This window comes from Jaculus jaculus, chromosome 6, assembly GCF_020740685.1.
Source record: "Jaculus jaculus isolate mJacJac1 chromosome 6, mJacJac1.mat.Y.cur, whole genome shotgun sequence".
NCBI classification, from domain to species: Eukaryota; Metazoa; Chordata; class Mammalia; order Rodentia; family Dipodidae; genus Jaculus; species Jaculus jaculus.
This window is the reverse complement of record NC_059107.1, coordinates 156,165,077-156,232,929: the sequence shown is the minus strand read 5'-3', so window position 1 is coordinate 156,232,929 and position 67,853 is coordinate 156,165,077. Positions and strand designations below refer to the sequence as shown.

Sequence of the window (67,853 nt, the reverse complement as noted above, 5' to 3'; positions counted from 1 at the left end):
CAGATAGATGGGGATCTTGTGCTAACAAGATGGGCCCAGTGTCCTGGAACATCTGAGAGCTAGAGAGGGTCTCGAGGTCACTCACTCCAAGCCTCTTTTCATAGGCCAGGCTCAGGGAAGGCAGAGGTTTGATTTCAGTTTTGGTTTGGAAACTGACCTGCTGAGTGGTCAGAACTCCAAGCTTTAGAGTGCTCTAATCTTTTTAGTTATCCATTTTTTATTTTATTTTATTTGTTTATTTTGTTTTTTCGAGGTAAGGTCTCACTCTAGCTCAGGCTGACCTGGAAATCACTATGTAATCTCAGGGTGGCCTCGAACTCATGGCAATCCTCCTACCTCTGCCTCCCAAGTGCTGGGATTAAAGGCAAGCAACACCACGCCCAGCTCTAGTTATCTATTAAGAAAAAATTCTTTTTAGGGAGACAGAGATCATTTATGTACTTTAATTAATTAATGTGTATGTAAATATGGGCATGGATTCGCTATAGTGCGCGTATGGAGGGCAGAGGACAACTTCTGATGTTGGTCTCCGCCTTCCACCTTGTTAGAGGCAGCATCCCTCTTTGTGTTCACCACTGTGTTTGCCAGGCTAGCGGACCCAAGAGCTTCTGTCCTCCTCCTTTCTTACCATACTGTGCTGGGGTTACAGAGATCCACTAGAGTACCTCTTTAAGTATGTTATGGGAATCCAAACTCAGGTATTCTTGTGGGGCAAGCACTCTCTCCCCCAGACCATCTTTCCAGCCCTAGTCTTTTGAGTTTTAAAAGCAAAATGGGGCTGGAGAGATGGCTTAGTGGTTAAGACACTTACCTGCGAACCCTAAGGACCAAGGTTCAATTCCCCAGTACTCACATAATCCAGATGCATAAGGTGGTAATATGTCTGGAGTTCATTTGCAGTGGTTAGAGGCCCTGGTGTGCCCATTCCCCTCTTCCCCCCATAAATAAATATATAAAATATTTTTTTGAAAACCAGAACAGGGCTGGGGAGATGGCTTAGTGGTTAAGTCACTTGCCTGTAAAGCCAAAGGACCTAAGTTCAATTCCCCAGGACCCATATATGCCAGATATACAAAGTGGCGCAAGAGTCTGGAGTTCGTTTGCAGTGCCTAGAGGCCCTGGTCCCATTTTCTGTCTACTTCTCAAATAAAACAAGCAAACAAACAAAAAAACTAGAACAGTTTCCATTATGGGTGGAGGAAGGAGCAGGCATCTGCAAGTTAAAAGAACAAGTATCCCTCAGTACAGATGGGAGCAATGACAGCCAGTCCCCAAGTGTCCACAGAGACTGGCTCCTAAGCATGGACCACCTCCTTGCAAGCCCAAGCACAGAGAAAACTAACAGAATGGAGCACAAATCAGGACCCGTTTCCTCTATCTGGAAGTCACCGTTTGCCTGTCCAACCTCCCTTTACCAAACCAGTGGTACCGGCTGGTGGCACAGTTCTAAGTTCTCCAAAGGCAGCTCCTTCCAGTTACTCCTCTGGTGGAGATCATCTCGTCTGTCAGACCAGTTAACACCAAGGCACCAGCAGGAGGCATGGAAGACTGGAGAATGACCAAACTGGAGACTTCTGAGAGAAGAGTGTTGGAGGATTTGACGGTCAGCCACACACCAAACAAGAAATACAGAGGGGACTGTTTTCAGAATGGTCTTGCTCTCTATCCCCATTGTGACAGGGAGGCCCTCTCACACTCTCTGGGAGCAGAAGGCAGGTCTTGAAAACAATGAGTGATAGATTTGTTAGAGTGAGTCCCTGAGATGAATTGCCCTTCAGAGTGGACTTTTTCAGGAGCCTCAGTCGCGACATGCCACAGACAAAAATGATGGGTCTCGAAGCCTGAGAAAGAGAGGTGTCTATTCCAAAGAACAAAGGGAATTCCTCACTTTTTATAAGTTTTGGGGGAAGAAGGAAATTCTATGCCCGTGTGACATAGCCTATGTGCTAGGAACCACTGAGGTATTCAGGGCTGGTGGGAGGGAGGCAGTCGGGGAGGTACCAGATAGCACCCAAGGCCTTAACTCAGATGGCCTTGGGTTCCCTAGCTGCAGGGTTGTTGGGCTTGCTTCCTTGCTCAGCCTTGCACCACAGGGGGACTGGTGGGGCCTGCTTTTCCCAGAGCTCCCGGTGGCAGGAGGAGCTAGCTCTCAGCCTGCCATGCCCCTGGAGCAGGTGGCTGGTTGGAGCCGTTCCATCTGTGTCCTAACAGTGGGCTGCAAGGACCTCCTGCTTTTCTCCCACAGAAGACGAGCACAGGGTTCCCCGCGAAGACAGAGCAGCGGTGAAAATGGTTGGAAAGAATGGCTTCCTGCAGAGACGCAGTCCACCCTGTTCCCCCTTCGAAAAGCATTTGTGCAACAGTTTGAGAACTTGGACAGACACAAACTGCAGTGAGACATCAAATGACCATGCCAGAAAGAGGGATTGTCAGTGTTTGCCATTAATCTGACCCAGTAAATTCCATTTGTGTGTTTAGGAAATATAGAAAAGACATTGTTTCTTTCCTTGCCTGACTCATGTTGAATACACAAAGGAAAGAATCCTATCAGAGAGAAAGAAAGGGAGGGAGAAATTAGTTTGCTTAGCGTTCATTGTTCTTCCCTATTATCTGCTTAATATAAATTTGTTTGGTGTTTTTTGTTTTTTTTCCTGAGGTAGGGTCTCACTGTAGCCCAGGCTGACCTGGAATTCACTCTGTATTCTCAGGATGGCCTCGAACTCACAGAGATCCTCCTACCTCTGCCTTCTGAGTGCTGGGGTTAAAGGTGTGTGCCACCACGCCTGGCTTTTGTTTGTTTTTAATATTTATTTATTTATTTATTTAAGGGGGGGGAAGAGAGAGAGAAAATGGGCACATCAGGGCCTCTAGCCACTGCAAACGAACTCTAGACATACATGCCCCCATATACATCTGTTTTATGTGGGCTCTAGGGAATCCAACCTAGGTCCTTAGGTTTCGCAGGCAAGTGCCTTTACTGCTAAACCAGCACTCCAGTCCTATTTATTTATGTATTTATTTTGTTTTTCGAGGTAAGATCTCACTGTAGCTCGGGCTGCCCTGGAATTCACTCTGTAGTTTCAGGATAGCCTTAACTCCTATCTCTGCCTCCCAAGTGCTGGGATTAAAGGCATGTGCCACCACGCCTGGCCTATTTATTTATTTTGAGACAGATAGATTTGGAGGGAGGGGAGAGAGAGAGAAAATGGGCCCTTCCAGGGCCTCTAGCCACTGCAAAGGAATTCCAGATACATGCACCATTATGTGTATCTGTCTTTATGTGGAATCAAACTTGGGTCCTTGGGCTTCGCCTGCTAGTGCCTTAACTGCTGAGCCATCTCTCTAGCCCTTGTTTATTTATTTATTTATTTATTTGCTTTTTGAGGCTGGGTCTCACTGTAGGACCCAGGATGTCCTGAAACTCACTCTGTAACCCAGGTAGGGGTCCTGAGTGCTGGGATTAAAGGTGTGTGGCCTGCTCATGGAGGACTTTGAAGGCACACACAGAACACATGGGCAGTGCGCAGGAGGGCGCTGGCAGTGCGGCACTGCAGTGGGGAGGAGACACCAGCCTGCACAAGTTTCCACTACCAGCCCTTGGGGATTCACCCCCCCCCCGTGCCCACACCATCACTGTGGATGAGGAAGTGACTGCTGAGGTTATAATTATGCTGAATTATTAGTAATAATTTTGTGTATTTTATTTTATTTTTGGATGCTTATGTAACTTAGCCTTTAACAAAACATGCGGATTTTGTTTTTGCTTCTATTTTCCCTTTTAGGGGAGTACAGATGTGAAATATTTGGATATTGGAAATACTGTTATTCTTGCAATCTTCACATTTCGAATATATATATATATATATATATATGTATATGAAATAATTTTTTTTTTTGAGGTAGGGTCTCACTCTAGCTCAGGCTGACCTGGAATTCACTCTGTAGTCTCAGGATGGCCTCAAACTCACGGTGATCCTCCTACCTCTGCCTCCCAAATACTGGTATTAAAGGCATGCTCTATTATGCCAAGCTAAAAAAATATGTAATTTTTATTTATTTATTTATTTGAGAGAAGGGGGTGGAGTATGGGCATGCCAAGGCCCGTAGCCACTGTAAACAAACTCCAGACACATGTGCCACCTTGTGCATCTGACTTTATGTGAGTACTGGGAAATTAAACATGTGTTCTTGGGCTTCACAGGCAAGTGCCTTAACTGCTAAGCCATCTCTCCAGCCCTAAAATAATTTTTTTTTGTGAGCTTTCAAAGGCTAACATTATTATCTATCACACACACACACACACATTTGATATCACAAGAGGAGAGAAATTTTTGTATAAATAACTAACTTGGAATAAATACATCACTTTGGGAAATAAAAATCTATACGCCTTTAATCCCAGCACTTGGGAGGCAGAGGTAGGTGGATCGCTGTGAGTTTGAAGCCATCCTGAGACTCTACTCCACAGTGAATTCCAGGTCAGCCTGGGCTAGAGTGAGACCCTACCTCGAAAAACAAAAAACAACCAAAAACTTGGGATAAATATTTATATCAGTTTGGGAAATAAAGATAATGGGCTCCCCTGGCCAGTTCCATATGGAGACGTCCGAGTCCAAAGGGCAGGAATTGCCGGTCCTGTCAAGACTGACAAAACGCCGTGGCAACCTGCGGAGAAGACTGCCAGCAACAAAAACTCGCAACTGTGCAATTTCATGTTTGCCCAGGGACAAGTGACTATGGGACTTGTGGGGGAACGGAAAGTTTCTTTTGCGGTAAATGGGGATGTGAGACCAATGCCCCCTGGGTAAAGAATAATCAGGCTCTTATCCAGAACAGTAGAACAACAACAACAACAACAACAACAAAAAACCCCAGACATCACAGGGAAAGAGAAACCCCATCTCCATCTCAATGACAAAAAAGGGACAAACTAGCAGAGGATGGGAAGCTGGAAAAATTTGGGGCCTAAGATTATATGCATCAGGATCAGATAGGGGAATCCTTTTTCAGATCCAGAAACAGGCTATCCTGGCAGGGCCTCCTACCGTAGCTATAAGGGCTGACAGCTCCAGTTTTGACCATTCTAGAACCTGCAACACTGGTCTTAGTTTCAGGCACCTCCTCCCCCACGGACCCAGTCACCCCTGATTGATCACCCCTCCCCCCTTGCCCTCCCCCCCCCCCATCCCTGATTCATCCATTCTACTTGGGTTACTCAATTACACCTTTAATTTCCTCAGCTCTACCAGTAACCTCACTGGAGAAAACTGCTGGCTCTGCTTAGACCGCAGGCCCTCATACTATACTGAATGGGCTACCACAGGAAATCTGTCAACTTCTTCAGAAAGCCCACTGAGATGCTCTTGGGGAAGGTCCCCGGTGCTTACCCTTCAAGCTATAACTGGAAAGCGGCCATGTGTGGCAGGAACAGGGGGAAAACTAGATAGCTTCCCTCACCTTCAGCATCTCTGTAATCATACTGTCACCGCAAAGGCTGGTACGTCCTACCTTATGACCCTAACAGAACCTGGTTTGCATGCACACCGGCTTAACCCCTTGCATCCACCCACTGCTACTTCAGAATTCCAGCATGTGTGTTCTAGTAACATTGTTCCCTCAGGCTTATTACCTCCCCTTCAGCTCCCATATAGAGACAGTCCCCAGACCATCATTGGGGCCTCAGCAATCCTTCTCACAGTGTTAACTGGGGCTGGCATAACTGCAGAAATTGGCATTGGTACAATGGCCTTAATTAGGGTGGATCAGACTTATCAGGCTCTAAGTAACCTTGTAGAATCAGATCTTGCTCAATTAGAGAAGTCTGTCCATCACCTAGAGCGGTCACTGGACTCACTAGCAGAAGTAGTTCTGCAGAAAAGAAGGGGATTAGACCTGCTCTTTCTACAGCAAGGACGGCTTTGCCAGGCCCTGGGAGAACAAGGCTGTTTTTATGTCAACAACTCAGGTGTTGTCAGAAACAGCCTAGCCGTGGTCCACAAGAGATTAGAAGAAAGGGCTAAAATTAGACAGCAAAATCAAAACTGGTATGAATCTTTGTTTAGGTGGTCCCCTTGGTTAACAACCCTAATTTCCTCTCTAACTGGTTGTCTTACTCTTTTTTTATCAAAAATTTTTTTGTTTATTTTTATTTATTTGAGAGTGACAGACAGAGAAAGAGACAGACAGAGAGAGAAAGAGACAGACAGAGAGAGAATGAGCACACCAGGGCCTCCAGCCACTGCAAATGAACTCCAGACGCCTGCGCCCCCTTGTGTATCTGGCTAACGTGGGTCCTGGGGAATTGAGCCTTGAACCGGGGTCCTTAGGCCTCATAGGCAAGCGCTTAACCGCTAAGCCATCTCTCCAGCCCTGGTCATCTTATTCTTTTACTGCTTGCCCTCACCTGTGGACCTTGTATCATTAATGCTTTGGTAAAATTTGTTAAGGATCACTTAGCTACAGTACAGTTAATGGTTCTGAGACAACACTACCAACTTTTAGAGCCTTTGGAAACATCTCAAAGATTCGAGATGAGGCCATACTCAAGGTGGGGAATGAAGGGACCAAACTGATGCATGACAGGCTTAAATTTCAGCCTCTGGGAGAGGCAGGCAGGACTTCTGGCAAGGACCCTGCCTGACATGTGGCCGGGAGAGAGAGCTGCCCAGGGGCCTGAGTTAGTTTCTGGATACATGCCCAGACATGTCCCTTTCACTCCAACCAATCAGAGATGTACAACTGTAACTGCTGCTTGCCTAGCCAATCATATTAAAAGATTACTTAACCTGCCTGGACTTCCCCTAGATGTACTTAAAAGGGGCCTGCGGTCTCCTCTCTGGTCACCATTTTGTATGAATGGTTGACCCCCACGTGCTTACTGATTCTGCAGAATAAACGCTCTTTGTTTTTGCATTGGAAACAAAAAAAAAAAAAAAAAAAGATAATGGGCGCTCCAAACAAAAGAGTTTCTTGCCCACATAATTGTGGATTATACACTTTGCCATCATGTTGGTCTTCACAAACTCTGGTGTTTTCTAAGATTGTTCTCTGCTATTTGTGGTTCCCAGCAAGCTGACTGAATAAAGAACACGATTAGAGCAAGACAAGAGAGGACACTTTATTTGTCGGTTTACAAGAAACTAGACAATGGAGTATGCCAAGAGGATGGAGATCATCAATATCACTGCCTTACCAGTGATACCATTGGATGAGCACCAGGTGGTCTCCCTCACTTCACGGAAAATGCTGGAGAGCATTTCGAGGAAGAGGTTACGGGACCATCCACCCAGTATCCTTCTGGTGCAGTCACTGGCAATTAGACCAAGTTCATCTTACTATTGAGGTGTAATTAGTACTTGTGGCTATAATCTTTTTTTTTTTTTTAATATATCTTTATTTGAGAGAGGCAGAGAGAGAATATGAATGAGTGGGTGTTGCAGGGCCTGTTTCCAGAGGCAAGACACAGGCATGAGTTTGTGCACCTGGCTTTATATGGGTACTGGGAAATCAAATCCAGGCTGGCAGATGTTGCAAACAAGTGCCCATAACCACTGAGCAAAGTCTCCCGAGCTTCTTGTAGCTGTAATATGCATTACTTACTAGTTTACTCTGTATACCTGTTGCGAGCACTCTCTAGATTATCACTATACAGAGAGGATTCCGCAGATGAAGGCACAAGAGACTCTGGTAAGTTTTCAAGAGAGTTTACTGAAGTTGTAACATAAGTTGTCATAACACACAAACAAAACCATATCATGCAAAAGGCAATTAAGGCCAAAAACACATAAATCCAAATATTCATCCTAACATAATTAGGTCTAACACAATAATATCTTAATTATGTCTAACATCATACGACCTGATTCCGAGTGAGGTTCGAGCTGCGACGTTCACTTTCGGTTTCACTGCGACGGTGCCTTCGATGACCGGATCAGCTGCGGTCTTGGTCCGCCGGCGTAAGTCTTTGGGTTGACTTACGGACGATCTGGCATCTGCGATGGTGAACGTTTCAGGTTGGTTCACTGATGTAGGTTTGTGTCTCGGGCTGGAGCTGGTCTTAGTCTCAGACTAATGAGCAGCGTGTCTCAGTTAGTCATCGTGGCAAGAGAGTGAGAGGCTTTCGGTTCTTCAGGTCTCTTTTTATACACTCTAAGACTTATCAATCTTAAGGCACACATGTCTGTTTATCTATCATTACGTCACTGCAAACTGTCACACTTAGTTTCTAACTTATTTACTTAAATTCTTACTTATCTATTCTGGACAGCTGCTTGTCTGTCCTTACATGCTCATGACAATACCTTCTTAATTTTCCCCAAAGTACTTAAATCCTGCCTTTTTCCCCCCCACATATGCAGAGGCCAGAAGACATCAGGTATCTTTCTCTATTGCTATTCTGCCCTTCTTCCTTGATTTTTTTTTTTTTTTTTAATTTGAGAGCGACAGACACAGAGAGAAAGACAGATAGAGGGAGAGAGAGAGAATGGGCGCGCCAGGGCTTCCAGCCTCTGCAAGCGAACTCCAGACGCGTGCGCCCCCTTGTGCATCTGGTTAATGTGGGACCTGGGGAACCGAGCCTCGAACCGGGGTCCTTAGGCTTCACAGGCAAGCGCTTAACCGCTAAGCCATCTCTCCAGCCCTTCCTTGATTTTTTTAAAAAATATATTTTATTTATCTTATTTGAGAGAGTGAAAGAGGGGGAGAGAGAGGGAGAGAAAATGGGAGAGAATGGGCGTGTCATGGCTTCTAGCCACTGCAAACAAACTCCAGACGCATGCACTCCCTTGTGCATCTGGCTTAGATGGGTCCTGGAGAACCGAACCGGGATCCTTTGGCTTTGCAGGCAAATATCTTAGCAGCTAAGCCATCTCTCCAGCCCTTTTAAGACTTTTTTTCAAGATAGGATCTCACTCTAGGCCAGGCTGACCTGGAATTCACTAGGTAATCTCAGGCTGGTTTTGAACACCAATCCTCCTACCTCAGCCTCCAGAGTAGGATTAAAGTCATGCACCACTGTGCTATGCTTTTTTTAAACAAACAAAACAAAACAAAACAAACCTTTTGAGCCAGGCATGGTGGCACATGCCTTTAATCTCAGGCTGAGGTGGTAAGATTACTGTGAGGTTGAGGCCAGCCTGAGACTACCTAGTGAATTCCAGGCCAGCCTGGCCTAGGATGAGACCCTACCTCTAGAAAACAAAAACAACAACAAAAAAACTTTATTGACAGCTTCCATAAGTATAGACAACAAACTATGATATGGTAATTCCCTCCCCTACTCCTATTTTCCCCCTCAAATCCACCCTCCATTGAATCCTTTCTTTCCAATTGTCTCTGTTATATTTTTCCTTTTGTCTTTTTTTTGGGGGGGGGGGTTCGAGGTAGAGTTTCACTCTAGCCCAGGCTGACCTGGAATTCACTATGGAGTCTCAGGGTGGCCTCGAACTCACAGCAATCCTCCTACCTCTGCCTCCCAAGTGCTGGGATTAAAGGCGTGCGCCACCATACCCGGCTCTTCTTTTCTTTTTTTTGAGGTAGTCTCACTCTAGCCCAAGATGACCTGGATGGAACTCTCTATGTAGTCTCAGGGTGGCTCTACCAGCACCTTCCCTCTCTGGTCCTGTCTTCATTGATCCTCAGTTGACCTCTGAACTGTGTCCCCACATCACAGAATCCCATCTCTGGAAGATTGCAGGCCATCCGGCAAATACCCTTGTTAGGTTATAAATAATCCTAGGATTCCCAGGTTATTACTTCAGGCCATGTGCACCAGGCAGACTGTGTGTTCCACTGTGCCCCTCTCACTGTCCATGCCTCTTCCAGATCCTTCTTAAGACCCCACAGAGTATGATTCCATCTGAATCTGTTTAGACCTCTCCTTTCTGCTGCCCTCTCTTAATCCCACACTCATCTCAGCCTGCATTTCACTTCCTATGCGCTGTCACACGTCCCTTCACTTTTAGTACCTGCCCGAGTAAGAACACTTGAGGTGATGGAGGGAAGAGCAAGCTGTGCTTTATGGGGAGGAGTAGAGGGACGGGTTTGTGGGACATGGGTGGTTTTTTTTTCTTTTTTTCTTTTTGTTTCTTATTTATTTATTTGACAGCAACAGACAGAGAAATAGGCAGAGAGAGAGAGAGAGAGAGAGAGAGAGAGGAAGAATGGGTGCACCAGGACCTTCAGCCACTGCAAATGAGCTCCAGACGCATGTGCCCCCTTGTGCATCTGGCTAACGTGGGTCCTGGGGAATCGAGCCTCGAACTGGGGTCCTTAGGCTTCACAGGCAAGCACTTAACTGCTAAGCCATCTCTTCATGCCTTTATTTTTTCTAAATAAAAAAATTCTGTCCTGCCCAACTGTGACAAAGACACAAATAAAATGTGAAAGTTAAGTCAGGCATGGTGGTGTACGCCTTTAATCCCCCAGCATGTAGGAGGCAGAGGTAGGTGGAGAGGCAGAGGTAGGTGGAGCGTCATGAGTACAAGGCTACCCTGAGACTGCATAGTTAAGTCCAGGTCAACCTGGTCTAGAGTGAGACCCTACCTCAAAAAAAAAGAAACAAAAACAAAAAAAAAAATGAAAGTTGAGAATTGGAGAGATTCCTTAGTGGTTAAGGTTAAGGTGTTTGCCTACAAAGCCAAAGGACCCAGGTTTGATTGCCCAGGACCCATGTAAGCCAGATCCACAAGGTGGCGCATGTGTCTGGAGTTTGCAGCAGCTTGAGGCCCTGGCATGCCCGTTCTGTCTCTCTTTCTCTTTTTCTCTCTCTCAAATAAAAATAAATAAACAAAATATTTTAAAATGTGAGAGTTGAGAAGGTAGCAAGAGACATCATAGAACCGAGTAGATTTCAACAGAGATAAGGGCAAGGTGCCTTTTAATCCAATCATCCATCTTTTTCCTTAAATATTCCCAACTGTGAACCCTTTCTCTATGCAACCACGCACAGCTCAGCATTGGCTAGAAATGCCTGGAAGAGCAGGAGCCAAGCATCAGGGGCCAGGCAAGCTTAGCAAGGCGTGTGCTTCCAGTGGACGGAGTGGCATCACTGAAAATGACATCATGACGATTATTTAGCTACACAGGAAGTCCTCATGGTATTAGTGGAAGTCAGAGAGGTAAAACAGGCATCCTCTGAGATTGTAGTAATACAAAAAATTATGCTTGTAAAAAAATGCTAAGGAAAGCTAAGTGCGGTGCACACACGGAATCCCACCTGTATAAAAGGCTGAGGTGGGAGGATCAAAAGTTCAAAGCTGGGCTGCACAGCGAGACTGTCCTCCCTCATTCTCCTAAACGAGAAAGAAATCTCCTGAAAGAAAATCTCTTGTTCATTTTTGTTTATTTATTTGAGAGTGACAGAAAGAGAGAGAGAGAGGCAGATAGAGAGAGAGAGAGAGAGAGAATGGGCGTTCCAGGGCCTCCAGCCTCTGCAAACTCCAGACGTGTGCGCCCCCTTGTGCATCTGGCTAACATGTGTCCTGGGGAATGGAGGCTTGAACCGGGGTCCTTAGGTTTCACAGGCAAGCGCTTAACCACTAAGCCATCTCTCCAGCCCACTCCCCAGATTTTTAACAGAGTTGTTAGAGTGCTAGCATTATGGATTTATTTATATATTGGCTCTCCTCCTCTTTTTTCCTCTCCCCCTCCTCCTCCTCCTTTTTTTTTGGTTTGGTTTTCCTAGGTAGGGTCTCACCCTAGCCCAGGCTGACCTGGAATTCACTATGTAGTCTCAGGGTGGCGTTGTACTCTCAGTGATCCTCCTATTGATTAAAGTTGTGTGCCACAACGACAGGCTGGCTGTTTAATTTTTGAATAAATTATGGTCAATTAATTTAATTTTTCTCATTTTTTTTGTTTGTTTTTGAAATATGATCTCTCACTGTAGCCTATGCTGGCTGACCTGCAACTCACTGTGTAAAACAGGCTGGCCCATCAATCTCAGGGCAGTCCTCCTGCCTTGGCCTCCTAGATGTTGGGATTACAGATGTGAATTACCACATCCACCTCATTAACTTTCATTTGTAATTGTGAAGCCACTTATTTTATTTTACTATTTATTCATTTGAGAGAGAGAAAAAGACACATAGAGAGAAAGAGAGAGAGAATGAGCATGCCAGTGCCTCTAGCTACTGCAGATAAACTCCAAATGCATATACCACCTTGTATGTCTGGCTTACGTGGGTACTAGGGAATCCAATCTGGGTCCTTAGCCTTCACAGGCAAGCACCTTCCCCAATAAGCCATCTCCCCAGCCCTTTTTTGTTTTTATTTATTTTATTTTTGGCTTTTCAAGGTAGGGTCTTACTCTAGCCCAGGCTGACCTGGAATTCACTATGTAGTCCCAGGGTGGCCTTGAACTCACAGTGGTTCTCCTACCTTTGCCTCCCAAGTGCTGGGATTAAAGTGTATGCTACCATGTATGGCTATTTTTAATTTTTAAAAATTAATTCGTTCATTTATTTGAGAAAGAGAGAAAGAGGCAGATAGAGAGGATGGGCACGTCACAACCTGTAGCCACTGCAAACAAACTCCAGACACATGCGCCACCCTGTGCATCTGGCTTACATGGGTACTAAGGAATTGAACTTGAGTCCTTAGGCTTTGAAGCCAAGTGCCTTAACTGCCAAGCCATCTCTCCAGCCCTTATTTAATTTAATTTTTAGTTTTGTTTTTTTGAGGTAGGGTCTCACTCTAGCCCAGCTGACCTGGTATTCACTCTGTTGTTACAGGTTGGTCTTAAACCCACAGCAATCCTCTTACCTCTGCCTCCCAAGTGCTGGATTAAAGGAGTGCACCACTGTGCCTGGCCTGCCCTTATTTTTATTTATTTACTTATTTTATTTTTTTAAATATTTTTATTTCGCTGGGCATAATGGCTCATGCCTTTAATCCCAGCACTTGGGAAACAGAAGTAGGTAGATTGCTGTGAGTTTGAGGCCACTCTGAGACTACATAGTGAATTCCAGGTCAGCCTGGACTAGAACAAGACTCTACCTTGAAAAACCAAAACCAAAACAAAAGAAATTTATTTCTTTGTGGGAGAGAGGTATTGATTGAGTGTATGTGTGTGTCAGAGTCGCATGCCACTACAAATGGACTCCAGATGCATGCATCATTTTGTGTATTTGGCCTTATATGGGTATTGGACAATCAAATCTGATCCAGCAGGCTTTGCAGAAAAGCACCTTTAAACACTGAACCATCTCCCAAGCCCCACCTTCTTATTATATTTTTTATTTGTTTGTTTGTTTGTTTGTTTTTTCGAGGTAGTGTCTCACTCTAGTCCCAGCTGACCTGGAATTCACTATGTAGTCTCAGGGTGGCTTTGAACTCTCCCTGATCCTCCTACCTCTACCTCTTGAGTGCTGGGATTAAAGGCCTGCATCACCATGCCTGGCTATTATATATTTAAAATTTTATTTATTTATTTATTTCAGAGAGAGAACGAAAAAGGCAGATAGAGGAAGAATGAGTTTATGAAGACCTCCAACCAGTACAAATGGACACCTTGTGCATCTGGCTTTACATGGGTACTGGGGAATCAAACCCAGGTCCTTGGGCTTTGCAGGCAATACCTTAACTACTGTGCCGTCACTCCAGCCCTAAGTCCCACTTTTCATTTTATTTTTTATATTTTGGTTTTTCGAGGTAGGGTGTTACTCTAGGCCAGGTTGATCTGGAATTCACTATGTAGTCTCAGGGTGACCTTGAATTTACAGAGATCCTGCCTCTGCCTACCGAGTGCTGGGATTAAGGTGTATGCCACTATGCCTGGCTCCAAGCCCCTTTTCCCTTCCCCTTCTCCTCCTCCTCCTTCTTCCTCTTCTGCCTCTTCCTCTTCCTCTTCCTCCTCCTCCTCTTCTTCTTTTTCTTTTTAAAATATTTTATTTGGCAGAGAAATAGGGAGGGAGACAAAGAGAGAGAGAGAGAAAGAGAGAGAGAGAGAGAGAGAGAGAGAGAATGGGCATGCCAGGGCCTCCAGCCACTGCAAATGAACTCCAGACATATGCACCACTTTGTGCATCTGCCTTATGTGGGTCCTGGGGAATCAAGCCTGGGTCCTTTGGCTTTGCAGGCAGGTGCCTTAATTGCTAAGCTATCCCTCCAGCCCCAAGCTCCCCCACTCTTTAAATATTTTTTATTTATTTGCCAGAGAGAGAGAGAAAATGAGGGGGGGGGAGGGAAGCCACTCATTTTAAACAATAGAGTAGTGTGTTTGCAGAGACAGCACAGGCTAGGCTGCCCTTCTGGCCAGGGTGAGCCCCACCTGCTATGTGTAACCTACCCCCTTCTGAGAGTTTCCTTAGCAGATTACCCCTCAGCGTGCATTATTGGCTCCATGCAACAGGTGAGCCAAAAGCTTGCTGAAATAGACCTGAGCCGTGGCCCATTGGCCAACAACTTGGTAAGTGACAGGTGCTGGGGCTAAGGCAAGGCCTTTGGAAAGGAAGGGTGATAGTGGTGGTGGGACTGATGTTACTGAGGTGTCGCCCTGCGGGTCCTCTGTCCAAAAGATCATTTGTGCAATTGAGCTCTCAAAGTTAATTTAAAAATTAATAGCCTAGTAAATTTTTTTTGTCCTATGCATAAAATTTATTGGATTGTATAAATTGTATAATCTCAGTGAAGGCCAGAATTAGTGTTCATTTTGCTGGACAAAAGAGGAAATAGAGGCATAAGAGTGTACAGTAAAATTTTATAAATTTAATATTCAGAAGCTCATAAACATTATGCACAGGGTGGTGCATGTGTCTGAAGTTCATTTGCAGTGGCTAGAGGCCCTGGCAACCCATTTGCTCTCTCTCTCACTCAAATTAATACAATATAATTTTTAAAAAGAACCATTGAGTTTATTTCCTAACTCAGTAACTATACATAGTCTAAACACAGTATCTCAGTGTTCACTATGCAGCTTATAAAAACAATAGAACCTGCCTCGAAAAACAAAAACAAAAACAAAAACAAAAAAACAATAGAAAAATCACCAGGAAACAGTCTTGTTCTTCTGAGAGAATGACCTGATTCAGGCTTTATGCAGTTTTTTTTTTTTTTTTTTCAAGGTAGGGTCTCACTCTGGCCCAGGCTGACCTGGAATTCACTATGTAGTCTCAGAGTGGCCATTAAACTCATGGCTGTCCTCCTACCTCTCTCTGCCTCCTGAGTGCTGGGATTAAAGGCGTGCACCACCACACCTGGCTCGCTTTATGCAGTTTTTAAAAGTGAAACTATTTAGTAAAATTGAGTTTAAAACAAATTTACATCTCTTTAGGAAAGAATTATCTAATGACTGACATCTATGATCTATTTCTTTCAACCACATCAATTAATGATATCCAGTAAGTCACTACCAGTTCAAGACCGTGTCACATTCCATGTATTTGTAGGATCTTTTCCAATAGTGATTCCCATATGGATACTAATATCTCAGATATGAGTGAAAGATTTGGTACTTTTTTTTCTAATTTTTTTTTTTGCAAGCAGAGAGAGATGAGAAAAGAGAGAGAGAGACACCCAAGCCATTAGGCTTTGGAAGCAAGCAATTTAACCATGGAGTCAGTTCCCCAGCCCCTTTGCTACTTTTTTTTTTTTTTTTTTTTTTTGGTTTTTCAAGGTAGGGTCTCATTCTAGCCCTGGCTGACCTGGAATGCACTCTGTTTTCAGGGTGGCCTCGAACTCACAACAATCCTCCCGAGTGCTGGGATTAAAGGCATGTGCCACCATGCCAGGCTCCTTTGCTACATTCTTTACATTTGTTAAAGGATGTTTAGGAAATATTTACTGAAGGGCATATATGTCTTCTCCTAAGTCATTAAATCCATAAAATTTCTATCAAATATGAATTTGCTGATACCGTATGATTGAGTTTGATCAAAGGTTGTGCCTCTGATTATTGCATTATTACATCTGTAGGTCCAGTGTGTTTTGTTTGGTGGCCACTAAATGTTGCACACTTGTTAAAATATTTTCCTATAAAAGCCAAGTGTGGTGGCTTATGCCTTTAATCCCAGTACTCAGGTGGCAGAGGTAGGAGGGGCACCATGAGTTCAGGGCCACCCCAAGACTACACAGTGAATTCCAGGTCATCCTGGGCTAGAGTGAGACCTTACCTAGAACCACCCCCCAAAAAAAGAAAAATAACCAAAGATTTTGCTATATTCCTTATATTGACAAGTTTCCCCCATGTATGAGTCCTTTGATGTTGAGTAAAGGTTGAGAAATTGTTAAAAGTTTTCCCACAGTCTTTACATTTATAAGGTCTTTCTCCAGTATGAATTCTTTGATATCAAGAAAGTATTGAGCAATCATTAAAGGCTTTGTCACAGTTTTTACACTGGTAGGGTTTCTCCTCAGTATTAATTACCTGGTGACAATTAAGGTATGAAGAATAATTAAATGCTTTACATCTATAGGGTTTTTCTCCCATATGAATCCTCTGGTGTTGGTTACATTTGTAGAGACTGTCTCCAGTATGAATTCTCTGGTGTTGATGAAGGTATGAAGAGATACATGCCTTACCACCTTCATTGCACTCGTAGGGCTTTTCTGCACTATGACTTACTCATGTTGATTAGGGTGTGAGGAATAGTTAAAGGCCCTGTCACACTCTTTACATAGACAGGGTTTCTCTCCAGTATGAATTCTCTGATGTTGGTTGAAATAAGAAGAGCAGCTAGGCATGGTGGAGCACGCCTTTAATCCCAGCACTCAGGAGGCAGAGGTAGGAGTATCACTGTGAGTTCAAGGCTACCCTGAGACTCCATAGGGAATTCCAGGTCAGCCTGGTCTAGAGTGAGACTCTACCGTGAAAAAACAAAAAAAGAAAAAAACATATATATCATGCATTTTCTTCAGATTTTGTATCCTTTTTTTTTTTTTTTACATTTGTAGGGTTTTTCTCCTGCATGTATTTGGTGTTTGAGTAAGGGTTGAACTATTATTGAAGGTTTGGTCACATTGCTTACATTTGTAGGGTTTTGCTCCAGCACGAATTATCTGGTGTCTAGTAAGGGTTGAGCGATTATTAAATTTTCCACAGTTTTTGCATTTGTGCAGCTTGTCTCCAGTATGAATTACTTCATGTTGAATATGGGTTGAACATTTATTAAAGGCATTGCCACATTCCATACAATTGTAGGACTTTTTATAAGACATTTGCTCTTGATTAGAGATTGAGTCATCAATTAAAGCTTTGTCATATTATTTGTGTTTATGAGCACATGTGTGGATCCTTGGTTCCTCAGGGGGCCATTGAGCACCAGCTACCTGTAGGCATCCAGGTAACTGTGGAGCAGGGTCTTGAGTGGCAGTGAGATGCCATGGGAAAAAACACCCAGGAGGCAACGTTGGAGGGCAGCTTGTTTATTTGTCAGGGGAGTGGGTTAATAAGCATTTGTGAAAGAGTAGGAAGAAGTATGGGTCATAAGGGGATTGGTTAGTACGAAGGTCCTGATATGCCTACTTAGCATGTCATGATTTCACAGGTGAGCGGGAAAGGGTCACAAGGTCTAAGTAGTGGGGGGGAAGGGTACAGGTCACAGGGGGATTGGCTGTGGGAAGGCTGCTGGCTGATACCTCATTAACATATAGGGACATGCCGGGCAAGCAGCAAGTGGTCACAAGGCTCTGGAGAGAGTGAAGCCTAAGTATTATCATGATGTCTAAGTGTCCTGGGCTGGGGGAGGGAGCAGCCTCACTCCTGAGAGCACAGTTATGGGGTCCAGGCTCTCTGCATCCTTGGAGAGGGAGCAGCCCCACTCCTGCTGGCCTTGGGTCTAGGCCAGCTGTGGCCTCCTGTGTCCAGGAGCCCATAGCTATGCCTGGCAGCTCAGGCCTGCTTTAACCCTCAGTGGCCCAGGGGCCCTTACCTCTGCCCGACATACATGTTGATGGATGGTAGGTCTTGAGTGTTGATTAACAGCTTTCCCAGGTATGTTATGTTTGCAGAGGTTCTTTGGTATATGGCTCCAGGCTCTTGCCTCTTCACAGTCCAAGGGTCTTTTCTTTGCTCTAGAACTGAAACCAGGTATGGCTTCTACACAGCCAGACTTAGGGAGACAAGGTTTCTGTACTTCTCCATCACCACTTCCCTACACTAAGGCAACTGGGCAGGCTCTAGGCATTGTCACTCCTGAAGAGAAATCAGTGGGCACATCTTAGAATGACAACAGCTTCTTATTTCTCTTCTCCATGGTATCTTATCCTCCAGTAGGTTAATGTAGGCTTGTTCTCATAGAGCAAGCACAGTTCATGGCTCGGATCCGGGCTGCCAAGGGTTGCTCTCAGTGACAGCAGGTCACGTCTGACAGGTGGCAGCAGAAGGCAGAACTCCTGACAGAAAGACTCCATCATGGCACTGCCCCATGCAAAACCCACAGCTGCTGAGCCCACCTCTGCCACTGCGCGAGCACCTCATTCCTATATATGTTTTATTTTTAGTTTTTTAGTTTTTTTGAGGTAGGGTCTCACTTTAGCCCAGGCTGACCTGAAATTCACTATGTAGCCTCAGATGGCCTCGAACTTACGACGATCCTCCTACCTCTGCCTCCCAAGTGCTGGGATTAAAGGCATGTACCACCACACCCGACTATTTAAAATATTCTTTTTTTTTTTTTAAATATTTTTTGTTCATTATTTATTTATTTATTTGAGAGCAACAGACACAGAGAAAGACAGATAGAGGGAGAGAGAGAATGGGCGCGCCAGGGCTTCCAGCCTCTGCAAACGAACTCCAGATGCGTGTGCCCCCTTGTGCATCTGGCTAACGTGGGACCTGGGGAACCAAGCCTCGAACCGGGGTCCTTAGGCTTCATAGGCAAGCGCTTAACCGCTAAGCTATCTCTCCAGCCCTATTTAAAATATTCTTATTTGGGGCTGGAGAGATGGCTTAGTGGTTAAGGTGCTTGCCTGCCCAAGAACCCAGGTTTGATTCCCCAGTACACATGTAAGCCAGATACACAAGATGGCACATATGTCTAGAGTTTGTTTGCACTGGCTGGAGGCCATGGCATGTCCATTCTCTTTGTAATAAATATAAAAATAAAAATTTAGAACATTTCTGTTTATTTGAGTGAGAGGAAGAGGATGCTTGTGCCCAGGCCCCTTGGCTCTGCAAATGAATTCCAGGTGCATGTGCTACTTTGTGCACCTGGCTTTACTTGGTACTAGGGAATTACCCTGAGCTGTCAGGCTTTGCAAACGAGTGTCTTTAACCTCTGAGCCATTTCTCCAGCTCCCTAGTGTGGTTTTAAAGCCAGGGGAAAGAATGAAGTGACCTTCCTAGAAACAGGACCTGGTGAAAGAATGAAGACAGCTCAGCATCAACACAGCTCCTTGAGTGTTCTTTTTGTTTGTTTGTTTGTTTTCGAGGTAGGGTCTCGCGCTAGCCCGGGCTGACCTGGAGTTATTCACTATGTAGTCTCAGGGTGACCTCAAACTCTTGGTGATCTTTCTACCATACCCTGCAAAGATTTTTTTTTTTAATTATTTATTTGCAAGTGGGGGAGAGAGAGAGAAAGGAAAGAAAGTATGGGCACTCCTGGGCTTCTAGCCACTGCAAACAAATGTGGACATATGCACCACTTTGTGTATTTGGTTGTATGTGGATACTAGGGAATCAAGCCCGTGCTAGCAGGCCTTGAAGCAAGCACCTTTAACTGATGGGTCAGTTCCCCAACCCTTTCTGAGTGTTCTTTTTTTTTTTAAAAAAAATATTTTTAGTTCTATTTATTTATTTGGCAGAGAGAGAAAGAGAGGGAGGGAGGGGGAAGGGAGAGAGGGAATGGGCATACCAGGGCCTCCAGCCACTGCAAACAAACTACAGCCACATGTACCACCTTGTGCATCTGGCTAACATGGGTCCTGGGGAATTGAACCAAAGTCCTTTGGCTTTGCAGGCAAACGCCTTAACCGTTAAGCCATCCCTCCAGCCCTCTGAGTGTTCCTGATTGCCAACCAGAACTAAGGCAGGTCTGTTTGGAAGAGCCTTGGGTCTCTATGTGACCTGAAGGAAGACACTTTGCTGGTCCTTCCGGCTCCTCTGTCCAGGCAGCTTGGTCAGACCTATTGATACCGACTGCCTGCTGTCAGCAAAACCCATCCCTGGGCTGCCCTGTCCACCATCTGCAGGCCACAGTCTGCCACACCTTTGTATTCTAGGCTTTGACTATGGGGTTGCTTCCAGTACCCACTGCCAGTCTGGTTTCTCCAGCATCCCTGGGAGATGGCACCCAACACCTGGTGCATAGATTACTCTGTTATCCAAGCACAGTGCTGGCCTCTTGGATGGCAGGCGATACAACTTGAGAGTCATGGACATTATGTGTGACAGAGAGAGAAAGACAGAGAGATAACGAGCAATGGGCATGCCAAGGCCTCTAGCCACTGCAAGACAACTCCAGATGTGTGCACCACTTTTTTAAAAAATATATTTATTTATTTATTTGAGAGCGACAGACACAGAGAGAGAGACAGATAGAGGGAGAGAGAGAATGGGCGCTCCAGGGCTTCCAGCCTCTGCAAACGAACTCCAGACACATGCGCCCCTTGTGCATCTGGCTAACGTGGGACCTGGGGAACCGAGCCTCGAACCGGGGTCCTTAGGCTTCACAGGCAAGCGCTTAACCGCTAAGCCATCTCTCCAGCCCTGCACCACTTTTTACTTATGGCTTTATGTGGGTACTGAGAAACTGGTTGTTAGGCTCTATAGGCAAGCACATTAACTGCTGAGCCATTTCTCCAGCCCTGTTATTCCCCTTTTACAGAGAGATTTAAGGATGGCTGGTAGTTCGTGAGGCTGTGATGGGAGCCCTACTCTCTATCCTGTTTTCCTCAGAGATGATGCCAGGAGGGTGGGTTGGGTACCACGTGAGGGAGATCTATTGGTGACACACAGAGGAGCATGACAGGGACACTGATGGGCATGGAGAAGAGAGTTACTAGCCAGATTTTGCTCTCGGCCTTTGGGGTGCCCACAAGGATAAAGGCTCGTTCCTGACATCCACCTTCAGATTTTCACCAATCCCTAATGCCCCATTTTTTTCTCTTCTGGTTTTTGAAGGTAATTGAGGAATATGAGTTGGAGAAGAAGGCTTTAAGAGAGAAAAGTCGCAGCAGTCCAGGAGACAGAGGCAAAAACATTTTCTGGGGTTTTATTTTTATTTATTTGTTTTTATGTTAGGGTTTTGCTCTAGCCTGATTGACATGGAAGTCATGTCATGGCCTCAAACTCCCAGCCACCCTCTTATCTCAGCCTCCCAAATTCTGGGGTTAAAGGTGTGTGCCACCATGCCCAGGTACAAAAAAAAAAAAAAAGTACTATTTTTTTTTCATAGCCTTGATGATCTTGTAGGGTTTGATTCTTTTCAGTTTTGATTTTTTTTTCCTCTTAGGTATTTTTGTAGGTGGTACTTGGGATGGAACCCAGGGCCTTGCACATGTTAACGTAGTGCCCTACCCCCCCGCCCACCCAGTGATTTCTTCACTTTTGAAATTCAACTGAGTAGGAATCCAGAGATCTACATAAGGATATTTTTGTCCTCTTTTGAAGTAGTCTTAAATCTGCCTTGACATTGCACAAAGAAGAAGGGAGGGAGAGAGGGAGGGGACCATGTAGGGACCTCCTGCTAAGTGACACATTACTCCAGGTGTTTTGATCCCCATTCCCTTGTTAAATCTTCATAATTCCCCCATCCTGGTGCCATTCAATATATTTCATAGAGGCGAGACAGGCCAGAGAGAGGAGAGGAACTTGCTTAGCACACAGTTTGCTCCTCTTTGATGCTTGTAATCAGGCAGGGAATTCCTAAGTGAGGGACACTGTTGGCATCTGGGGAGGCCAGCTGTCTGTCAGTCATATGGCACTCAGGTAGAACGAGGTGCACCCAGTGGCACAGCCCCTTCTAATGTCTCCTCTTCCATTCTACAGTCAGACCACGAGGGGAAGAGAGGTTCTCCTGCAAAGGCTCAGAGCTACGGAATACCAGGTTGGCCCTGTCGAAAAGGGTAAGCATCCAGTACCACGCCGCTTTCCCACTGGTTCCCACCTTGCATGAAGCAGGTTTTATTCTTGGGAGGAGAAACTTAGTGCCTGGATGATGACTCTGATGAAAACACACACTTTCCTTTTTCAATGATTTGGTAATACTTTGTCTAGAATTTCTCATGGCACCCTAGAAAGGGCAGAGCTGACTACAGCCTGAGAAGGGGAGGCGCTGCGGAGCCGTGTGTCTGCTCCTGTTAGATCTGTAGTGTTTCCACTTAGAAACAATGTCCTCAGGTCTCAACTTTGAGACTGTGCCCCACAGCCATGCACACACTGTCCACACTGCAAGGTCCTACCCACAGCCTGCTCATCCTCGCACACCAGGCTGATTATGATGATCACTGCTGATGCTTCAGGAAGCTGAAGGTCAGGACCTGAGGTAGAGGATATGTCCAGAGTCATGCAACATGTTACCGGAAGGGCACAGTTTCCTGTTCAGTCCTCCAGCTAGTGGCCAGTTCTTCTTTGCTGCCCCTCTAAGCAACAATTTAGCTCCCTCTCGTAACCACCCCAATTGAGAGTCTTCACCACAAGCAGGGGTACAGCACTTGTCAAGAGTATGCAAAGCTCTGGGTCCCATCCCTAGCATTGAAATAAAATTTAAGGGGCTGGAGAGACTACTTAGCAGTTAGGTGTGTGTGTGTGCCTGCGAAACCTGAGGTTTCGAATCCCCAGGGCCCATGTAAAGGTGGAGCATGTGTCTGGAGTTTGTTTTCAGTGGCTAGAGGCCCTGGCATGCCCATTCTCTCTCTGTATCTGCCACTTTGTCTATCTTTCAAATAAATAAATAAATAAACTATTTTTTAAAGTTTTAAGAAGAACCCCCTGCCCCACTTGACCCTTAAACTCCCCAGACAGTTTAGCTGAGCAGGTTCCGTGGCAGTGTGGCTGAGGGTGCACTGGAAGTGCCTTATACACCAGGAAGTGGCAGAGCAGATGCAAGTGTTCCAGCCCATCGTGGCTCGGCTAGGCAGTGGACGGGCAGACATCTGACTTGGGTCAGTGGAACCATTCACCAACCACCTCAGCTACCACCGCCCAGTAAGGAAACAAGTCAGCCCACCAAACCGGTCCAGGAGCTGTCTTGGTCATGGAAGTTGGTCCCCTCATCCTATTTTTCTATATTTTCACTAGTCATCATGTTTTAGTTTTGTTGTAAATATCAGTTTAATGGCATGTCAGATATCATAAAGACAGTCAGATCCTTTGATCCAATGTTACTATTTTTAGAAAAGTCATGGTATTGTAGTCACCTTCTCATTGCTGATACAAAATGCCAACCAAAAGCAGCTGATGGGGCAAAAGCTATTTTGGCTTACAGTCTCGATGGAAAGGGCATGATGGCAGTGGAAAGATGGTGGAGCAGAGGCTGGGCATCAATTCTGCCACAGCAGGTGGCATATAGCAGCAGGGGAGTGAGCTAATACTATCAAGCTAGAGCCAATAAACAATCAAGGTCCACCCTTGGCAACACAGTGTCTTCCTAATAGAAGAGGAAAAAAGATATTCTGTGGTTTTTAAAGTGTCAAAACCAAAAACCTGCCGTGCGTGGTGGCGCACGCCTTTAATCCCAGCGCTCGGGAGGCAGAGGTAGGAGGATTGCTGTGAGTTTGAGGCTATCCTGAGACTACACAGTGAATTCCAGGTCAGCCTGGGCCACAGTGAAACCCTACTTCAAAAAACAAAACAACAACAACAACAAAAAAAACAAACAAAACATTTTTACATTGTGCTTTTTTGGCTTCAGAAAACAGCAGATAAAACTCTTCTGGCGGAGCTACACCAGTATCCTCAATTTAACGATGCTAGACCCAACAAGCTTCCCAACGGGGTGGACTTCTGTGACATGGTGGGCAATGTGGTCCGAGCTGAGAAAAATTTCCTTAGTGGCAAGGTAAGGAGAAGAGCAGGCAAGCCTGCCCTGCCATGGGCCAGCTCTGCCCTAACTGTAAAACCATGGGACAGGCACAGCTGTCTCCCTTTTCCACCGGACAGTAGCTGAGGAAGTCATCTAATGCCATGTGCCCCACGGGACCAAGCTGAGATAGAAATCCCAGCCCAGGGTCACTCCTCAAGCTAGGTGCTTTCTCTCAGTGCACTTGTGTTCACGGTGCTTTGATTATGTATCCTATTAGCAAAAAAAAAGAAAAGGAGCACATGCCTTCATAGATACATGTCTGTTTACAAACTGCATACATGTTCTGTGATCTTTTGCTGCAGTGTACTTGAAACTTAACCTCTTTTTTTTCTCAATCCCAGCTGCTATGGTTTATATACAAAAGGCTGGTGTGTTAAAAGCGTGGTCCCCAGTGCAGTACTGGGGAGGGAGGGGGAGCATTTGAGGAAGTGATTGGGTCATGAGGACTCTGCTGTCATCATTAATACATTAATGACTTCATAATGTGATGGAATTATTAGAGGGTTGTGTTAATTATTTTTCTCATTGCTGTGACAAAATACCTGGCAGAAACAATTTAAGGGAGGAAAGATTTCTTTTGGCCCTTGGTTTCAGTGCCTCATGGTAGGGAAGAACGACCAAGCCGCCCCGGTTCTGTCTGTAGCACTGAAGTGTGAGACAGATGGTGGCAGCAGACTGGAGACCAGCATTCCTGGGACTTTGCTGGAGTAGAACCAGGGTTGGGGTGAGTCTCCAAAGGCCTCTTAATGACCTACTTCTGCCAGCCAGGCCCCCACCTACTGGAGCGCCTCAGCTTTCCAAATAGCACAAGCTGGAGATAACACAGCACTTGAAACGGATTCAAGTCAGAACATAGGTGGGGGAAACTGGGTGGAGCCTAATTGGAGGAAGTAGGCCACTGAGGCATGTTGTTGGGGGGCGTGATCTTGTGCTGCATCCCTTCCTCAGGATCTCTGCTTCTTGGCTGCCACGAAGGGAAGGGAACATTCTCCTCTGCCCTCCGCCCCCCGCCCCCCGCCCCCCACCCCCAGCAAAGGAAACATGATGGGACCCAGGGGCCACAGACTAAACCCTCTCAGACTAGGAGCCTAAACAGACTTTTCCTTCCTTAAGGTGCAGACATTTGGTCAAAACAACTTAAAACACAGACATTAGAATATTTTCCTTTTCTTTTAGAAACAGGATCTCCGTTTCCTAAGTGTTGTGATTACAGGTGTGAGCTAGAATGTCTTCTTCCCCTCCCTCCCTCCGAGTGAACACAGCACCTTGAGAGCTACGCCCAAGACCCCCAGGTTCCTCAGGAGGGGAGAACAGCCAGGCCCATGAGACGCCGTGTGTATGTGTAACACAGTGGCAGGGACGGGATGACTGTAGGGAGTCTGTAGAGGGAAAGATGCAGAATGCTTTCAGGAGCCATAGAGCTGCGTCTTCCGTGACTGCATAATCTCTGTGTCCCCAAAGCAGCACTGGACATTGTCCCCTCAGCTCTTTACTGGTTGTCCCGCCCATTCCTGGGACTTTGCACATGAGACTACTCACTGCTGCTCCTCACTTGCCAGCCGTCTCCCTGTTTTTTTTCTGACTCTTCACCCCCTTCCCCCCCCCCCCTTCTTGGCCCCTTCCTGCTGCCGGCCTGTGTCTGAATGAGATGAGGATGAAGGTATGTGCTCTGTTGGCAGACACACGGGCAGCATTCAGTAAGTGTTACAGCATGACAGGGCAACAAATGCTACACTCTCTGCCCTCTGAGCTCATGAGTAATCATTTTAATTTTAGAATTACATGCACTTATTACTGATTCAACAGAATGGTATGATCCAATCCTTTGCATTTGTACACTAGCCGTGTAGGATGGTTTTGGTCACCGTAGAGGTGAAAGCTGGAGCTAGAGTTATAGGTTCTAGTCTTGGCTCTGCCACTTACTGGCTTTCAGCTCTGTGGTCCTTGTTTTTTTTTTTTTAATTAATTAATTAATTTATTTGAGAGCAACAGACACAGAGAAAGACAGATAAAGGGAGAGAGAGAGAATGGGCGCGCTAGGGCTTCCAGCCTCTGCAAACGAACTCCAGACGCGTGCGCCCCCTTGTGCATCTGGCTAACGTGGGACCTGGGGAACCGAGCCTCGAACCGAGGTCCTTAGGCTTCACAGGCAAGCGCTTAACCGCTAAGCCATCTCTCTAGCCCTGGTCCTTGGTTTTTTATGCTGTGAGATCAGTGTTCTCGTCTGCGATAAGAGTATGTGTTTAAAGGTTATTGTCCAGTTAAGAGACTATGGAAAGTCACCTAACTTAGTGCCATGCAAATTGTAGACACTCACTGAAATGTTAGGGGCTGAATTTGTTTTCAGTGCTGGGGATTGAAGTCAGGCTTTGAGTGAAGATGATCAGGAAGAGGGGTGTAGCTCCAGGTAAAAAAAAGAGAAGCAAAGTAGCATACACCTGTAATCCCAATATTGGGAAGCTAAGACAGGAGGATTACATGTTCCAGGCCAGCCTGGGCTGTCATTATAATTCCTTGTCTCAAATGAAGCAATAATAGTAACAGCACAACCATAATAATAATGTGAATTTCATTTCTTTTCAAGTCTTACTGTTCAGATAGAGAATTAGAGAAGTTTCTCTCTTCTCCTGCGCCCAGAGCCATGTGGCTGGATAGCTTTTGGTGGGTGTTTCATGAGAGGTACCAGGTAAATATAAATCTGAATGTTTCTCTTCCTTGTTTAAATGAGTTTTCTATGGAACAAATTCCTACCTGTTAATGAGCTTTGAGCCACTCTGATCCCGCAGATCAACCTTACAGACTCACTGCTGCCTCACCTCCCTACTCAAGCCTCACACATGCGCCCTGTGCCCTGTGCTTCCAATGTCAGCCAGTGTCCTGCAGCTCCCTGAGCCCAAGGAGCTGGTCTCTAGTATGAGGCTAACCCAGGGCAGGGCAAGGCAGAATGCAGAACTCAGGACCTCCTGGCCCAAAGTTATGGGCTTCCTTCACCAGTATACTGCACATGCTTTTAGAAATTTGTACAACAGATGAGCAGAAATTCCCTCAAGCATGTGATAGTAACTTCCTACCTGTCTCTATTCTTGATAGCCAAACAAGGAGATCCAGAACAAGCTGTTTGACCGGATCGCCCGAAACTATGCCAGCCTTTTGTTCGTTATGCCCAGGTCCCACTATGAAGAGGCACTCTTGAAAGTGAGCATCAGCTGTGGCTTAGGAAAACATGACTTTGGGTTCCTGGTCACCTCTGATGGCAAGGGAATGATTTCAGCATTCTTTCCATAAGGGAGTAATGAGTTAATTGTGATATATATTGGCTTTTAATGCAGCCATTATAAAAATACAGTGTGAGCCAGGTGTAGTGGCACACACCTTTAATCCCCAGCACTTGGGAGGCAGAGGTAAGAGGATTGCCATGAGACTACATAATGAATTCCAAGTCAGCCTGGGCTAGAAAAAAGAAAAAAAAAAATACAGTGTGGTCCTATATACTCACTCACTGGGGAAGATGTTATACTTTGAGTGAAGAATAGGCAAGTTATGCAACTCTTTGTTAAAATATGTATATGTGTCTACAGTCCCACACTGTATAATGAATAATTTAGTCAGTGATGGATTGCATATATGGAACTGAGATTATATCACCTTGAGATGACAGAGCCATTCAAGTGTAAGTAAGTACAGTCTATGATAGTCATATCTGATGATGTGATTCTACTATAAAAGCATGTGCCTATGAATAGGTCAAATCTGGAAAAATATTAACTAAGCTCTTAGCAATGATTGTCTCTGGGGAATGAGTAAGAAGCTTTGCTTTTTTTTTTTAAATGGTTTATCTCATCTTATTATTTTTGCTTGTTTGTTTGTTTATTTATTTATTTGAGAACACAGAGAGAGAAGGAGGCAGATAGATAGAGAATGTGTGTGCCAGAGCCTCCAGCCACTGCAAACGAACTCCAGATGCATGAGCCACCTTGTGCATCTGGCTTACTTGGGTCCTGGGGAATTGAGCCTTGAACCGAGGTCCTTAGGATTCACAGGCAAGCACTTAACCACTAAGTCATCTCTCCAGCCTGAGACTTTGCTTTTTTGTCTCACGTTTCCATAAGATTTCAATAAGCTTGTAACATTAAAATTCAAAGTGTGAACATACATACATACTTTTTGTGTGTATGTGTGTCTCTACTAAAGGGATTCTAGAAGAAAATAGAAGTAAATACTTAGATGATTAGGAGGTGAGGAAGAACTTTCTAAATATGGCCCAGCCGGGAAAGACTGGCAGGTTTAACTGTATATCCACATATATGCATACATATATGCTGGGTTTTCTGAGACAGGATCTCACTTTGTAGTCCAAACTTAACTCAACTGTCTATGCATGGGCTGGAGAGATGGCTTAGCACTTAAGATACTTGCCTGCAAAGCCAAAGGACCCAGGTTTGATTCCCCAGGTCCCATGTAAGCCAGATGCACAAAGTGGTACATGTGTCTAGAGTTTGTTTGCAGTAGCTGAAGGCTCTGATGTGCCCATCCTCTCTTTCTCTCTCTCCCTCTTCCTCTCTCTAAAATAAATAAATAAAAATAAGTATTAAAAAAAAAACTGGCTATGTAGCCCAGGCTGGCCTCAAACTCTCTATCCTCCTGCCTCAGTCTCCAAGTGCTAGGATTACAAGCATGGGCTACCATACCCAGCCATTAACTACATAGTTTTAAAGAAATATATTTTATTTATTTATTTGAGAGAGACAGGCAGAGAGAGAGAGGGAGAGAATGGGCATGTCAGGGCCTCCAGCCACTGCAAATGAACTCCAGATTCATGTGCCCCCTTGTGCATCTGGCTTACGTGGGTCCTGGAGAATCGAACCAGGATCCTTTGGCTTTGCAGGCAAGCACCTTGATGGCTAAGCCATCTCTCTAGCCCCACAGTTTTTTTTTTTAAAACTACTATACATAAAGATAGGTAAATGATAAGCTACACAAAAAAACTTGTGACATATATATTACATGACATAAAGAACTATAAACCAAGCCTCCTACTGCTTACCTAGGCTGTATTCTTTTTATTTTTTTCTGAGGTAGGGTCTCATTCTATCCCAGGCTGACCTGGAATTTACTGAGGCTGTGTTCTTATACTGACTGTATAGAAAGAGGAGGCAAAGTAAACCTACCCCCATGTGTACCTCTGTCTAGGCCACTGTGCCTGGTCTGAATTGTGAATGGGGATACATAGAAAAAAAACCCCTACAAACCAATAAGGAAAAATTAGACATCTTATAGACCCACAGACAGAGTACACAAACAAATTCACCAAGGAAGAAGTGTGGGTGTGAAAAAGCTTACTCTTGGGCTGGAGAGATGGCTGAGTGGTTAAGGCATTTGACGCCTAAGGACGCAGGTTCAATTACCCAGTCAATACCCACATAAGCCAGATGTGAAAGGTGGCACATGTGTCTGGAGTTCGTTTATAGTAGCTAGAGGCCCTGGTGTGCCTATTCTCTCTATCTGCCTCTCTCTCTCTTTTAAACAAATACATAAATAAAATGTTTTTTAAAAAGTTTTCCCAGCCGGGCATAGTGGTGCATACCTTGAGACTACCTAGTGAATTTCAGGTCAGCCTGGGTTAGAGTGAGATACCCGATCTCAAAAAAACAAGCAAGCAAAAACAAAAAGTTTTCCCTTAACAATAATCCACAATGCAAATTAAAAATCACAATTCAGTCCCCTTGCAGCTGGGGTACAATTCAGTGTTAGAGCACTTATTTAGCATGTGTGAGACCCTAGGTTTCATCCTTAGCATTGAAAAAATTCAGTATCCCTTTTCCATGTTAGATTGCCTACATTAAAATATATAATTCCAGGGCTGGAGAGATGGTTGCCTACATTAAAAAACATAATTCCAGGGCTGGAGAGATAGATGGTTTAGTGGTTAAGACACTTGCCTTCAAAATCCAAGAACCCAGGTTCAACTCCCCAGAGCCCACGTAAGCCAGACACACAGGTGACACATGCACACAAGGTGGTACATGCATCTGAAGTCCCGTTGCGGTGGCTGGAGGCCCCAGCGCACCAATTCTCTCTCTCTTTCTCTTATGAAAAAAAAAAACCCAAAAACAACAACAACAAAACACAATTCTTGGCTGGAAAGATGGCTTAGCAGTTAAGACACTTGCTTGTGAAGCTTAAGGATGCAAGTTCGATTCCATAGTGCCCACATAAGCCACATACACAAGGTGGCACATGTGTCAGGTTTGTTTGCAATGGTTAGAAGTCCTAGTGTACCCATTTTCTCCTTCTCAAATAAATAAAAATAAAATATTAAAGCCACACAATTTCTGGACTAGTCAAAGAGGAAGGGAATGGCCTGCTCAGGGTGTGGTTGGAAGTGGACCCATGCCGTCATGGTGAAAGGTAGTTGTGCTGGTGTAGTGACTGCCACACAGGTTGTCTGGCATGACTTTTAAGATTTATTTTTATTTACTTATTTATTAGAGACAGAGAGAGAGAGAGAGAGAGAGAATGGAGAGCCAGGCCCTCTAGCCACTGCAAAGGAACTCCAGACGTGTGCGCTACCATGTGCATCTGGCTTACATGGGACCTGGAGAATGGAACCTGGGTCCTTCGGCTTTGCAGGCATGCGCCTTAACCGCTAAGCCATCCCTCCAGTCTTGGCCTGGGATGACTTTGACTCTATTTTGTTGTTGGAAACAGGTTCTTGCCATGTAGCCCAGGTATATTAGTTAGCTTCACATTGGTGGGACAAAAGAGCTGACAAAAACAAAAACAAAACAAAACAAAAACCCCAAAGTGGGAGGAAAGGTTTATTTAGATTTCAGCTCCCCTTCACCGTCCACGTGTTAGGGAAGGCTTGATGGTGGGAGCTTGAAGCCAACTTAGCCACATTCAGCCCATACCGAGGAAGCAGAGAGACAAGAATGCTGATGTTTATCCAGCTCTCTTTCTCTCTCTCTCTCTCTCTCTCTCCCCCCCCCCTTTTTTTTTCTCAAGATAAGGTCCCTGGCTGTCCTCAAACTCATACTGATCGTCCTACCTTTGACTCCCTAGTGCTGGGATTAAAGGTGTGTCCCACCACACCTGGCCTAGCTCTGTCCTTTAAAAAAAAAAAAAACTTTCTTAAAATTTATTTGAGAGAGAGAGAGAGAGGCGGGGGGGAAATGGGTATGCCCATTGGAGTGGCCTCCAGCCACTGCAAATGAACTCCAGAGGTATGTGCTACCTTGTGCATCTGGTTTATATGGGTCCTGGGGAATCAAACCTGGATCCTTAGGTTTTGCAGGCAAGTGCCTTAACCATTAAGCCATTTCTCCAGCCTTAGCTTGATCTTTTTTATACAGTCCAGAACCCTGGCCCATGGAATGGTGCTACCCCCAGTTAGGGTGGGTCTTTTTAATTAATTTAAGGTAATCCCTCACAAGCATGCCCCAGAGGCTCACCTAGTTTACATAATTTCTCACAGGTGATTCTAGGTTCTGTCAAGTTGACAATCAATAAAAACATCATACCAGGCTACCTTGAACTTAAAAATCCTCCTGTCTCAACCTCCAAGTTCAGGGGTTACATACATGTCAGAGAAGTGCCATTATGCCGTGTCACCCCAGGTTTTGTGGACCTCAATTTTGTTGTTCATAAAATGGAGATAATAATACTTCTCCAAGTTCTCAGGATTAAACAAGATGCTGTTTGTAAGGTATCTGCTGTGTTGTTCAGTACATAGTAACCTCTCCCACAACATATCAGAGTAACTCTAATTACTATCACTAAGCTATCTTTTGGCTAAGTATGATAGCCCATGCCTGTAACCTCAGGAGATTGAGGCAGGAGGACTGTGAATTCAAGGTCACCATGCGCTATGCAGGGAGACTGTATCTGGAAAAAAAAAAAAAAAAAAAAAAAGACAACTATCTTCTGTGGTTGTAAACTATTGTGCAGTAGGAGCTGCTTTCATTCATGGTGTTCATTCATTTACTCATATATTTTGAGTCCGTGCAACACTGAGCTGGCATTAAAAATAAAACATAAAGCTGGGCATGGTGGCACATGCCTTTAATTCCAGCACTTGGGAGGCAGAGGTAGGAGGATTGTCATTAGTTCGAGGCCACCCTGAGACTACATACTGAATTCCAGGTCAGCCTGAGCTAGAGTGAAACCCTACCGTGGGGGGAAAAAAAAAATTCAGTATAATTTGTAATACACCATCTTAGTAATAAGAAAATATCTGGTGATGAGGGATGTTGAAGTAAATTTAATATGTCCACTCAATGCAATATTTTTATTTTTTATTTTTTTTAATTTTTATTAACATTTTCCATGATTATAAAATATATCCCATGGTAATTCCCTCCCTCCCCACCCCCACACTTTCCCACTTGAAATTCCATTCTCCATCATATTACCTCTCCATTACAATCATTGTAATTACATATATACAATATCAACCTATTAAATATCCTCCTCCCTTCAATGCAATATTTTTAAAGTATTGTATTTATTTGCAAAGAGAGAAAGAGGGAGAGAGAATGGGCATGACAGTGCCTCTAGCCCTGCAAACAAACTCCAAATGCATGTGCCACTTTGTGCATCTGGCTATATGTGAGTACTGGGGAATTGAACCCAGGTCATTAGGCTTTGCAGGAAAGTACCTTAACCATTGAGCAGCCTCTCCAGCCATCTCTCAATATAATATTATAAAGGTTACTATTGGGGAAAAAATTCCAACGACTTTATAGCAACTTGATAAGTGACTATATTATATTAAATATATAAAGCCAGGGCTGGAGAAATGACTTAGCAGTTAAGGTGCTTGCCTGCAAAGTCAAAGGACCACTGTTCAATTCCCCAGGACCCATGTAAACCAGATGCACAAGGTGGCACATACATCTGGAGTTCATTTGTAGTGGCTGGAGGTCCTGGCGCACCATTTTCTCATTATTTCTATCTCTATCTGCCCCTCTTTCTCTCTCTCTCAAATAATTAAATAAATATATAAAGCCAGATGTAAGTGTATAATTTGAATTCAACCATCGTTAAAAAGTGACAGTAACGTGTGTACTCTTAAAAAAAAGTGACAGTAACACCTAGGAATTAAAAACTGGGAGCTAGGATATAGCTCAAAAGCCTAACATACATGCAGAGAAAGAGAGGGAAGAAGGGGGGGGGGGCGGAGAAAGTAAGAAGAGAAGGAGGAAGGGCAGGAAAGGGAGGTGTTCTTTTTTTTTGTTTTGTTTTTTCGAGGTAGGGTCTCACTCTGGTCCAGGCTGACCTGGAATTAACTCTGTAGTCTCAGGGTGGGCTTGAACTCACAGCGATCCTCCTACCTCTGCCTCCCGTGTGCTGGGATTAAAGGCGTGCGCCACCACGCCCGGCTTTTTTTTTTTTTGAGGTAGGGTCTCACTCTAGCCCAGGCTGACCTGGAATTCACTAAGCAGTCTCAGGGTGGCCTCGAACTCGTGGCTCCGCCTCCCAAGTACTGGGATTAAAGGCGTGTGCCACCACACCCGGCTGAGAATCCTTTTAAGCTGGAGTGGTGGCCCATACTCAGGAGGTTGAGGCAGGATGATTTCCATGAGTTTGGGTCTAGTCTGGGCTGCATAGTGGGACCTTCTCTCAAAACAAAACAAAACAGTTGCTATTGCTTTTGGGAGCTACTAATGGAGACATGTGTTGAGAATGACTGAGCACTGTTGGTCATCCCTGTCCCCCAGAAGTTACCTTCACTTCTGAGTAAAGCCCTGTACACCAGCTTCTGCTGCTGCTTCCCTCAGTCCTGGTTCAACACGCATGAGTTCAAGGCAGAAATCTGTAACACCGTGAGCCTGTGGATTTCAGGTGAGAGGGGAAGTCTTCCTACTGGGGAAAGCAGTTTGGGCAAATGGTTTTCCAGCCAAGCCTAGGTGCATTGTTGGTTGCCATAGCACCCTCCATCAAGGCTTTTTCCCTTTTTATCCTCATCACTAAAGAGTCTGGGCATGGTATACATGCCTGTAATCCTAGCACTTAGTAGTTTGTGACAGGATTTTTGGGAGTTCAGGGCCACCCTGGGCTATATAGCAAGATCCTGTCTCACAAAACAAAACAAACAAAAATTAGAGTTAAAGCCAGGTGTAGTGGTATACATCTGTAATCCTAACAATTGAGAGGTGAGGCAGAAGAATTAGTACAAGTTTGAGGCTAATCTGGGCTACATAGGAAGTGCCAGACTAGCCAGGGCTACATAGATAGACCCTATTTAAAAAAAAAATAGGAGTAAAGGACCTGGAGAGAGGGCTCAGCAGTTAAATGAGCTTGCTTGCAAAGCCTGATTGCCTGGGTTTGAGTCCCTAGTACCCATGTAAAGCCACAAGCACTAAGTGGCACATACATCTGGAGGTCATTTGCAGTGGCAAGAGGTCCTGGTGTGCCCATTCTTTGTGTCATGCTCTCTTTCTTTCTCTCTCTCTCTGCTTATTATTTATTATAAATAATAAATAACACAAAATTAGGGTGGGAGAATGAGTTAAACATGGGGTTGAGCCCCAAGAATTAAGAGTTTCCCTACCTCCTTGAAAACAGCTTTGAAATACCACTCCCTAATCTCTTTGTGCCCTGCCACATCTGTAGGGAGCAGGGAGTCCTCTCCTAAGATGCCAGGTGTTGGCACAGTCCTATTTGTCATGTGTGGTGGGCTGCTGGACCCCAGAGCAGCACACTTGCTGATTATCCTGCCTTTTACCTCCACATGCATAGCCAGGTGGCTCCCTCCAGTACTCACAGTGCCTGCTCCGCGCTGGCTTTCTGGCTTCTTCATCATCTCTTCCATCTCAGCTGACACCCTTCCTAAGGTCATTTAAAACCTACCATTTAGGTCTGGGGAGATGTTCAATGGCTAAAGACGCTTGCTTGCAAAGCCTGATGGCCTAGGTTCAGTTCTCTAGTACCCATGTAAAGCCAGACACATAAAGTGGCACATGTGTCTAGAATTTCTTTGCAGCAGTAAGAGTTGTGCCCATTCTCATTCCTTCTTTCTATCTATCAATCATCTCACACACAGATAAATTTTAATAAATATTTATTTATTTTATAAATATTTATAATACTTATTTATTTATTTACTTAGTTATGTGAGAGAGAAAATGGGCATGCCAGGGCCTCGAGCTACCAGAGACAAACTCCAGATACATGCTCCACTTTGTGCATCTGGCTTACATGGGTACTGGAGAATCAAACCTGTGTCCTTAGGCTTCACAGGCAAGCACCTTAACCACTGAGTAATCTCTTCAACCCTAAATAATCTTTAAAGCTAGAACTTATTACAAGGTTCCTGTGGACTAGATACTGCATTAAATAAGCAACTTCTACATTTCTTGTCATATTGAGGGGCCTCCAAGATTAGGAGCTCACATAGAATGTCTCCAGGGTTGAGCTCGAATAGGGGTGCAATGAGGAAGCGCTGCTGGACCCCAGGGCAAGGATGCAGGGTGCAGGAGTCCATGTGCGGGTTGCCCTGTGCTCACACCCTCCCTCCCCTAGAGCCACACAGTGCCTGCTCGTCCCCCGGCCAGGAAGATGTAGCCACTGTGTGTCATGTCTGCCTAGGGACGCCTTCAGAGATGCAGTGGCACAGGTTTGCATTTGGAGTCACCATGGAGACATCTCTGTGTATCAGGTGTGACAGTTCCAGGAAATCCGGTGCTCAGCTAGGCCACGCTGTGTGTAGACAGCCTGTGTCAGCAGGACTGGTTGCCAGCCTTGCGGGCCTAAGTCCAGCAGCTTCAGACCTGCTGTGTAAACTCTTCTTGCCAAACCTGTTCAATCCTCTGAACAGAGAGGGTCAAAGAAGTTTAAGGGCAAACCACGGGGTTAGGTTTTGCCCACTCCACAGCTAGTCTTTGATCACTGTGGCACCATAGCAATACCTTTTTGAGCCTCTTTTTGTTGCTCTTTGTTTCTGTCCATCCGCGCATGCCCAGAAAGAGCCCCCGTCCATTCACCTTGTCCAGCAGAGGCAGCAGCAGTGCACAGCAGCTCAAATTTCCCAAGTAGTCCTTGGAAGCAGCACCTCCACATGCATAGGGAGAACCTGGTTCTGGCACCCTGTTGAACAGACCTTTACTAAGCACCTACATCCTACCCAGCTGGTCCAGTTGGGAGCACTGGGGGTACAGGAGGGAGCTCCTCCCCCATGGAACTCATGGTCCAGCAAGAATAAGGGGGACAGGCCAGAAAACGTGTCCTGGAATCAGTCACAGTAATCATTAGATGGCAGAGCAGGTGACAGTATCCCTATTTCTCAGATGTAAAAACCAACATCTTTTAAAGGAAGTGACTTGCCCAAGGCTATAGGCCCCTTGGGGGGGGGGTAGTACTGGGTCTCACACTTCCTAGACGTAGCAGAGGATGCTAGGCCTCTGTCTCTCTACCCTGCTCTATTCTCATTGGCAGAAGTGCCCATTACCACTCTTGGCTTCTCTTAGGGACGTACCCTTGCCCACAGAGTTATAACTCTTGGGACTACTCAGAACTGGATCCAGAGAGGTTCCGGACAGAAGAATTAATATTACAGAGAAAACAATTCATAAAAGGTAAGATCCCAGCTGTGGAAACATGCACTCTGCCCCCTCTACCCTAACATACCCAACTGGCATCTAACTGAAGCAGGAGTACCAGGATACCAATGTTCCCATCCAGGTTCTCTAATAGACCCCCAAAGTAGCCTCCAAGGTAGAGTACAAATAGAGTAATTGTTAGAGGTGGGGAGTGGAATTTTATATTGTACAGTAGAAGGGCTGGAGTTTAGCTCAGTGGCAGAGCATCACTTGGTAATTGGGCTCCATCTCCAGCACTGTAAGAGGACAAAACAAGTCCTCTTGTCTGTACATTCTACTGCACTCTGTCTGCTCTCCGTGTTCTTTACTCTACCAGGTCTGCATGTTCTAGTAAACTCTTGTCTGTGCATTCTACTGCACTCTGTCTGCTCTCCGTGTTCTTTACTCTACCAGGTCTGCATGTTCTAGTAAACTCTTGTGTGTGCATTATACTGCACTCTGTCTCCTCTCCGTGTTCTTTACTCTACCAGGTCTGCATGTTCCAGCATGCTTTACTGGATCTTTATATTCTTCCATACTCCTATCAGCCATGTATATTTTCTTTTTCCACATTTCTCCTTTATTTTTGATGGTGATGGGGATTGAACTTAGGCCTTATGTATGTTGAATTTGCATTCTAACACTTGCTATCAGCCCTGGATTTTCATCAATTTTTTTTCTTTTCATGTATTTATTTATTTAAAAGAAAGAGAATATGGGTGCATCGGGGCCTCTTGATGCTACAGACAAACTCCAGACATAGGTACCCATTTGTGCATATGGCTTTATGTGGGCACTAGTGAATTGAACCCAGGCTGGCAGGTTTTGCAAACAAGTACCCTTAGTTGCTGATCCATGTCCCCAACCCCTAGATGTTTTTTTGAAAACATTTTATCCATCCCAGCACTTGGAAGGTAGAGAAAGGAGGATCAACCCTAGTTTGAGACCAATCTGGTTTACATAGTTTCAGGCCAGCTAGGGCTACATAGTGAGATCTCAAAAAAGCAAAAGCAAAAGTAAAAATAAAACAAAAAGTTCAAGACTGGCCTATGCTGCATAGTGAAACCCTGTCAGAAAAACAAAAATAAAAGCAAAAAAAAAAAAAAAATGTTGTTCCTCACAAGCTCAGAGCGGTGGGTAGTACGCCCAGAACCAGCGGTTAACAGGTGGAGTAACAGCGAGGCCCTTGTTCAGCTGAGCCAGTTCTGGTTCTGGGCATGCTCCTGTCTGCCGTCCTGCCTCCTTGAGGGGCATCTCAAAATTCCCATGCTGCCGTCTTACATCCCATGGCCAGCCACCAAAGATGAGCTTTCCCTTCCCCAGGAAAAACATTTTCCATCTTCACTTGTAAGCAAGCCTCCACTCCGAAGCAGGACCAGAGCAAGAAAGCCCACCAGCTTCAAGTAAGTGGGGGTGGGCACAGGTCTGAACCCTGAACTCTGCAGAACCCCAAAGCTACAGAAAACCTGGGGGTTTTGGAGCATCAGTGGTCTGTGGCTGGTCCATCTCTGCACCCCTGTCCCATTCTACTCCATCTTCTCAGAGAGGGACCCTGGTAAACCCCAGGTCACCTACCAAGGAGAATACAGGAGAGGAGCGGACTCAGCCTGCTAGTTCGGGCTGCAGCCCGAGATGCTTTCCTTCTTCCCATGAGTCCCTGTGGTCACCCAGCCTGGCAGTCCTCCCTAACAGCCACTCCTTTCTCTCTCTCTCTCTTGATTTCCCTTCAATGTGCCTTCCATACCCAACTGCCATTGCCCTTCCACTCCCACCAGCCTTGCTACAGTAGGATCCTAATAGGCCTCCCTCAGGGTCTTGAGTACCTCTGTGACCTTTTTGAAGTGCAAGGCTACATCGATCACCCATCCCAGTTTAGTATGTCCTTCTCCTTTTCCCCAGCACTTCTTTTCAGCCCAAAGATGAAGAACTGTTTTTTTTTTTTTTTTTTTTGCATAGTGCTCATTATTGCACCCAGAGCCTTCCTTAATCATTACTGGGCAAGAACACTACTACTGCTGAGCTAAGCCACCAGCCCTCAGCACAGATATAAAACATATAAAACACCTTCCAGGGCTGAGGAGATGGCTCAGCTGCTAAAGTGTTTGTAGTATAAGCACAAGGACCTGAGTTTAGATCCCCATACCTACGTAGCTGGGCATGGGTGTGAGTACCTACATTTTCAGCTCTGGAGGGGCAGAGACAGAGGATCCTTGGTGCTGACTGGCAGGCTAGTCCAGCCAGATAGGTGAGTTCCAAGTTCAGTGAAAGATGTTCTCAGAAAATAAGGTGGAGAGTGACTAAGGCATATACCCAACATTAACCTTTGGCTTTTAAAAATATTTTATTTGGGCTGGAGAGATGGCTTAGCAGTTAAAGCACTTGCCTGCAAAGCCAAAGGACCCAGGCTCAACTCCCCAGGACTCACATAAGCCAAATGCACAAGGGGGTGCATGCATCTGGAGTTCGTTTGCAGTAGCTAGAGGCCCTGGCATAGCCATTCTCTCTCTCTCTACCTGCCTATTTCTGTATCTCTCTCTCAAATAAATGAACAAAAATAAAATATTAACAAATATTTTCTTTATTAGAGAGAGAGAGACAGAGAGGCAGATAGCATATGGGCATGCCAGGGCCTCAAGTCACTGCAAATGAACTACACATGCATGTGCCACATTGTGCATCTGGCTTACATGGGTACTGGGGAATCGAACCTGTGTCCTTAGGCTTTACCAAAAAATGTCTTAACCACTAAGCCATCACTCCAGCCTCAACCTTTGGCTTTTACACACACACACACACACACACCTTTCACACCTGAGAAAGCTCCTTCTGCTTCAGGGTACACTGACGCGCAGAGTCCTACCTCTTGGCTCAGTCCTATCTCTCCCCATCCCACAGGGGTACTCTTTCAAGTCCTCTCTCATGCACACCATCTTTTCTGTCTTTGGGGCCTCTGTGCCTAACTTTTCTCATGTTCCAGGTAAGCTTCCATCACCAGGGCCATTGCTATTGTCAGCGTCTCCTCCCTAATGCAAGTCACCCTGCTAGCATGTGGTTAGCCAAATGCCACAAATCACAGTCATGAAGCTTAAAAAAAAAGCGTCCAGGGAAGCCTGACAAGAATGAGTCAGGCCTCTTGCTTGCCGTGGCCGTTCATCTGCTACGGCCCACAGCGGCCTTGGCGCTGAAGAGGCAGAGCCGAGTGTTTGCAGCAGAGGCCGTGTGGCCTGCAGTGGTGAATATTTACTGCTCTATGCAGAAGGAAAGTTGCCAGCCACTAACTAGGAATTACATATTCATCCATTGCTGTTCAGACTCTTGTATAGGAGAGGAAAAACAAAAAAAAAGACTTGCTTCTACCCTCTTAGGTTTTTGTATTTGGGACCCTGCAAATGAAATTGTTAAAAAGACAGAAAAGGTATTCCAATTTTATTATAATTAATTCGTACTTTTATATGGCACAGAAAAGAAGTGAAAACCTCATCTAAGCTTTTAAACCTCTTTGCTCATACACCACTTTTAAGGATTTGCTAAATTTTGGAGACAAAGGAAAAGGGGTTTGGGCCTCCAGGGATGGTAAGTTGTGGGAAGGTAAGTGCATGGGGAGAACAAATGGAAGACACAGGTGGCTTCAGCAAGCATTGTCTGTGCAGATTCAAGTTGGTTTTATCTCCCAAGAGGGTTGTCTCCCACCTTTGGTACCAGAGCAGGAAGGGGAAGAGGGACACCTTTACTGGGGGAAACCCACACCTTGCTTTGAAGTGGGACGGGGAGGAGAGCAAGCTCTTCCTGCCACTGCTGCTGCTCAGTTGCCTTCTGCTCAGAATAATCCTAGGGTCAAGTGATGTATTTACAAGTGATCTCTCTCTCTGTCTCTCTCTGTGTGCTGGGGATTGAACCCGGACATTGTGTATGCTAGGCAAGTGCTATATACCATGTGTCACATCCCGGGCATGGGGGCTCTTCTGAGCTCCTTGCTTTCACAAAGCTGGTTTAATTGACCCCACCTGGAGGGGGCATGCTCATACCCTTTTCTTTCCCAGCACCCCAGGGCCATACTAATCTTGAAGTTCTTGGTCAACATCCCTACTTCTGATACCCAAGTAACATTTTGCTTCAGACAGGATTTCCTTCATCATCATCATCATCATCATTTGCCACTTTATATGCACCAGTCTAGCTGTGAGCTCGGGATTCTCCTGATTCTGCCTCCCATTTTCATAGGTGCACTGGGGTCGCAGTACACCTTTAACCACTGACTACCTCCCCAGCCTCAGCATTCCTGCATGCTTCCTTTCTTTCCTCTTCTTGTGCTCCATAGCTCTTCTACTAGTTCCTTTTTGCTTGTTTGCTTGCTTGTTTTTCATTTTGAGATGGCTTCACATAATCCATGCTGGCCTTGAACTTAATATGTAGAATGAAAGGCATGCATCACCACACTCAGAAGAGAGAGAGGGAGGAAGGGAGGCAGAGAGAATGGGCATGCCAGGGCCTGTAACCACTGCAAACGAACTGCAGACCCACGCGCTACTTTGTGCTTCTGGCTTTGCATGGGTATTGGGGGACTGAAGTGCAGTCATTAGGCTTTCAGGCAAGCGCCTCAACAGCTGAGCCATCTCTCCATCCTCTTCATCAGTTCTTATTTGAACCAGTCTCTTACTGATATGAGTCTCCTACTAATACTTGTGAGCCCAAGTAATTCCCTGGTTTCTGCTGCCCTTTGTGGGACTAGGTTATAGGCCATGCCCAGCTGTTAGTGGGATCTGTAGATTTGACCTCTGGTGGCTTAGGGTCCCTCAACCCTCATGCTTGCACAGGGAGAGCACTTAACCATTGAACCATCTCTCCGGCCCATGCTGCATTAATAGATGGTCTTTGAGGCCTGATGCCATTTGAGACAGTGTGGCCCTGGTTGGCTACAGGGGACAAGGTTTCACCTTAGGGCATGCAGCATTAGGTTTGACCTCAGCACAAGGACAATAGACCTCTGTGTTGCCACCTAACCCGCTTTCATTCTCTGGAGGGCCCTTACGACCTGCAGTTCTCCCTGTGGGTTTACATATTGCATGGAGCCCTCCTTCTACTAGCAAGAAAACTCTAGAGTGCAAGGTCAGTTTCTTCCATCAACCAGCTTCTTCCTCTCTTCTTCTTCTTGGCCTAGCACCAAGAAGGCACTCCACAGAGATTTCCAGACTTCATGCGATCATCTGCATAAGCTCTTAGCTCTGTGCTGAGCAGATGAGGGCACTCTACAAATGTCAGTCCCACAGAGCACAGGAGGAGCAGGTGCTGCTGACGGACAGCTGTCTCTCAGGGACCAACATCAAAATATTATTCAGTGTTTGGGCGCTGCCTGTCACAGACCCAAAACAAATGAATTTTCTTTGTACTGAATTGCATAAAGTCTTCCGATAGTTGTTTTAAAAACGCAGCTGAGAAATTCCATCTTCTGTCCTGAAAATAGAAATAATCAAAACTGGAACCTTGAAAGGAGCTAAAATTTTAATGGCAAACCAGGAATGGAGGGAGTGATTGAATTCAGAGGTGGAACAGAGCTTCTGTCGTCATGAGCATATGCAGTTTCCCATCTGCTCAGCGAAATAGCTGGCTGTGTTCAAACCAGGCTTTACCGTAGCAACAGTCCACCTGGTGTCCAGATTCAGGAGACTGAGTGAGGTTTTCCTAAGACTCTCCTGCCTGCTTCCCTGGTCTTGTGTGAGTGTTGGAGAGTGTAGTATATCTGGCTTCTGTTGTGAGGCACAACTGTATATTACAGCTTCTGCTGGTTAGAGACTGAGTCATCCATTCGATTAATACATCTGAAAGAAGTGTGCAAGGTAGATTCTAGAAAGAGGCATTGTTAGTAGGGTTCCTGTTTGCCAGCAACAGAATCTACTCCAGCCACTCTCAGCAGAAAGAAAAGCTCTGAAGGATGTGAGCGGAGGGCAGCTTTCCTCTAAGGGCCAGACCTCAGCTCCGAGACCACACAGTCAACCAAGAGGCTCAAAGCGTGCCCACCCCACCCAGGCCTGCTCCTGTGCACACATGCTGCTGAAAGCTCTGCTCTGCTTCTGTCATCATCTCCCCGAAAACCAAATCTGCAACAGTGCCTGACGCTCACATTGCCCTTTTGTATGTCTCAGGCACATCACAGAAAGCCTGTGTGTCTCGGTGACTTTCTTGTTGCTGTGAATAAATACCTGACTAGAAGCAACTTAAAGAGAGACAGGGTTTGTTCTGGCTTACAGTTTTGAGGGCATACATTCAAGCATGGTGGGGTAAGGCAGGCCATTTCATCACATTGCAGCCAGAGTCAGGAAGCAGAGGACAAAGAGGAAGCAGGGCCAGGCTGTGTAACTTTAAGGCCTCCTTCCTACCCTCAGTGATGCAAAGCCTGCAGCAAGGCTCCACCTCCTGGAGGTTTCACAGCCTTCCCGAGCAGCACCACCAGCTGTGAACCCAAATGCTCGAATGCATCAGCCTATGGGGAACATTTTACGTGCAAACCACAGCAGTAGGTAAGATGTCTGCACCTTAGCCTCAAAGGAAGCTGGGACAGGGAATGGGAAGGAAGAGCACACGTGTAACAAATGACAGCCTCAGAAGGTGACGGTTGAGCCGAGAACCAAAGGATGAGGACTTACCATTGGAAGAATGAATGGAAGCTGCTTCTAGGCCTGTGCAAGACCTCGAGCTATTCAAGGAACAGCAAGAAGACCAGTGAACCTCATGAGAGAGGGCAGGAGAGACAGGAGTCAAGCTCAGGGGTGTAGTCAGGCTACCACCGCAGAACTGGGAGGTCGTGGGAAGGAAGGAGCACAGACGCAGTTTAGGTGCCATGACGACCCATTAAAGGAGGGAGACACGTCTTACTTAGGCCTTTTGTTTTTCTTTTATCCGCTAATTAAAAAAAAAATTTTATGTTTATTTATTTGAGAGAGAGAGAGGCAGATAGAGAAAGAGAATGACACACCAGGGCCTCCAGGCACTGCAAACAAATTCCAGACCCATGTGCCACCTTGTGCATTTGGCTTACATGGGTCCTGGAGAATCAAACCTGAGTCCTTTGGCTTTGCAGTCAAGCGCCTTAACTATTAAGCCATTACTCCAGTCCTTTAATTTTCTTTAATATTTTAATGTATTTATTTGACAGAGAAAGAGGCAGATAGAGAGAGAATGGGTACACCAGGGCCTTCAGCCACTGCAAATAAACTCCAGACGCATGTGTCACCATGTGCATCTGGCTTACATGGGTAGCAGGGAATTGAACCTGGGTCCTTAGGCTTCACAGGCAAGTGTCTTAACCACTAAGCCATCTCTCCAGCCCCCTTTTAATTTTTTTTTAACAAGATAGTTTTATTTTTTACTTTTTATTTCCAAGCAGAGAGAGACAGAGAGAATGGGTGTGCCAGGGCTCCAGCTGCTGCAAATGAACTACAGATGCATGCACCATTGTGCATCTGGCGTTATGTGAGCACTGGGGAATTGAACGCAGGTCTTTAGACTTCTTTAGTCTTGTAGCCAAGTGCCTTAACTGCAGAGCCATCTCTCCAGCCTTTTTTTGTTTTCTTCTTTTTTTGAGGTAGTGCCTTGTTCTAGTCCAGGCTAACCTGGAATTCACTATGTAGTCTCAGACTGGCTTCAAATTCACAGTGATCCTTTTACCTCTGCCTCCCAAGTGCTGGGACTAAAGATGTACACCACCATGCCCAGCATGGTTTTTATTTAAAAAAATATATTTATAAGCGGAGAGAGAGACTAACTCTGAGTGCATGTGAGAGATTCAATCCTCCTACCTTGGCCTCCTGAGGACTGGGATTCCTGGCTTTCTGTACCGAGATAAGACTTATCATTCCTGTGTGGGAACGTAACTAACTCTGAGTGCATGTGAGAGATTCAATGGAGGTGTCAGATGGGTAACTATACAAGACCAGATTTTGGGAATGAGAGGGAATGGCCTCACTAGAAACATACTAGGGTTGGTGGACCACCTACCAGTACACAGCTTCAAGCAAATCTGAGCCTCCCTGTTCCTACCTGACCAAGGTTGTGATATTCCATTGATCATTGTCTAATCGTACCCCAAAATTTTCTCCAGCTATAACCAGAATCTTTCCAAGACCCAGTGCATGGTATAGTCAGCGTAATCAGTAGTGAAGACCCCAGCTACTCTAGCTCACACCTGCTAGCAATGGGTCTGCCCAGGCACACCACCCTGGCATTCCTCAGCGCTTCAGATTGTATTTCATATCACCTCTAAACAGGCTCCCCTGCCACTGTCCCCATCACACTGCAGCCCTCAGCAGGCCAAATCTGAGTGATAGAGAGGTCAGTGGGGCAGAAGGACCCAACTCTATGCCCTGGTGGGCAGTCTTCCTTCACCCCATTCCTAACAGTAATGGCAGTGGCTGGCTACAGTGTGGAAATCTGGATGGGAAACTTCTCAGCAGGTGGAAGGGCTGGTCTTCTCAGAGTCCACCGTGGCTAGTTTTCTTTTATGTGCTTACTATCCCCTTTATTTGACAAAAGAAGGAATAGAGAAGTGAGTGAGTTGCCCTAGGCCACAGAGCTGGAATGGAGACCGTCAATCTGACCTTCTGTTTACGTTCATCCATTCTTGAGCACTTCCACCAAGAGGAGGCCCACCTCGTCCACCTTGATTACTTTCCTCTCTGCTGACCCTCTCTCTGGGCCTCTGATGCCCTCAGAGCTCTGGGAGTGTTTCTTTCAAAGCCCAGGAACTGTACAGATCAGTAGCTGCTGGACAGCCAGCCCCACCAGGGAGGGGAAGGCCTCTTATCTTTCTCCTGCCCATTCAAGTGTCACGTCTACATAAAAGCAGCTCCATGCTGGTGGACTGCGGGTCTGCCATCTGTTCCACATTGACAAACTCCTACACATGCTTAAGGACAGAATGAAAGTGTCTTCCTTCCTTGGAAGCCCTCCCACTCTCCCCAGACAGGATCCAGCGCTCCCTGCTTCTGGCGTTCCATGATGCGCTCCCACTACTGCTACGCAGACACTTGTTCCCCAATCCCTGCTGTCCTTGGTATCTATGAACAAGGAACCTCTGATTTATTGCTGGGCATGTGCTCGGCCACAAAAAAAGATAATTCCTAGCCTCCCCTATATCTGTGAAGGTTCACATAACTGTGCTCCTAGTCAATGACACACACAATGATGTGCCATGTGGCAGTTTCTGGGAGCCTTCCTTAAATCTTGTGTGACAGAATTTATTCATCCATGTTCATTGCTGCTCTGTTCACAATAACCATGAAATGGAATCAATCTGGATTCCATCAGCTGCTGACCAGATAATGAAAATATGGTAAACATATAGACAATGGAGTTTTACTCTGCTGTAAAGTGGAAGTTACGAAAATTTCGGGAAAGTGATAGAACTGGAAAAAATTAATGCTGAGATAACCCAGGCTTAGAAAGGCAAAAATTTCAACCCAGAGCTTGCCAGTTCAGGTGGTCTAGCTAGCCATCTTGCCCAGGGTTCCCCTGCCTCTGCCTCCTGAATGCTTGGGTTACAGGCAGGCTGCCTTGCTCACCTGGCATTGCATTTGTGTGGGCATTGGAGATCCACACTCAGATCCTCCATGTTTGTGTGGTGAGCTCTTTACTGACTGGTCATCTCTCCTCAGCTTGAGGGAGAACAGTTTCTATCTAGTTTGAGTCACGATGACTTTAGCCTGTGTCGCTGACATCAAAATGTAATCTTAATGTATATTCTTTCTTTGATAAATGGGGTAGTTTCCATACCCTGGTGCACTTGTGTGTTTGCTCTTCTCTCTCCTGCTAGTCCGTGAGTGCCTCACGGCAGGGACTACGTTTCAGTAACTGCCCAATGCCAGGCACAGTAGTATTGGTCAAAGAAACAGTTATGAAGGTGACACAGTGTGTGACTATACCATGAGTGAGGGCAGTGGTCTTGTAGCACTTCCATGAGCCATCAGACACGTCACATGTGGTAGGTGAGTTTGTCCTTAAGGAACCCCAGGCAACAGAGAGGTTCTGTGACTTCCCATGATCCCCAACTGCTGTGTGACAGTTGGGTCTGCATCCCACTTTGCCTGTGTCCTCAGCCCCTTGTTGTTAGGTTTTTTCTTTCTTCCTTCCTTTTTTTTTTTTTTATTTTTATTTGTTTGTTTGAAAGAGAGAGAAGTATATAGAGAGACAATGGGTGAGAGACAGTGATTTAGCCACTGTGAATGAACTTCAGATGCATGTACCACCTTGTGCATCTGGCTTATATGGGTCCTGGGGAATTTAACCTGGGTCCTGAGGTTTTATAGGCAAGTGCCTTAACTGCTAAGCCATCTCTACAGCCCTCCTTTTTTTTTTTTTTTGCATCTGTGTGTGTGTTTGTGTAGAGTGTGATTTGTGGCATATGAACGTGCAAGTACAGATGGGCACATCCCATGTACTCGCTTGCAGAGGCCAAAAAAGAATATCAGGTGTCCTCTTATCTCTCATCTGTGTATTTCCCTGAGATGGAGTCTGTGCCTCAGCCCAGAGTTGCTTTCTATCCGTGAGCTCTACTGATTCTGGTTACAGACATGTACGGCCACACTCAGCTTTTCATATGAGTCTGGAGAGCTGTACTTGACAGCCTCTTGGCCATGGTTAAGCAGCAAACACTGCTAACCACTGAGCCACCTCTCCAGTCCAGCCCCCTAGGTTTTCTACTCGGGTGCCTTCTCTCTGACACGCTCCTGGATTTAAACAATTTTTGTTTATTTTTACTTATTTATTTGAGAGTGACAGACAGAGAAGAGGAGGAGAGAGAGAGAGAGAATGGTCACGCCAGGGCTTCCAGCCACTGCAAATGAACTCCAGATGTGTGCGCCCCCTTATGCATCTGGCTAACGTGGGTCCTGGGGAATTGAGCCTCGAACCGGGGTCCTTAGGCTTCACAGGCAAGCGCTTAACTGCTAAGCCATCTCTCCAGCCCTACTCCTGGATTTTAAAGCCAACCTGGAATGCCTGCTCCCCCATGTACCTTTGTTGAGAACAGTGTGACACAGCTGTGCTCATCAGTTTGGCTAATCTTTTTAAAATTTTCTCTGAAGTCTTTTGTTCCAAATTCAGCCAATGAGAAGGTCCCTTCAGGCAAGTTGAATACAGAAGAAGGCTCATATTATCACGGTGTGAAAGGTATGTTGACCATTGCAAATGGAAATGCTAGCTTTTGACTTGGTTATTCTCTCTAAAGCCCTGTGTTCATTTGAACACAACTTGCTTTTCACCCTTCCTTGGGCTTCTCACCTGAACCTTGGCACTGAGCAGCGGCTGGGAGAGGACACGTTATCGTTGGGGTTCCATGAGCACCGAGTGCCACGTCTGCGAGGAAGAGGTCAGCACAGAGCTGTGTGTGGGGAAGAAAGCCTGCTGGCTCCAGAAGCATGCAGACCTAAGGCGTGACTGCTGCTCCTGCACCTGGGAACCAGCCTTTCTTGAGCTGGAACTAAAGTGCCTCAGCACATAAGTGCACCCACACGCATAATTATTAATTATTAATTAATTAATTATTACACATAGCCAGATATTTCCAAATTCGGTTGCATTTTTCTTAATTCGTAAAATTCTGAGTTTACTTCTGGTATCGTTCTCCCACACACACCTGAAAATAGAACTTCCTTTAGCACTTCACTAGAGTGAGCCTGCTGAGAATGAATTTTCTTCCTTTCCCTCTGTCTGACTTTTGTCTTCACTCTTGAAGGATTCTTTCTTTCTTTCTTTCCCCCTAGATGTGGAGCTAATGGTTTGTTACCGTAGTCCTTGGCCAGAGATCTGACTCTGGGTAGGTCCTAAGAATTGAGTCCAGCCACTTACCCTGGAAAGCAAATTGAAAAGTAATGGTGGGAGGCCAGGAAAGGACTTCCAATTTTCAGTGTGCTCGTAGTGGGAAGGCAGAAGTTTAAGACTGAAAAAGAGGCAGAACCGGGCAGGAGGTAAGAGCTGTGTAGGAGAAGCAGCACTGGTCACACCGTGGTCTGACTCCTCTTCACCGTCACTCCAGGCTCTGCAAGGTGACCCCAGAAAAGTTCTACTAGGGCTCAGTGGATAAAGCGCTCTCAGCTCAATGTGGAGTACCCAGTTTTGATTCCCAGACCCCATGGAAAAGATCAGAAGCTGTGGTGGGCCTCTGTAATCCAAGCAAACTGCTGCTGAGATGGGAGACTGAGATAGGAGAATTTCCTGGAAGCTCATGGCGAGTGCAGCAAAGAACAGTAGAGTGAAAATCCAGAGTGAAACCCCTGACTCAAGTGAGGTGGATAGGCAGGGACTGACCCAAAAAGTGTCCTCTGACCTCCACACATGTATGGTTTACATGCACCTGCACTCACACATAACACGCACATGCACAAAAATAAATAATTCTGAAGCCAGGCATGGTGGTGAACGCCTTTGATCCAGGCACTTGGGAGGCAGAGGTAGGAGGATCGCCATGAGATCAAGGTTATCGTGAGACGACATAGTGAATTCCAGGTCAGCCTAAGCTACAGTGAGACCCTACCTCGAAAAACAAAAAAGAAAGAAAGAAATTCTTTAAAATTTCTGATGGAAGCTGGGCTTGGTGGCACATTGCTACAGAGTGAGGTCAGGTCAGCCTGGGCTTAAGTGAGACCCTACCTTGAAAAAACAAACAAAAAGTTCTACTAGAGGGGCAATCCAGTTCCCTTAAGATTATTTGGGGGGTGGGGGCAGGGCACAGCATCAGTTTTATCATGAGGAATTGCTCCCGTTTAGCAGTAATCTCATCATGGGGAATGTGTGTGAAGCGGCACTGCTCCTGGAATCGGTGACTGCACATTTGGGGTCATGACTGGAGACTTGTAGTCAGTGTTAGGGTCTGGGACAGGGCACAGGAGCTATCTGTCTTGACTGAGACTTGTTGCAAGATGAATGTGACTTTGTACAGACTCTCTGACAAAGTAAAGGAGACAGGTACAAAATGAAAGCAGAGATATCAAGCTTTCCACCTTGTGTGAATTTCCTGAAGGCCTTTTTGAAAAATTTCCCCAAGCCGGGTGTGATGACACACACCTTTAATCCTAGCACTCAGGAGGCAGAAGTAGGTGGATTTCTGTGAATTCAAGGCCACCCTGAGACTACATAAATTCCAGGTCAATCTGGGCTAGAGAATGGGACTCTACCTCAAAAAAATTTTAGAAAAGGGCTGAGCAGGTGGCTTAGTGGTTAAGGCGTCACCTGCAAAGCCAAAGAACCCAGGTTTGATTCCCCAGGATCCATGTTAGCCAGATACACAGGGGGCACACATGTCTGGAGTTTGTTTGCAGTGGCTGGAGGCCCTGGTGTGCCCATTCTCTCTCTCTCTCTCTCTCTTTCTCCCCATTTCTAGTTACTTTGTGTTCCCAAGTGAGGAGTCAGTGTTTTTCAGCAAAAGCTTTTAAACACTTGTTACAAGTTAGTCCAGGGCTAGAGGAGGAGCTCAGTGGTAGAACACAGACTTAGCATGCATGAACCCTGCTTTGTTGTATAACTTTGATATCCTATTGGGCATAGTTAACTTCATATAACATTAAATTCTCCTCTGCTCTTGCACATGTGCATTCATGTGTGTGTGTGCGCACATGTATGTGTCCTTGTGGCACGGTGTGCTCCCCCTACGTTGAGTATCCTGCTCTGTCACTCTTCTGCTCATTTCTTTTCTCTTCTCTTCTTTTCCTTCTTTCCTTCTCTCCCTTCTTTTCTCCCTCCCTTTCTCCCTCCCTCCCTTCCTTTCTTTTCTTATTTAATATTTGAGAGAGAAGGGGCACATCAGGGCCTTTAGACACTGCAAACAAACTCCAGATGCATGTGCCACAATGTGCATCTGGCTAACATGGGACCTGGAGAATCAAACCTGGGTCCTTGGGCTTCGTAGGCAAGCACCTTAACCACTAAGCCATCTCTCCAGCCCACATCTCAGATTTTTATGCTTGCACAGAAAGTGTTCTTAACCCCAGACGCATCTCTCCAGCCCTTAAATACTATCTTAACTCACCCCTGAATGAATAAATCTTAGAGAAGTTCAAATCCAACCCCTTCCCTCCACCCTTGCTAAAAAGTCAGCAAAACCATATGAATTTCCCCTAACATCTTGCAGTGATCAGAATGTCTCTGGGCATTCTCATCAATTGAGTTCCATCTCATGCTTTTCCTCATCACCTGGGCAAACACTCTTTTGCTGTATCATATTATAGAGCGGCGTTGTCTGGCCCTGACCTCCAGGAAAGCCACATTGCAAGTCAAGAGGATATCAGAAGCCAGAGTATGCCTGAATTTGTTAAGAAAGGTGAGTGCATAATTAGAAAGTCCACAGCAGAGGTGATCAGAAGGTGGACAGGAATGGTGGACAAAACATCTAACTTTATGAAGATGTCAACGTATGGACTGGAGTATTTCCAACTACAGACCCAGGGAATACATCCAGGAGGTCTGCTAAGGGTGATTCCTGGGGGAGAAAGCCACCATTGACAGAGCTTTAAAACCAACAGCAACAACAACAAAAACCCAACAGTGGCTAGATGCCACAAAGTAGGTGGCAATGCCTTAACCGAATGTGTGTTGTAAGGCCCAAGGACCTCTTCCATCCTTGTTAAGGGAAGTGCTAACCTTCTTTCATACACTTTCTCTTTCTTTCTTTTTTCTTTTGGTTTGTCAATGTAGGGTCTCACTCTGTCTAACCCCGTCTGACCTCAAATTCACTGTGTACTCCCAGGCTGGCGATCCTTCTACCTTGGCCTCCCAAGGGCTGGGATTAAAGGTATGCACCGTCATGACTGGCCTTGACAGAACATTTTCATCTGGATTTAAATTGCTCTGCTAAAGCCAGGTGCAGTGGTCATGCTTGTCATCCCAGCATCTGAGAGGATGAACGAGGGAAGATAATAAGAGGTTGAGGTCACCCTGGGCTACATAGTGAGTTCCAGGACAGAGTGAGACCCTGTTCTCAAAAAATAAACAATCTTGGGCTGAAGAGATGGCTTAGTGGTTAAGGCACTTGCCTACAAAGCCTAAGGACACATGTTCAATTCCCCAGGACCCACATAAGCAAGGTGCACAAGGTGGCATATGCATCTGGAGTTTGTTTGCACTGGATAGAGAGGCCTTGGCATGTCCATTCTCTCTATCTGCCTCTCTCTCTTTCTCAAATAAGTAAATAAAATTTAAAAATTAAAAATGTGGGTTTAAGAAACAAACAACTGGGGTGGAGAGATGGCTTAGCAATTCAGACAGTCGTCTGCAAAGTCCAAGAACTCAAGTTCAAATCTCCAGGTCCTACATGAGCCAGATGCACAGTGACACAAACATGCAATGCTGCACATCTGCACAAGGGGGCGCATGTTTCTGGAGTTTGTTTGCAGTGGTGGTTGAAGGCCCTGGCATGCTCTTTCCCTCTCCATCAAACAAAAAAACAGGAGCCTGGCATGGTGGTGCATGCCTTTAATCCCAGCACTCAGGAGGCAGAGGTAGGAGGATCACCATGAGTTTGAGCCCACCCTGAGACTACAGAGTGAATTCCAGGTCAGCCTGAGCTAGAGTGAGACCCTAGAAAAACAACAAACAACAACAACAAAAGCAGGATGGAGGTGTGACTTAGTGGTCAAGGCACTTGCCTGTGAAGCCTAAGTACTCAGGTTCTGTTCTCCAGGTCCCATGTAAGCCAGATGCACAAGGTGGCACGTGCATCTGGAGTTTGTTTGCAATGGCTAGAGGCCCTAGAGTGCCCATTCTCTCTCTTTCAGTCTTAAATAAATAACTAAAACCAACAACCTTTACATGTCATAATAGACGCTGCAAGCATGACAAAACACCTTATTTTCCTTTCTCCCCTGCAGTCCCACCCGGCCTGCAAAAGCCCGGAGCTGACTTCAAATCTTTTCAATATCTACGGGAAGAGCCCACTGATGCTGTACTTCCTCTACAACTACTCCAGGCTGGAGCAGCGTGGCCAGGACATTCTGATCGTCAGGAGGGAAAAGACCAAGGTCATTCCATATCCTTGTCACCCTCCCGGCTGCCTCTTGATAGAAGGCAGGGGATGGGAAGAAGCATCCGGGCCTTAGCACGGAAACTGGTGCCTTGTGTGTGCTCAGTGTGAGCCTCAGGGACAGGGTCTCTTTTCTTTTTTAGGGGCAGGGTATTGCTTATGTGAGCCCCAGATCTAGGCCCAGCCCCACGAACTGGCCAGCGACCCTAAGCAAATTGAATTTCTTACATGCAGGTTCTCCTTTTCCCATCCTCTGGGAGGAACAGTGGTGTCAGTCTTCTAGCCTACTTTAAAAGTAGGTGCTTCCTGAATATGTACAGGGCAGCAGCTTGGGGTCCATGTGTGTGTTTCATTTAACCTCCTCCTTACACACTCCTCTCCAAGCACCATTTAGAAACTGGTGTGGCATGTATTTGTGTTTTGAGTCATAGCAGTTTGCTGTGGAGTCAGAACATGGTTTTGTTTGTAATCAGATTGGTTTATTGATCCAAATAGACCTGGACTCTGGAACCAACCAACCAGCCAAGTGTTTATAGATACAGTCCAGCTTCTCCCTGGACATCTTTTTTTTTTTTAATTTATTTATTTATTTTTATTTATTTGAGAGTGACAGACACAGAGAGAAAGACAGATAGAGGGAGAGAGAGAGAATGGGCGCGCCAGGGCTTCCAGCCTCTGCGAACGAACTCCAGACGCGTGCGCCCCCTTGTGCATCTGGCTAACGTGGGACCTGGGGAACCGAGCCTCGAACCGGGGTCCTTAGGCTTCACAGGCAAGTGCTTAACCGCTAAGCCATCTCTCCAGCCCCCTGGACATCTTTTTTTTTTTTTTCTTTCTATCTATAAAACTGAGATAAGGGGGCCACCTCAAAGCTATTTTAGAGTTCTGTTGTAGTGGCTGGAGGCCCTGGCATACTAATTCTCTTTCTCACTCTCTCACATAAAAAAAAAAAAAGGCCAGTCTGTTGGGCTTGCCTCAGAAAAAACAGAAAAAGAAAGGGTAGAGGGACTATATACATATATATTTTTTAATTTTTGAGACAGGGTCTTATGTAGCCCTGAATAACCCTGAACTTAATATATGTAGCCAAGGATGACCTTGAACTCCTGATCAAGTGCTGGGATGTATAGGTGTATGTCATGACACCCTGCTCAAGGAAGGACTTTCTTTAGTGCATGAACTTGAAATAAAGAATAAGGCTGGGTATGATGGTGTGTGCCCGTAATCATAACACTCATGAGGTTGAGACAAGAGTCTAATCATGAGTTTGGGGCTAGCCTGGGTCACATAGTGAGCCCCAATTTAACAAAAAAACAAAACTGCCAGTACTTGGGAGGCAGAGTTAGGAGGATTACCATGAGTTCGAGGCCATTCTGAGACTACATAGTGAATTCCAGATCAGCCTGGGCTACAGCGAGATCCTACCTCCAAAAACAAATAACAAAAAAAAAAAAAAACAGACAAACAAATACGGTGTGAAGAATGAGACCTGGGGCCTGCAAGGAAAGGGATGTTGGAGCCTTTTTCACCATTATGATAACATAACATTTCAGATGACAAGCTTCGGGAGTATTTTTATGTATGTATAGTCTATTTACTTACTAAGGAAGTACCTTCTAGCTCTCTACTATCTGCAGGAGCAGCGGGGACTTTACGACAAGGTAAATGCTACCTGACTGCAGGAAGGACAGCCACTTCCTGCCAGCCAGGAGAGGGTCTCTGCCCTCCTTCTTGCCATTTACTAGGTTCAGGCCACTAAAAGTGCAGAAGGTCAACACAGTAGATACTTCCTTGACAATGGGCTCCACTGACAGCACCCCAACCTATGCTGATGTCATCGACTTGACCCTGAAAAACATGGAGAAGCGCAAGGACAACCTCAGCCAGCTGTCCCGGCTGCACGAGAAGGAGTGGACCTATTTTGACAATTACGTAAAGGACCTGCAAGAGAACTTTGAGAGGTAGGAGGGCACAGGACACAGAGCCAGGCCATGGCAGCCCGCCTGCTAACTGGAGTTCTAACTGGAGTGAGTCGGGTGGGGCGCTCAGCTCAGTAACGACCTTCCTTGAGCATATTCAGTTTTTCATGGCCAGAATGGAAGCAGCTCAACTGCAGAGTCTGGATCTTTTCCTTTAAAAGTTAATTTTTGCAGGGTATGGTGGTTCATGACTATAATCCCTGCGCTCCTGAGGTCGAGGCAAGAGGATTGCTTCAAGTTTGAGTTCTGCTTGGGCTACATAATGGGTTCTGGGCCAGCCTGCGTTGCAGAGTGAGACTCTGTCCAGAGGTTGGGAAATGGGAAGAGAAAGGTTAGAGGGAGAGAGAATGCTATTTTTGTTGTTGTTGTTGTTTTTCGAGGAAGGGTCTCACTCTAGCCTAGGCTGACCTGGAATTCACTATGGAGTCTCAGGGTGGCCTCAAACTCATGGCAATCCTCCTAACTCTGCCTCCCGAGTACTGGAATTAAAGGCGTGCGCCAACATGCCTGGCAAGAATGCTATTTTTTAAAGGCTGGACATCTTGCATGTACATAATCCCAGCATTTAGATAGCTGAGGCAGGAAGATTACAAGTTGGGGGGCAGCCTGGGCTATGTAGCGAGGTCATATCCCCCCACAATTGAGACAGTAGAGGTGTAAGTCAGTGGTAGAACACAAACTTTGCATGAACGGCGCCCTAAAGTACCACCACCTCTTAAAGTTTGTTTGTTTGTTTGGTTGGTTGGTTTTTTGAGGTAGGGTCTCACTCTAGTTCAGGCTGAGCTAGAAATCACTATGAAGTCTCAGGGTGGCCTCAAACTCATGGTGATCCTCCTGCCTCTGCCTCCCAAGTGCTTGGATTAAAGGCATGTGCCACCTGGTTTAAAGTTATTTTTCAAAAATATTTTATTTATTTATTTATAAAAGAGAAAGAGACAGGCAGAGGGTGAATGGGCACAGCAGGGCCTACCACCACTGCAAATGAACTCCAGACATATGTGCCACCTTGGGCATCTGGCTTACATGTGTACTTGGGAATCTAATCTGGGTCCTTAGGTTTCTCAGACAAATGCCTTAAACTACTAAGCAATCTCTCTAGCCCTAAAGTTATTTTTTTTTTAATATTTTTTGGTTCATTTTTATTTATTTATTTATTTGAGAGTGACACAGAGAGAGAAAGAGGCAGATAGATAGAGAGAGAATGGGCGCACCAGGGCTTCCAGCCTTTGCAAACAAACTCCAGACGCCTGCGCCCCCTTGTGCATCTGGCTAACGTGGGTCCTGGGGAACCGAGCCTCGAACCGGGGTCCTTAGGCTTCACAGACAAGCGCTTAACCGCTAAGCCATCTCTCCAGCCCCTAAAGTTATTTTTTAATGTGTTTTTAGTTTGTTTTGTTTTCAGATGGACTCTTGTTACATAGCTGTAGCTGGCTTCTGTAGAATAGACTGGCCTCAAGCTCAAGGCAATCCTACTGCTTCATCCTTCTCAGTCCTGGTATTACAGCTATGCACCCCCCCCCCCCGCACCTCACCTAGCTAAATTGTTTTTCTCAGAACACCTCGTGTGACAGAATCGAGTGTGAGTATGTCATGGAGCTTTTCAAGGAGCATGGTGAATCCTTGGTATTCTGCCCCAGACATGCTAAAAGGGGCTCTTGGTGCTAGACTCAGGGGGAAACTAAGTCCTCTACCTACAACTACCCTGTTCTTTCTCAGTCCAACTCCCGTGCAACGTGGACAGGCTTTCATTCTGGCCACAGCCACCATTTTCAGAACAAAGCAAATACCATATTTTTTTCCTCAATTTTTATTAACATTTTCTATGATTATAAAAAATATCCCATGGTAATACCCTCCCCCCTCCAGTTTCCCCTTTGGAACTCTATTCTCCATCATATTCCCTCCCCATCTCAATCAGTCTTTCTATTTGATCTTTTCCTCCTATTACAATGGTCTTGTGTAGGTAGTGTCAGGCACTGCGAGACCATGGATATCCAGGCCATTTTATGTCTGGAGGGAGCACATTGTAAGGAGTCCTACCCTTCCTTTGGCTCTTACATTCTTTCTGCCACCTCTTCCACATTAGACCCTGAGCCTTGGAAGGTGTGATCGAGATGCTACTCAGTACTCCAGTCACTTCCTTCCAGCACTATGATACCTTCTGAGTCATCCCAAGGTCACTGCCATCTGAAAAGAGAAGAATCTCTACCCAAAGTGAGAGTAGCATTAATATAAGGATATAAATATTAAGAGAAGTGCTTATTGGGCAGTTTGATAAGCATAGTATATACATTTTTCCAGACATCAGCAGATGTTACACCCCTAGGGCTTATGAAATACCACATTTCTATTATTAAACTTTTAGATATACAGAAGGAAGAAGAAGAAGATAGTAGAAGCAATACCATGTGCCTCTATCTAATTCCAGTAGTTACCAACACAAGGCAAAGCTTGAGCCGTCCACTTCCCCCATCCCACTCTGTGTGTGTGTGTGTGTGTGTGTATTTTTTTTTTTTTTTTTTGCAAAGTAGGGTCTCACTCTAGCCCAGGCTGACTTGGACTTCCCTATGTAGTTTCAGAGTGGCCTCAACCTCACAGTGATCCTCCTACCTCTTCCTCCCAAGTGCAGGGATTAAAGGCATGCACCACTATGTCTGGCATAAATAAATAACTTTTAAAAAAGAAATGCTTTTTAAACATAACATAACCACAGCCATTATAAAACCTTAAAAAACAAACATGAGTGCTCACTTGGGCAGCACATATACTAAAATTGGAACAATACAGAGAAGATTAGCATGGCCCCTGCACAAGGATGACATGCAAATTCATGAAGCTTTCCATATTTTTTTTGTCCTTCATTAAGAAGATTAAGTACTTCATAAAAAAAAAAGAAAGAAAGAAAACATGAGCTAGGTGTGGTGGCACATACCTTTAATTCCAGCACTCAGGAGGTAGAAGTAGGATAGCCATGAATTTGAGGCCATCCTGAGATCACACACACACACCAAGAAGACTTTGCTAAGAAACCTATATTTATTTATTTATTTATTTTTTATTTATTTATTTTTTTTTGGTTTTTCGAGGTAGGGTCTCACTCTGGCTCAGGCTGACCTGGAATTCGCCATGGAGTCTCAGGGTGGCCTCGAACTCTCGGTGATCCTCCTACCTCTGCCTCCCGAGTGCTGGGATTAAAGGCGTGCGCCACCACGCCCAGCTAAGAAACCTATATTTAATGAAAACTTGATGGTGAAGTAGAATTTAGGCAAATAGGGCTGGAGAGATGACTTAGTGGTTAAGGCATTTGCCTGCAAAGCCAAAGGACCCAGGTTTGATTCCCCGGGACCTGCATAAGCCATATGCACAAAGTGGCACATGCATCTGGAGTTCATCTGCAGTAGTTGAAGGCCTTGGACTGCCCATTCTCTCTCTCCCTCTCCCTCTTCCTCTCTCATACAAATAAATAAAATATTTTTTAAAAAATTAAGCAAATAAAGAATAAATAGGGCTGGAGAGATGGCTTAGCGGTTAAGCGCTTGCCTGTGAAGCCTAAGGACCCTGGTTCGAGGCTCGGTTCCCCAGGTCCCACGTTAGCCAGATGCACAAGGGGGCGCACGCGTCTGGAGTTCGTTTGCAGAGGCTGGAGGCCCTGGCGCGCCCATTCTCTCTCTCTCCCTCTATCTGTCTTTCTCTCTGTGTCTGTCGCTCTCAAATAAAGAAATAAAAAATTAAAAAAAAAAAAAGAATAAATAAAGAATACAAGACCATCTGCATAGTGACTGTGAGGCCAGCCTGGACTACTTGAGATGCTCTCTCTGAGAACCAAAACAAAATGACAGCAAAACATGAAAATCTGTGTGAGTAGAAACCTTAAGAAATCAGGCCTGAAGAGTTGGAGAGATGGCTTGCCTGTGAAGCCTAAGGACCTAGATTTGACTCCCCAGGACCCATGTAAGGCAGATGCACAAGGTAGCGCATGTGTCTGGAGTTTGTTTGCAATGGCTGGAGGCCTTGGCAAGCCCATCCTCTCTCCCCTCCACCTCTAGCTACTGCAAGGAACAAACTCCAGATGCATGCACCACCTTGTACATCTGGCTAGAGGCCCTGACATGCCCATTCTCTCTTATCTGCATCTTTCTCTCTCTTCCTTTCTCCCTCAAGTTAATTAATTAGTTAATTAATTAAAAAATAAATCAGGGCTGGAGAGATGGTTCAGCTGTTAAGGCACTTGCCTGCAAAGCCTAACGACCCAGGTTCCATTCTCCCATACCCATGTAAAGCTAGGTGCACAGGGTGGCGCATACATACGGAGTTCATTTATAGTGGCTAGAGGCCCTGATGTGCCCCTGCTCTCTCTCTCCATAGTTCTCTGCTTGCAAATAAATAAATAAAATATTTTTTTAAAAAATAAATCATTGGCCAGGCATGGTGGTGTACGCCTTTAATCCCAGCATTCGGGAGGCAGAGGTAGGAGGATCACCGTGAGTTCAAGAGAATACAGAGTGAATTCCAGGTTGGGCTAGAGTGAAACCTTGCCTTGGAAAACCAAAGGAGAAAGAAAGAAAGAAAGAGAGAGAGAGAGGGAGGGAGGGAGGGAGGGAGGGAGGGAGGAAGGAAGGAAGGAAGGAAGGAAGGAAGGAAGGAAGGAAGGAAGGAAGGAAGGAAGGAAGGAAGGAAGGAAGGAATAGCCAGGCATGGTGGTTCACACCTTTAATCCTAGCACTTGGAAGGCAGAGGTAAGAGGATCGCCATGAATTCAAGGCCAGCCTGAGATTACATAGTGAATTCCAGGTTAGCCTGAGCTAGAGTAAGACCCTACCTTGATAAAACAATGATACGAGAAATAACAAATTCATTCTTTCTTGTTTTGTCCCAGTAATAAGAAAGTGCTATACTTTTCTATCTTGACTATTTTTATTTATTTATTTGTTTGTTTGTTTATTTATTTTTGGGGGGTGAGGTAGGGTTTCACTCTAGCCCAGGCTGACCTGGAATTCACTATGGAGGCTCAGGGTGGCCTTGAATTCATGGTGATCCTCCTACCTCTGCCTCCCAAGTGCTGGGATTAAAGGCATATGCCACCATTCCAGGCTTGACTATTTGTTTTTACATATTTGTATTTATTTATTTGAGAGAGATAATTTGCATGCCAGTGCCTCTTGCCAATATAAACAAATTGCAGACATATGTGCCACTTGTTCTGTCTGGCTTTATGTGGGTACTAAGGAATCAAGCCAGGCCAGCTGGTTTTGCAAACAAGTGATTTTAACCACTGAGCCATATTTCCAGCCCCTCTCATGAATATTATAATCTGCTTCTCCATCAAGTAAATGTCTACTCACATTTCAAAAGCCAACCTACAGATTATACGATTCAGAGGTTCCATTGTAGGCTGAGCTTCCCTGAGCATACTCTGCTGGAAGACTCCTCCTCCACAGTGGCCAACATTTATTGAACACTTTCTATGTACCAGGCACTGTTAAGTACCCATTCTCCATCACAAACCTAGGCTCTGTTATCACCATGTTGAGCACACTAGCATGGAGAGGTTAAATAATTTCCCAAGGTTGACTAGCAAGTAGCAGAGTCCCAACCTTGAACTCAGCTTCTTGAATGTTCTCAGATGGTGGGTTCCTCCTCTTCTGTGTAATTTGAGCTTATGTCTTTGAGTGGAAAGATAGTTCTTATTCCTCTTTCTATTTCCAGGGATCTGATATTTGTGATTGGGTCACTGTTGTGTGGCCAGCTATTTCAGTTTGCTATTCCTGGAAGATGAACGAATGAACTTATAAATATTTGCCTGAAAAGAGCACACTGACTCTTCAGCCCTTTTCCATGTATGTCTTTGTCATCCCCCCACAGGGAGGTGAAGAACATCAATAAAATGGAAGCAGATAAGAAAAAGGCCAACCACATGTTCATCCCACCCTCACCCCTGCTTGAAGAAACGGCAGAAAAGAAGTTCAGAGCAAGTCCCCCGAAAAGAACTGCATTTATTTCAAGGTTTGTTTGTTTAAAACAAAACAATAACAACCAAAAAAACTAGCCATGTAAAAAGTCAAGTGTGGCCAATGTAAGAATTCTCGCACATGGGAAAGGCACATGAACTTCCCTGGCTTTCACATGTCACTCACTGAACCCCACTTTATCTGTCATAGTGGCAGTGATGATGGTTATATATTTCCGCTGGTCCACATTAGGTTCTGTAGGCTGGGAACTGTGTGGGCAACTGCTGCTTGGATCAAAGTACCAGGAGACTAGCAGCTTGTATACCTGGGAGTGGCTGAAACATATCCCACCTAAGCCCTCCCTCATGTTTTTCCGCTCTCCCTCTCCACCCTCCTGACCTCTATGGGCTGGTGGCTTCTATCCCAAGCTGCCCTTAGAATCCTGGAACCCAAATTATGTACTGAGGGTGCTTGATCTAACACAAAGAGAGACATCTCTCAGCCTCCATCTGCTTAGCTTCATGGCTGGTGGCTTCTCTCAGATTCTTTTCCCTAACATTCTGTCTGTACCATTGTGGATGCTCTAATGAGCCAGGCCTGCTTATCTCTGTGGCCAGAGCATTCTAGGCACAGCCAATGACATGGGGAAGGATGAGTAGGAGGCCAACAAAGCAGACACCATGCCCACTCTATAGCTCATCAAAGTACTATTGGAGCCAGCCGTGGTGGTACATGCCTATAATCCCAGCACTCAAGAGGATGGGGTAGGAAAATCGCCATGAGTTCCAGGTCAGACTGGGTTAGAATGATGCCTTACTTCAAACAAACAAACAAAAGAAAAAAAGAAAAAAAGAAAAAAAAAAAAAAGAAAAGGAAATAACAATGACATAAAGTTGGTTTTTACATGTAAAAGAAGCCTGGAAGTGGACAGTGTAGGCCGGTTGTGGGCTCTGGGGCCTTCAGGAGTCTAGGCTCTGCCAGCCTATCCCTTAAGGCCTCTCAGGGTTCTTCGTGGCCCTCAACATGGCTACTGGGTCTCCAAGCATTTAGTGTATGTTCCAGGCTTTCAGTTGCAAGAAGGCTAATCTTTCTCTCTCTCTCTCTCTCTCTCTCTCTCTCTCTCTCTCTTGTTGTTTTTTGAGGTAGGGTCTCACTCTAGTATAGGCTGACCTGGAATTCGCCATGCAGTGTCAGGGTGGCCATGAACTCATGATCATCCTACCTCTGCTTCCTGCATGCTGGGATTAAAGGCATGTAACACCACGCCCAGCTCTTATTCTCTGTTAAACAGTCTGCCCATAAGCCCCCAAAACTTCTACTTATACTTCATTGGCATAATAAGGCTATAGCTTAAGAAAACTTAGGGCTGGAGAGATGGCTTAGCGGTTAAGTGCTTGCCTGTGAAGCCTAAGGACCCCAGTTGGAGGCTCGATTCCCCAGGACCCACGTTAGCCAGATGCACAAGGGGACGCATGCATCTGGAGTTCGTTTGCAGTGGCTGGAGGCCCTGGCGTGCCCATTCTCTATCTGCCTCTTTCTCTCTGTTGCTCTCAAATAAATAAATAAATAAAAAGAAAACTTAAATACCATTTTATAATTTAAAATTATTATTTGATATTATTGAAATGTCACCATAAAGTTCACTCATTTGGGGACTCAATTCAGTGATTCCTGAAAATCATTGAAATTTGATTAGTTTTATGGTTTGAATGCCTTTTTTTGTTTGTTTGTTTCTCGAGGTAGGGTCTCACTGTGGCTCAGGCTGACCTGGAATTCACTATGTAGTCTCAGGGTGGCCTCAAACTCACGGTGATCCTCCTACCTCTGCCTCCCAAGTACTATGATTAAAGGCGTGTGCCACCACGCCCGGCTTGGATGCCATTTATAATTTCAGAGTTGAGCAACAATAGCCACAGTACAGTTTCAGAGATTTTTCATGACTCCAGAAAGATCTTTCATGCCCATTTGCAATCAAATCCTTCTTCATTTTTAAGATATCTTCCCTGGAAATACTATATCGTATTGATAACATTATTTCAAGGGCCTGCTATTAATCATGTGGTAATAGTTATAAGTGAGGCTAGAAATGTAGCTTTTTTAAAAAAAATTAAGGGGTTAGGGCTAGAGAGATGGCTTAGTGGTCAAGATATTTGCCTGAAAAGCCAAAGGATCCAGGTTCAACTCTCCAAGACCCACGTAAGCCAGATGCATGAGGTAGTGCATACTTCTGGAGTTCATTTGCAGTGGCTAGAGGTCCTGGTGCACCCATTCTCTCCCTCTCCCTCCCTCCCTCTCTCTCTCTTTCTCTCTCTCTCTCTGTCCCCCTCTTTCTTTCAAATAAATAAATAAAAATATTTTTTTTTTAAATTTAGGGGCTTAGGGGGTGATTCAGGAATTGAAAGATACTAGCTCAGGTTTAATTCCTCACCAGCCACAAAGCCAGACATAAAGTGGCGCTTGCCTCTGTGATCCCAGGTGGAGCTAGGAGAATCCAAGCTTGCCATCTCAAATAAAAACTATAAATATTTTGTTGTTATTTTTGTTTTTCAAGGTAGGGTTTCACTCTAGCCCAGGCTGACCTGGAATTCACTATGGAGTCTCAGGGCGGCCTTGAACTCATGGCGATCCTCCTACCTCTGCCTTCCAGTGTGCGCCACCATGTCCAGCTTTTATAAATATTTTTAAGTTATAGTTTTATAAATATTTAATATTCTACTAATTTGATTTTGAATTGTAAAAAATGTCAGATTCTATTTTGGGAGGTATGTTTTATTATACTTTGTTAAAAAGGAAAACACGTCATTTTTAGAATGTTTTTAGGAATATTTTAATGTACTGAAATAAAAATTTTAAAAACACAACTGGGCTGGAGAGATAGCCTAGCAGTTAAGGCACTTGCCTGCAGACAAAGGACCCAGGTTCGATTCCCCAGGACCCATGAAAGCCAGATGTACAAGGTAGTGCATTCATCTGGAGGTTGTTTGCAGCAACTGGAGGCCCTGGCACACACATTCTTTCTCTCTCCCTCTCAAATAGATTTTTTTGAAACCACCACTGGCTCCATTGCTAGAAAAAAGGAGAATGTGGATGATGAGTTGGTGGGAGACTCCCCACACTAGAGACAAAGAGACTAGTGCTCATCCAGGCAGCCAAGTCCGAGTCCATCTTAAACCTCTGGTTTACATTATCAGAATGGAGAAAAGGCCATGACTTTTATTTTATTTTAATATTTTATTTATTTATTTATCTGAGAGAGAGAAAAAGAGGCAGATAGAGAGAAAGAGAGAATGGGCATGCCAGAGCTTCTACCTGCTGCAAACAAACTCCAGATGCGTGCGCCCCCTTGTGCATCTGGCTTACATGCGCCCCCTTATGCATCTGGCTTACGTGGGTCTTAGGGAGTCGAACCAGGTCACTATTCACAGGCAGACACCACAATTGCTAAGCCATTTCCCCAGCCCAAAATCATGACTTTTAAAATCATAGCAGTTTAGCTTGAGCTGTGGACTCAGGATTAGTGGGAGAGCATTTCATCTTTTCTAATATCCATCTCAATTCCCAGAAACATAAACAGTTCACCCCAGTCTAACTGATCTATCTATTGCTGTTCTCTCAAACTGACTAGTCTTCAACTATCTCTTCACTGGACTCTAAAGCCTGGTTCAGATCCCCTTCGTACATTAGGAACTCTGCCCTAACTGCCTCCTCAGAAGACTCTTGTGTTCCCTGTGATCTGGTCATACCACAGAACATATCCTAGATTTGCTTTTCCATCTCTCTGGACTGAGTTTGTCCTTGAGGTCAGGAACCCATCCTGGATCTTCTTTCTCCAGGGTCTAGTCCAGTGCCTGGCTCCTTGAAGTTATAAGATGGATGGGTGTGCATGGTCTTGGGCGGGGCTCTCTGCTTCAGTTTTTTTTTTAATTTTAATTTTTAATTTAATTTTATTTATTTGAAAGAGGGAGAAAGAGAGAATGGGCATTCCAGGGCCTTCAGCCACTGCAAACAAACTCCAGACATATGTGCCACCTTGTGCGTCTGGCTTATGTGGTCACTAGGGAATCGAACCTGGGTCCTTTGGCTTTACAGGGAAGTACCTTAACCGCTAAGCCATCTCTCCAGCCCTGCTTCAGTTAATTTTGCCAGACATACAGACTGAGTTAGAAACTTTCTCCCAATGTTTTTCAAAGTGTCAGTGTCATCTTTATAAACATCACACTCAGTGTTTTTTTTTTTTTAAGTTGCAAGCAGAGAGAGAGACACAGAGAATGGGTGCACCAGGGCCTCCAGCTGCTGCAGTCAAACTCCAGATGCATGTGCCACTTTGTGCATCTGGCTTTATGTGGGTACTGGGGAATCAAATACCAGTTAGAGGAGCTGGAGAGAAGGCTTAGCAGTTAAGGTACTTGCTTGTGAAGCCTAAGGACCCAGGTTCGACTCCCCAGAAGCCACGTAAGGTGATGCAGGTACACAGACGGCCCATGCACACAAAGCGGCACACGTGTCAAGAGTTCAGCTGCAGTGGCCAAGGCCCTCCGTGTCAGTTCTCTCTCACTCTCTCATTTCTGCTCTCCTAAATTTTATTCATATATATTAAAAAAAAAAACAAACACCAGTTAGGTATTTCAGGCAAGCCATCTGTCAAGCCCCAGAAATTTTGAACTGGTTTTTATTGATGTCTGTTTTGTTTCCCCCACAGGAAGGAAAATAAGGAGCAAGTTGGGCATGATGGCACAAGCCTTTAATTCCAGCACCCAGGAGGCAGAGGTAGGAAGATCACCATGCGTTCGAGGCCACCCTGAGACTACATATTAAATTCCAAGTCAGCCTGACCTAGAGCGAGACCCTGCTTCAAAAAACCCAAAACAAACAAACAAACAAACAAAAAAAAAAAAAAGAAGGAAAGAAAGAAAGAAAAGAAAAGAAAAAGAAAGAAATGGAGGAGCAGAGGGTTTCCAGTCTCCCTTCTCAAGTCTTGAGGACCTCTACTCCCTGGACCTAAGAAGCCCCTTCAGAACTGAGTCTTTTAATAGGTGGGATGCACCAACAATGGAGTAAATGGGAAACTGGGGCTGGGGAGACACTCAGTGGTTACCACTACAAATGCTTGCCCACAAGTGAGAGGGCCTTTGGGCTGCCCGCCTCCTCCTCTGTGCTTTGGGCTGCCTGCCTCCCCCTCTGTGGTCTCTGTAGGTCTCCCAAATTCGCGGACTTTGTCTCACTGGGCAGTGGATTCCCCAGTGCCAGGGCTTGTGCATAGTAGGAACTCAGAGAAGTTTTGGTGAAGAATTACTGGTTAACTAATGCCCTTAGCATTCTAAGGCCTCTTAATTGCTTGGGAAAAATGACATATTTTATAACAGTGCTCTCTGTGAAGTTAGGTATGAATCCTCCTAAAAGAACATATTGAGAGCTAGGCATGATTGCACATGCCTTTGATGCCAACACTAAGGATGCAGAGGTAATAGGATTGCTGTGAGCTCGAGGCCAGCCTGCAGCTCCAGAGTGAGTTCTAGGTCACCCTGGGTTAGAGTGAGACCATACCTCAAAAATAAATAAACAAACAAACAAAAGGGAGTTAGCTAGAGAGGCAGCTGTGGGCCCGATCTCCTAGGTACTAACTTCAGCTCCACCATGACCTTCTAGCTGCATAGCCTGTTGCAGTTCTTATCCTCCAAGTCTTTACTTGTAAAATTGTGTGGTTTAAGGTTGCTGTGCAGATTAAACTAGTCCAATATTTATAAAGCACTCAGAACAGAACAGTACCTAATATAAGTAAAATAGGCAGAATGGAAACGATATATTATTGTTGCGGGTTTTTTTTCAGACAGTTGTCAATATGTAGCCCAGGCTGGCTTTGAAGTCAAGCTCCTCCTGCCTCAGCCACCCAAATCTGGATGCACCACTTTACCCTTCCCTTGAAGTGTTTCTTTAAAAAAAAAAAACAAAAAAAAAAACTTTATTTTGATTTATTTATTTATTTGAGAGAGAGAAAGAGATATATATGGAGAGAAAATGGGTATACCAGGGCCTCCAGCCGCTACAAACAAACTCCAGCTGCATGCGCCACCTTGTGAATCTGGCATACATGGGTCCTGGGGAATCAAACATGGGTCCTTTGGCCTTGCAGGCCTAAGTCGCTAAGCCATCCCTCTAGCCCCTATTTATTTATTTGCAAGTAGAGGAGACAGAGAGTGAGAATGGGCACACTAAGGCCTACTGCCACTGCAGATGAACTCCAGACACATGTGCGACTTTGTGCATCTGGCTTGATGTGGGAACTGGGGAATCGAACCCAGGCCTTCAGGCTTTGCAAGTAAGGGCCTTTAACTGGTAAACCATGTCTCTAGCCCCTTCTAGGTGTTTGATTCCAGGATGTTGAGATGAGCTTGCTCATACAAGAGTTTGATCCATTTCTTCTTGTGTGTTTTCATTCCTCCACAGAAAACTGATCACCAGACAGCCAAAAATCACTCAGAAGGAGGTGTTCATCCTAGCCTCTCACCTCCTACTTCAAGGCAATGAACTTGTCCAAGAACAAGGAGAAACTTTATGAATGATGCCTGCCTGTCTTGTCAGATGTGACCCAGGACAGAAGCAGCAGCATCAACCAATACTCCAGCTAGAGGCACGTGTACTCATTCTAAGTCCACGAGACAAAATTAAAGTTTACTCCTGCCATGATCCAAAAGTGTGTGTGTGCGTGCGCGCGCGTGCGCGCTTGTGTGGGTGCATATGCTTTTTACTGAGTATTTCCTATGGGCTAAGTGCTCTGCTGAGCTCTTACAGACATTATCTTGGTCAACCCTCCTGGCAGCCCCCTGAGGTGGGTATTGTTGCCTTGTTTCTGTAAGAAATCTAGGGCTAGTTAGGTTGAGGAAGCATCCACAGGTTCTCCTTGCCCTGTAGATAGAAAAGTCAATGAAGACATGCTCTCTGGCTAGGATAGTTTGTGTTGACTGTCAACTTGAGAGGACCTAGGCTGACTTCTGAGGATGTGTCTGGATAGGATGAGCCTGTGGGCGTGCCTGTGCAGGATTAGGTTAATTGACTCCTTGACTGGAGGTGACACCCTTCCATGGTCTGGATCCTGGACTGGATAAAAAGGAGAGAGCTGGCTGAGCAGCGGCATTCATCACTGCTTCCTCACTGTGGAGTGAGGGTGACCAATTCTGCCGCCATGCCTTCCCTGCCCTGACGGACTGTTACCTGGAAGTGGAACTGAAATAAACCCTCCTATAAACTGATTTTGTTCATATATATATATATATATATATATATATATATTTATTTATTTTGTTTGTTTGTTTGTTTGTTTTTTGTTTTTGAGGTAGGGTTTCACTCTAGCTCAGGCTGACCTGGAATTTACTATGTAGTCTCAAGGT

General features: G+C 45.3%; 1 protein-coding gene, 2 non-coding genes and 1 pseudogene across 3 annotated transcripts; 3 read left to right on the top strand and 1 right to left on the bottom strand.

Moving 5' to 3' along the window:
* The first annotated feature begins 7,105 nt into the window (after positions 1 to 7,105).
* Fam227a (family with sequence similarity 227 member A) lies at positions 7,106 to 67,496 on the top strand. The gene is made up of 17 exons (XM_045153738.1): positions 7,106 to 7,288; positions 14,325 to 14,407; positions 21,059 to 21,128; positions 21,926 to 22,002; positions 23,790 to 23,936; positions 26,545 to 26,646; positions 27,051 to 27,155; positions 33,680 to 33,803; positions 36,428 to 36,535; positions 37,862 to 37,941; positions 47,614 to 47,698; positions 50,752 to 50,843; positions 52,390 to 52,547; positions 54,350 to 54,502; positions 60,383 to 60,523; positions 65,168 to 65,235; positions 66,913 to 67,496. The coding sequence occupies exons 1-16, from the start codon at positions 7,147 to 7,149 to the stop codon at positions 65,211 to 65,213; spliced, it is 1,713 nt and encodes a 570-aa protein (XP_045009673.1). The 5' UTR covers positions 7,106 to 7,146; the 3' UTR covers positions 65,214 to 65,235; positions 66,913 to 67,496.
* On the top strand, positions 29,057 to 29,190 carry LOC123461946. Its single transcript, XR_006637991.1, has one exon. It is a non-coding gene; the product is annotated as a small nucleolar RNA SNORA51 (small nucleolar RNA).
* LOC123461984 lies at positions 51,060 to 51,177 on the bottom strand (annotated as a pseudogene).
* On the top strand, positions 57,264 to 57,370 carry LOC123461789. Its single transcript, XR_006637854.1, has one exon. It is a non-coding gene; the product is annotated as a U6 spliceosomal RNA (small nuclear RNA).
* Positions 67,497 to 67,853: the final 357 nt, after the last annotated feature.

Coding starts and splice junctions, on each gene's coding strand:
- Fam227a (XM_045153738.1), top strand. CDS start 7,147: ATGGAGTATGCCAAGAGGATGGAGATCATCAATATCACTGCCTTACCA. Junction 7,289..14,324: donor GTTACGGGACCATCCACCCA/GTATCCTTCTGG, acceptor ATTACCCCTCAG/CGTGCATTATTGGCTCCATG. Junction 50,844..52,389: donor GCCTGAATTTGTTAAGAAAG/GTGAGTGCATAA, acceptor TCTCCCCTGCAG/TCCCACCCGGCCTGCAAAAG.